Here is a 66,559-nt window from a genome sequence, read left to right on the forward strand (position 1 = left end):
CAACATAATATTACAAAATTTTATGCAATTATATAAATACAATAAGTTTTTTAGGTAGATTGACGAAATGACGTATGACCTAGCAATTTCGAGATTTCTGTCAGTTAAACTAAGAATTTGGACATTTAAATATAATAGATACATGAATATTGATAAAAGAAAAGAAAGATACATAGTATAATACGGGTTAAAATATACAATTATTTTGTATTTCAATCATATATAATATTCAATCTCACGCGATATGTATGATTCACAGAGTCATATTTATTATATAAAAAAAAGAGTCATATTTAATACGTAAAAAAAAGAGACATATCTTTACAAGATATATTGATGAGAATATAGTTGTTGTGCTATTTGTTATTGAAATGCATGACTATATATAGTCATATTTATCTAATGAGAATGAAAGAAAATCAATTAAGTATGTATTATCCAATATTTAAAATTTATTTTTATTTAAAATTAATAATATATTAATTTTGTCATATTTTCTTTAAAAATAAATTAAAAACAAATTTGGGGGCCAAGATCGCACAATTGTCAAACTTAAGAGGTTACACAATTGAAACTTGAGGGCCAAAATCGCACAATTGTAAAACTTAGGAACAAAACTGTAAGTAAGCCAATGAATATATAACAAAAGTTTGCTTGTTTTACAAAGGCAAAAGCATAATTAACCTTCATTCAGCAATTAAAAAATTGTTACATATATCACAAATGGTATTAAAAGATTAATGTACACAAACAAAAGAATGGACATCTTCATGTCACAAGAAAAAAAATAAAAATAGTCAAAATAAAAGAAAATAAAAATAAAAAACAACATTAGATTTTTGTGCAAGACATTTTGTTACAACAATGCCAAAAATATTTGATTCCAAGTATCAGGAACACCAGGCAAACACCAATGTATACAATCTGCATTTTGTGGATTAGTTCTTTCTTCTTCACTTAATAATTTTCCTCCATTTTCAGTATACACTGAAGAATGACCATCAATTCTATATTCTGATATTTGTGTTATGTTGATAAATGTAACTGGAACTTTCATTTTCTTCACAACTTTTGCTACCACACTCATTATTCGTTTATCAGAACCTGTTCCCCAATGCTTCTTTTTTCTTACTGGTTTTGTCTCATTGAAGCATTTTTCATCTTTCATGTTCCCCCAATCTTGACTCCTATAAATAAGATATTTTAGTTGTTAACAAATCTCTAGGGACTAAATAGTTATTTAAGCTAAAATAAGGGTAAAGGTTTAAATATGATTTTAGTCCCTGCAATTATAGTTATTTAATTGTTTTTTGGTTTTAGTCTCCGTAAGTTTTTTGTTTGGATTCAATCCTTGTAAATTCAAAAACTGTTGTTTTTAGTCCTTAATGTTAGATTATTAGGCCACACGGCGTGATTATATTAGGCCACATACAGTGAAGCACGGAGACTTCTCGAATTAGGTGTGTCCTAGTGTCGGACATACATTGGTGTTCGACACCGACACATATGATTCCATTGAATTGGATCATTTTCTCAAATTATTATCTGTATCGACGTGTCAATGTTTGTGTCGTGTCTGATGTCCGTGCTTCATAGGCCACATATGACTTTAGAGACTAAAATCAACTGTTTGTTTAATTTGCAGGAATTAAATCCAAACAAAAGAACTTACAGGGACCGAAACAAAACAAAAAAAAAAAAAAAACAGTATAATTGCAGGTACTAAAATCATACTTAAACCAAGTGTATATTATAGGGACTGAAATGTTATTTAAGCCAGAAAAATACTTAGCTTAGCTGATAGATTAAGTTTCTATAGAAAATTGAACTTGAAAGTTTTGAGAAGAGAGAGACCTTGTATGTGTAGGTGACATTGTTGTGAAGAAGACTCTAGTTTTGTTTGGATTGATAGTTGAGTCAACCCAATTAGCCCAAGTCTTCAAAGCTAACTTGTAAGCAACTGGTGTGTCAAATTCTTCATACCCTTCTTGTCCATTAGCAAATGAACCCCATCTAAAGTTTATAAACAAGATGTTAGAAACCATTTTCATCCCTTTGGTTAAAGAGTGAAACATCAATAGTGTAAGTGATTATTGAATGTTGATCATGGTATTAAATTGCGGCGCTCGACCTCAAATGCAGCCACTATATAACATTTTCAGATGTTTCCACAATCGCATCACAACCATAATTAGAGCTGCAATATAACGGTTTTAGAGGTGTCTGCAACGACATCACAATCATAAGTGTGGCCACATCAACTAGTTTTTTCCTTCATTTTAGGTTCGCAGTAAAACTACAACCGCAATTTAAAACCATGATCGTGCACAACAAACATAGGTACTAAAGAAAGCTTACAATGATTTAATCCTAGCACCACTCATCCACCAAACATAGGTATTGAAAACAAGGATATCTACTCCTGTCCAATTTGTTGCTCTCTCTTTAATAGCATCAACTTTAATTATCCTTTTCTTTGTATCTCCAATGATTTTTATGTCAGTGTTGGATTCTACCAAATATGGGGCCCAATAGAATTCTATAGTAGCATTGTATTCCTGTCACAACTCATTCAAGTATTAGCAGGAATGTTTTAAAAACCGGACAAAAATCAAACAGCTGAGACGTTCATATCATGGTTCAATTGGTTCAGTCGATTTAACCATGATTGAACCGAATGATGAATAAATAAATCATTTTTTTTTATGACTAAAAATCATTAGAATTTATTGAAAAAGTAAAATAAAAATATAAAAATGAAAAAACGGATTAAACCAACTACGGTCCAATCGCAGTTCAACCAGTTTAATCCGATTCAATCAGACTACAATACAATCGGAATCAAGTGGAAAATAGCCTCTGATAATATCGTATTAATAGATTATTGAGTATGAGTATGCATCAATACCTTAGCTTTGAAGACTGAATGAACAAGTCCTCTATGCATAGATTTCTTCTTTTCAGGTATAATCCATTCTACCAAACAGATAAAAGATTCCCATTGATTTCTTTGCAGTGAATCCCCTACAAATAGTAACCTTTTCCCTTGAAGCTTTTTAAGTGCCAACATAGGATTAAAACTACAAAAAAAAAAAAATTAAAAATTTCAATACACTTGCATCATCCAAACAAACACATCTATAAAACAAGTTTTGAAAATCACAATTAAAACTTGTTTGGATTGTGGAACTTACCTTGGCAAGGTACAATCTTCTGGCTGCCATTCCCAATGTTGGTAATCAGAATCATTTCTACCATTTTTTATACAAGAAAATTGTCTATCTATATATGGACAAGTTATGTCAGTGTAGATAGGTTTTATTGATTGGTTAAAAACCCATTTTCCATTGGCAATGTTGCATTCTTCTGAGTCAAATTCAAATCTGTCATCAATCCATGTTGTATTTACAATCTCCTCATCAACTTTTTTATCACCTGCTAGGATAATCAGAATATGATACACATCATTGCATTATAAATTTAAGGCTCCATTTGTTATCGATCTGGTTCTAAATATAAGAAACAAATTATTTTTTAGGTTCATTGAACAACTAATAATGTATCTAGTCTATATTATAATGTATCTATCAGAAATGATTTTGAAGAGAAGCTTTTCATTTAAAGTAATTTTCGATTTTTCTTTTCCTTCAGATTCTCATTTTGTCTAAAACCGTAACAAACAGATGAAAACATTCAAACGTGACTACTATTTAAAAAGTATTGGAACAAACAACTATGAAAAGACTGGGTCTAACATGTCAGTTCAAATGGGAATCAAACTAATCGGTTCCCATTTGAACCGTTACACCCAATATTTAATTGATTAGTAGTATTAAGCAAAGAGATGAGTATATAGTTGTGGCATTTTTGAAGCCAACTTACTTGATTTTGGTTTATTTGGTTTAGTGTTCTTTCTTGGACAAGGTTTAAACTTGAAAATGGAGTTGGAAGAAATAAAACTGAGTCTCTCAGCATACAAAACAACTATGAAAACAAGAACACAAATTGTGATGATAATGATGGAGAAAGGCATTTTTCCTCTATGAACCTTCATTATTCCAGAAGGGATCATGAAGAAAGGAGTGAAAAAATAATCTTAAAAGTAAGAAAAAAAAAAGGGAATGAATTAGTGCATAATGCAACAGAATGATGAGGACATTGTAGAAAAAATTTAGAGAGGTAAGGTTTTATGCATTTTTGAGTAGGAGTGAAGTTAAAGCATAGTATGTTTTGGTCATGACTAAAAAAATGTTAAAATAGATACTAGAGGTTATAGAATGAGTTGAAAAGGTTACATCATGCTTTCTATATTTATCATGTGGGAAATATATATACTTTTGGAAGACTTTTTAGGTTCTGAATTGTCTATCTCTTCTTTGACATGTTGAATATTACATACATTTTAGGTTCTGAATTTCATGTTATCTAGTATATGTTTGTCAAAAATGATTTTTTATATAGATTTGTGTCTTATAGTTACATCACTATATATTTTCCAATTGCCACTACTTTCTTATATACTAGATCAAGTAGGTATGGCTCATAAACATCATAAATTTTAATGTTTATAAGTTGAATGATACCTTTTGTAGTATTTGTAGTGGATATATATAATGATTTATATAAGTGACAAAATTTTAGTTAGACTTTAAAATAATTGGTTTTGAAATTTTCAATTTGCTTAAGAATTAAGAATGTAATCTTTTAAAGTGTAACTATAAGGATTTTTTTTTTTAAAAGTTGGTCTAGAAATTTATATACTATTGGTGACATTATATCAATGATCATTAAGGTCCTTGTGTAAATTATACTCTTGATTTTGAATTTTCTATTGTTTTTTATTTTTAATTAAAATATGGAATCATGTACATAATTGAATGTGTTCTACACAAACATCTACCAAACAATAATGTAAGGATCACTAATCAATAATCATGTTTGATCAAGGTTAAACCTATTTAATAAACATTGGACCAAAATGCCCTTCTCATTGACAAAAAATGAAAACCAACAATTTTGTTCTCCCTCTTTACACAATTTATTATCTAGTGTAATTTGTGCAAGTTGTTCCAATATTGAGTAGGACATGGTAACTTCCTACATGTTGTTTTTTCAATTTTCAACTTCTCCTTTCCTTTTTGATAGTAACTCTTAGTTGCATGGACAACTTTCTTTCTTTCTTCTTTCTTCCTCTTGAATTTTTCCTCTATGCCCATTTGTCTTTTTGTATTTTTTTGAGGAATCTCTAAAAATTTACTTTCTCATTTTTTGTCATTCAATTTCTTCTAAGTGTAAGCTAAGTAGATTTAGATGTTAATAGAAATTAGAAAATTTCTAACTCTTGTCACTTTTCTTTTTGGTAGTGTTTTTTTATATATAAGAAGGAAATTTTGGTAAAAATTGCTATTTATAGTGTTATATGATTTCATAATTTTTTTTTCCTTCAGATTTTCACCACCAAGTATCCGGCCCACTGGACCGCTTAATCTGGTTTAGGCGTCAATTTTGACATCAAGTGATTTCAGCTCTCTCTTGATCGCAATTACGGTGATCGAACCGTGATCTTTCCTATTAAATTCAGCGCTAATCACTATTGAACCAACTAACGATTGGAGGATAAAAATATTATCTTTATACAAACAAGGAAGAGGTTGTTTAAAAGGTTTCTTAAATAGAAATATATGGTTAAGGTTGAATTAAGTGAAGTTTCTTTAAATAGTAATATACGGTTAAGATTGAATTTCCTATGAGAGTGAAAGTAGGTGAGTGAGATACACGGTTTTATTGTACTTGAAACTTAACATGAGACGGAAACTTAGCTGAATTTATTTGTACTATTGGAATAGGATTTTGTTTCTATACATTATTTTGGTGATTTGTCAAATAATAACTCCTTTTAGATAACTTTTTTCACTTTTGTGGAATTAGTGATGATTATTTGGCATATTCAAAACATTTCTAAAAATAATAAAGATGACATAATATAATGTACTTATTTCTTTTTTTTTCTTTTGTTAGTATAAAATTTTCACCACCATTTTGCGGTGATAAATATTTGTCGGAAAACTTGTATCCCTATTTACAGGCCCAAATTACTTGTTACTTGAATTAGTTCATTATAGATAATTATTTCTTGAAGATGCACAAAAAACAATGTATATTAACATTACATTGGTATGAATGAAACTTGATTCTACAAAGTCGGTTGATATTTAACATCAATAAAACTCCGTTTTCAACAGTTCATAAATATACTAAAAACTTTGTTTTTAACTATGTAAAATCCAATTATTCATTTTTTTTTTCTTAGAAAAAAAAATGAAGATAATTTTTCAACAAGAGGGGTGTGAAAGGTTAGCTGTTTTAGTGGGAAAGATATGAAGTGCATGACATGATATTATAATATCTTTAAAAGAAGTATTAATGCAGCAATGAACCAACCTTATGTACCTATTTAGCCACCTAAGATATGGGTTTGTAAATTTTTTCAATTTGGATATAGACACTACAACTTAATAATACACAGTGGTTGCATTAACCAAATGGCCCTAATCAAACCGTACAACTAAAAATTGACCATAGCTACAAATCCTTAAATTAACAACCGAAGTGCTAAATCCTAATTATCATGATACAATTCCTAATCAACCCAACAAAATTGTATTGGGTGAGCCAATAGCATGGATGTTAAAGACACAAAAAAATCACCAATTAATAATTAAGGAATAGAAACCACCATGTAATCAATCATGCACCAACATCAAACTCATTGCTAAAATTGAGTATAATGAATGAATGATAAGCTTACCACTTGCATTTTGAGGAGATTTTTAGTTAGCTGTTGCTTGAAAATCAGATTTGACCTAATGCCACAACATCAATTTTCCAATTTTATGTAACACAATTTTCCCTCTAACTTTAGATGCCCATATTATGAATTGTGAATATTATATTCATTCTTTTTGGTACATAAATATTGTGAATATTATATTCGTTCAGCAAATATAATTGTAAAAACTAAAATATATAGGGTTTAGGAAAATTCTAGTTACAACGAAGAAGTGTCACGCGAATTCCATCGCGAAGTGCATTCTGTCCAGCCACTTTTATTGATTTTTCCATCTCTTTTGTAAATTTCCATGAATTCTGCATTGTGCTTATTTTTCATTGGTCAATTTTTTTCGTGATGCATTCGTGATACATCCCTTCGCTATATATAGCAATGCCGGTTTAGGAAAATTCTAGTTACAACGAAGGAGTGTCACGCGAATTCCATCGCGAAGTGCATTATGTCCAGCCACTTTTATTGATTTTTCCATCTCTTTTGTAAATTTCTATGAATTCTGTATTGTGCTTGGTCAATTTTTTTCGTGATGCATTCGTGATACATCCCTTCGCTATATATAGCAATGCCGGTTAATATCTAATTCTTGTGTATGAGAAAATTTAATCCAGAGGGAATAACTCATCATCTTATATATTCAATATTTCATCCGTCTCAATTTGATTGATACAGTTGACTCTTATGCACTATTCACACATGTTGTTTTGACCTTATTTTTCTACTAATAAACAAAAATAAATATTAGCGTATAAGATGTTGTTTGATTCGTCTCGATGAGTATTTTCAAAATATCAAATTTTTATAATTTTTACTATTATACAATTAAAAATATTAATCGTCAAAGTTATACATAGACATGCATGGAATAGTCAATTGTATCAATCAAATTGGGACGGAGGTAATATTAGTCATTGATAAATAGAAGAGAAAAGATGTTGCAATATAATGATGTAATAATAACACATGGCCTGGTTGGAGATGTTTTAACTATTGTAGTTGTGATTGTGATAAAGACATCTCATTATGAGTAGTTGTTTTTTCACTCTAATAAAAAAGATACTGTAGTTCATAACCATCAAAATAAGTCGTCACTCAAAATAAAATCATGAAAATCAGGCTTGAAATTTCAAACGTATAGCCATATATATAGTTTTATGGATTTAGCTAACTAATCATGTTCCACATTTTTTATCGACCAAATGTTACTGCAATTCAAAAATAAATGAGATTTCATTAATTAATTAGATAAATGAGACATACAAGTGATAAGAATCATAAGATTAGATAATTAAGGACGTTAGCTTTTTCTTTTTCTTTTTTGACAAAAGGACGTTAGCTTTTACGTACGTAGTAATAGTATTTACAAACTTTTCTTAACTTAATAACCACCTACTTGAAAGAAAGAAAGAAAAACACTTTATAACCACCTTATATATGGATCCTCATCCATTATTATTAGTAGTAAGCAAAAGCTTTCAATTTCAATAAAAACTACTCTCTCCATTCTAAGTGTCTTTTGACGTCGAATTTAACGTTTCTATTTAACAGTTTTTCTAGTATTTTAAAGGTATGATTTGTCAATTATACTCATTGTCAATTATTCTTATTAATATTTTTTTTCAATAAAACTAATTATTTTAAGGGTGTGATCCATATTTTATATTATGTAAAATTATGTAAAAAAAAAAAATACATGTCTTATGTTACGGAGAGTTTGTTAATAAAAGATTTTTGCCGCTCAATAAAAAATGTCAAGGGTATTATTGGTATTATGAAAAGTGCACACCAAAATTTTTTGTATCCTCTTTATATAGATGTATAGATATATTTGAAATACTAAAGTTTTCTTTTATTTTTTTGTTACATAACATATTAAATTTTTGTTTTTTTTTGTACATAATATAAATTGATTGGAAAGAGAAAGTGTGTGAAAAAAAAAGGAATATTAAAATAAGAGTATAATAGGAAAATAAGTGCAAAAATACATTTTGTTAATTTGCTGTTACTATTCTAAAAATATACTTAAAAAGAAACAGAGGGAGTAGTTTAAAGACATGTGCGAACGGGTCAATTGATTTTTATTTGTTATTTAAGTTTGATATTAAAAAATTTGTTATAATTGAGTAGAAAAAAGTAGAGTATAATTGAGTGAAACAAAATAGTTGGTTGTTGCTAAAAATGATGAAAATTCAAATAATATAAGATTTTGCACGTTTGTTTGGACCATTAAATTAGAAATTTTATTAGCAATTTTATGGTAATTTAGTAAATTCGATAGTAATTAACTTTATTATATTGTTTTATAATAAAAAAAGCTTTAGTCTTCAAAAAAAAAAAAAGCTTTATTATATTTTTTTATAAGAAAGTTAATTTTATTATATTATTGGATAGTAACTAACTTTATTATATTATTAGTACTAATATTTTTTATGTTTCTATATGTTCCTATTTTTATGCATATTTATTTCATTCTTTCTATATTCTATAATCGTTTTATTGGTTTTGTTTTGTTCATATTTTTAAGTATCAATTCATATATAATCATTTCATTGTTTCTGTTTTTTCTATAATTTTTTTCCCTAAAATTTTTATAATTTTTTTATTGTTTCTATTTTTATGCATAGATTTTTATATTTTTATTTTGTTCCTATTTTTATGCATATTAATAAAGTAAAAGTACAAAAAAGGATAAAAAATTTAAAATATTATTAAAGCTGATAAGGATAAATTAATAAACTTGATAATAATCAATTTTATTACTATTAGATTAGATTAGATAAAAAAAAAAACTAATGACCTTATGAATTACTTGTAAGACAAAAACAAAACAAACTACACCTTCTCAATTACGTATATCCCCCATATATCTCGTATATCTATTCTAACAAATTGCCACCTCTTATCTCTATAATTTGGATTAGTATGATTAGTATCCGATTACAACATCAAATAAAAGAGTATTTTCCAAGTTATAATTCCAACTCCAAGGTTTATATATAGCCACCACATCACATGCATGGATCATCAATCATCAATGAAAGCTATTTTCCAACTTTCTATAGCGTTATTAAATGAGAAACCATCTTGCTCTTGTAGGGGGATACTCATGATAATCAATAAGCTAGAGACGAGATGGTTTTTCCATTTAATATTGCTATAGTAAAGTTTAAGATAATACTATAATTTCTTCAAGAAGCCCTTAATATGGACCATTTAAAGGACCATGGATGAACCTCAATAAGTTACATGAAATTGCTAGTCATCATTATAAGGTGTGAGATTAGTTTTTCAAGAGACATGTTGGACATGTAATCAACTAACTAATTTATGGTTTTCTTGTTTCGCATTGTTACCAATGTTGTTGATTTTTTCAAGAAAGATTTGTTTATAGTTTTAAAATTGTTTAGATTCTCTGTGACTTGAAAATAGTCATTCATGTAGTTAGAAAACTTATATGTAGTGGCTTAAGATTCATAAGAATGAGTTTGAAGGGAATAAATTATGGGAGAGTTTGATGACAAGAGAGATTAGAAAAATTCTATATAATTTTCAAATATAAATAAAATTTCTACAAGTCCTACAAGGTTGATACCCCCTTATAATAGTGACATGTTATTGCAAGTAATTTATTCACTGGTGGAAAAAACACTTCTTAGGTCGGTTAGAATCGACTTCTTAAGACGGTTCCGAGTCTGACCTAACAATTCCAGTCATAAGAAGTTTTGAATTCTTAAGTCGGTTTTGAACCGACTTAAGAAACACTTTTTAAGTCGGTTAGAAATGACATTTTAAGTCGGTCCCGTAACTGACTTAAGAAAAGGCGACATAAGAAGTTTGAAGTTCTTAAGTCAGATTTTGACCCGACTTAAAAAACTGACTTCTTAAGTCAGTTAAAGTTTTAACCGACCTAAAAAGTATTACTGTAATTTAAAAAAAAAATAGCCACAATTAAATCGTGGCAAACAACATTTTCTTTACTAAAAAATTTAGTAGCTCTGCATTTGCCAACCAAATATCCAAATGAGATTAATTTTGCCCAATTTTAATTACATAAGAACAAATTTACAAACTAATTTAAGGGGTAATATCACTCATGAAGAAATAAGTAACTAACTACAAACTAATTACAATTCTAACACACACAGAACTCGCACAATAATGAATTATTCTAAGTCTTAAAAAACAATTACTGTGGGAATGAGTATTGGGCCTTACTCATCCTTACAAAACCGGCTTGTAAGGTGAGGATTGCCTCTAGTATATAAACACTTAGTCAGGCCATATCTCAACCGATGTGGGACTCTTAACACACCCCCTCACGCCCAGCACTATTGGGCTTGGTGCGTGGATATAAACGGTAGGTGGCCCGATAGCGGAAACCTGATAACAGGTGGCCCAACGGATCGGGGAGAGGCTCTGATACAGCCTATCCTAGATCCATTTGTTGTTTGTTGTGGAGACCTCCCATATTTGGGTCACCCGTTGTTGTTGATCTCACGTTCCAGCTTGTTCAGTTCTGGACGTGAGGGGGTGTGTTAGAAGTCCCACATTGGCTAGAGATATGGCAAAGATAGCCTTTATAAATGTAGTGCAAACCTCAACTCTAAAGCTAGCTTTTGTGGTTGAGTATAGGCCTCTAAATTTCTAAGATGGTATCAGAGCCTCTCCCCGATCCGTTGGGCCACCTGTTATCAGGTTTCCGCTATCGGGCCACCTACCGTTTATATCCACGCACCAAGCCCAATAGTGCTGGGCGTGAGGGGGTGTGTTAAGAGTCCCACATCGGTTGAGATATGGCCTGACTAAGTGTTTATATACTAGAGGCAATCCTCACCTTACAAGCCGGTTTTGTAAGGTGAGGATTGCCTCTAGTATATAAACACTTAGTCAGGCCATATCTCAACCGATGTGGGACTCTTAACAATTACAATTACTAAATCTTGAACAAAATTTTAAAAAATAAAATAAAATTCATATCCCTTCTTAATGTGTTGGGGCAACTGCATATCATTAAAATTGTAATGGTACCTAGACAAAAAGAATAAAAAACTTAAGCTTAGATCTGTGTCCAAATTTCGTCATGAACTATAGCTTGTTTTCTCTTGCACCAATTAGATAAACAATAGTATTAATCAATTGATACAGCTTGATACAAAAATTATCTTACTTACTTGGGTCCATGATCAACATGTGTATGATGATATAATAGCCGCATTCATAACTACTTGTTGCTTTTGGCTCTAAAATTGAATCTGATCAAATGTGAACGTCTAGTCAGTAAATACTTTTGTCAATGTGAAACTTCAGTTCCAACAAAGTATATTGATGCAAGTTCCAACAAAGTATATTGATGCAGACTCTTCCAATTCTATATAAATCAGTTCTATAGACATGTGAAGTTCACTCTTCCAACACTGTTAAGAAAAAGTTCATTAAAAGTGAACTAATTTAAATATAATAGTTATAAAGGTTTACATAGAGACAACAATACTTAGGAGCGGGGGGAAAATTACCTCATGAACAACTTCCATAGATTGTGACATATTGCACACTATATAGACAACATACCAATCAGCTTTATAAGCAACATTTTGTACATCCTAAAATCATGAGATTTTAGTTAGAATACATTTTAATTCCTTTCATAGATTCAGAGCAACATAATACAATAAAACCGCATCCTCACCATAACAGTTTAGAAGCTAACAAGTTTATTAGCATACCCCAAGCTTCGTTCAGATTTGGCAAATTTTGGGAGCACATCACCTTGACCTCTTGCAAAACCAAACTGATTTGAGCACAGACCTTCACACCCTCATGTAGCAAAAGTGCAACATTGGTAACAACCTCAACAAATGCAGTTCTGTTCGGTCACAACAACATCAAAAGAGAACGAGTTAGACAAATCAAACATATTAATCAACTTACTAAGGGTCTATTATATATGTAGCATTGAGAGATATAATTCAAATGCAAAATAACATGACACTAAGAGGATTATAGATTAGTAAACAACTGAACAATAAGTTAAACACAAAGTAAACCACTCCATATCTAGTCCCCTTCTAGCTATGTCAGTACAATGAAGAATATTACAATCCCCATACTTGAACTTATATACTTTGGCTGTCAGAAGAAACATATTATAATATAAATATAAATGAGAGATATCATGGTGGCATTGGCAGACCTACAAACGCAAATAATGGGGGGAAGCTGCTAAAGAATCACACCATCTAACACAGCATGCCCTCCAATAATAACAAGGGGAAAAACAAAGGAAATTTTAGAACAAATTACAATTATAATGCAAGATGTCTAGTAAAATTACCTGACTCATATGACCATTAATTGGGATGGCTTTCAAACCGAGATACCTAAGAATAAAAGCAAGAAGCTGAGTTGCATCACATGTCTGAGTGAACACAATTTCAGTCATCTGATGTACTTCCAGCCATTTCAGTAAGAATGTACACAAGGTAGCAATCATAGAAAAGAAGCAAGCAGTTGATGAACATAACCATCAAAGGCATAAAATTAAAAGATAATAGTTGTGATTGATAAAATCCAAAATGATTGAAATCTTGTTAGTTTCACTCCAAATAGGCGACTTGTAAAACATGTGTAATACAAACATTTTTGAGTGCTCGCTCCTCCACATCTACCACCATAACTCATAATCTTATTTGGTGTTAAAATAAATAAAATACTTCTACTTTGTTAATTCTATTGTATTTGTTCTATGTAACCATGATTCTATTTGGCGCACAGAGAAAAGGAAGCTAGAATTAGATAACCAAAGGGTAAAATTTTAAGTCCTGTTCTGACCTACTTTTAATATGTATTGTACATTATACGCCAAAAATCAAACAAATTCGTTTACTATTCCCCCGTTTGAACCAAGACATGACATTTCAAAATTTTCCCTTAACATGAGTAGTATGAAACCTTTAAACAACCTAATAGTAAGAAATTCAATGAAAAATTGATGGCCCGAATAATTGAAATCCAACATTTTTGGACAAGAGAGAACATACCTTATGTTTTAATGGCAAGAAGCTATATTGAATATAAAATTGTGAAAATCTGTGTATATACAGGTAAACACGGCTCCTTCACAAGAAAGATTCATAAACTTCACTGTCAGATAGAACAAATTACTACAACAAGAATAAAAACAAAAACAAATGTCATCTCAGTAAGAGTTAATACTCATATGAAAGATGAACTATAACAATATAGAAAGATAAATAATAATAATAATAATAATAATAATAATAATAATAATAATAATAACAACAATAATAATAATAATACAGTAATAAACAAAAAGAGAAATTGATGGAAACAAAAATTGAAATCGAAAGAAATCAAAACATAAATTGAAATTCAAAAGTCAGGGTTTGGAGATTACTAGCAAACAGTTTGCAGTGAAGAGAGTTTGAGCGAAAATTCCTGGGTTTCTGAATTTGACCGGTGAAGGCAACGAGAATCATGTTTCAATTTGACGAGAATAGGGTTTTGAATTTGCAGTGAAGGGTTTCGATTTTTAGGCAGTGAAGAGTTTGATTTATGGGTTTGCAGTAAAGGGCTTCGAGTTTGAACGTTGAAGGTGAAGGATTCGAGTTTGAAGATGATGAAGGATTTGTGTTTTACAAAGGGTTTCCAGTGAAGGGGTAAGTTTGGTAAATGATGATGAAGAATGAAGTGAGTCTTTTGTTTGATGGGTATATTTGTTTTTGACAATGTTAGTTTTTTTTTTTTTTTTTTAATTGTAAAACAAAAGGTATATATTTGTTAATTTTTAAAAGATTAAGATTTTTCTTTAAAAAAAAAATTAGAATTTTTTTTATGCTAAGGGGATGAGTTCGATTCTCATATGCCACACATTATATTATAATTCAATTTATTATTAAAAATAAAGATACTTCTTAGGTCAGGTGAATGAAGTTTGACTTAATAAAATGCGTTCTTAAGTCAGTTAAGCGCCACCTGACTTAACAAAAGATGTTTCTTAAGTCAGTTGACCGACTCTTGACTTAACAAGAAGGTTTTATAAATTAATGAATTTTATTTGAATTTAATATTATTTTTTTAATCTCTATTACGTCCGTTGACGGCGGAACCGACCTAACAAAGTTTAACTTATTTACGGAGTTGCCACCGCGCATGTTCTTAAGTCAGGTGGCAACAATAACCGACCTAAGAAGTTTTCTATAAAGTGTTTTTTCCACTAGTGATTGTGGTCAACCGATGGTCCTTTAAATTGAGGTCTATATTAGGGGTTTCTATTTATTCGACCTCTTTATGAATTGTGTACCGGTTAGTATATATTTGTTTATGATTTATGAATGAAATAATTGGATGAATAGTAACCTTAACTAAATTTGAATCAATGTTACTATTTTTGTTTTATTTGATCAATTTTTGATAGTGTTAGCATTGTAGCTTTTTTTTGTGTTAACCCTCTAGTTTTCAGGAGAAGAGATTTCGATAATTCAAAATTTAATTGCGAGATAAATAAAATATGGCCACTTATTGTTTACATCCGAAATCGAACTCAGATTCTCTCAAACATTCGTCATAAAGGGAGCTCATTAGCATTGTAGCTAACATACAAAGTGAGCGCAAACAATCAAGCTTTATTGCAAAGGTTGAGTAACAATTGTCATCAAACTTCCAAGATTCTCAGTTTGGATTTCCTGCAGTTGAAAATACTACGGTAAAGGTGCAGTAATACATTTTGTGAGAGAGGGGATTTTTTTTATAGGAGAGATAAGATATAATTTTAACAAAAAAATAAAAGGGGTAGTTTTATGTGTAAACTTTGGGAACCGCAGGAAATTTGGACTGCAGTGAATCTCAATCCCAAGATTCTAACCAACACAACTCTTTGATACCATGTTAACATGACTACATATTTTCATTTAAATTTTAAGCCAACACAACTCTAATTAATATCCCTTCTATTAACTAAATTTGGGATGTCACATTTTAGGATTCAAACTTCAATCTCTACCTATATAATGCGATATCAACTGAGCTATACTTACATGTCATGTCCATAATTTAAACACATGCAAGCATAATAAAAGATACTATTTTCATAATAATAATATGATAAGCCAGGTACATAATATTTTGTTGATAAAAATCTACTGTGTTTAATATTCAACATCATAAACCACATCCTTTTTATTCATTCACATGGTAGGAAAAAACATAAAATTTTGACCTCAAATTAGAGGGTTACTTGGCATTATAGCAAGTATATCTCTAATTCTCTAAAGGCAATGGTGTATCATTCTCAATTTCCATGGTAATCTTTAGATCCATAGTCTTATTTTTCAGAAAATTTGAGTACCATTTAGCAGAGAGCTTAGGTTGTCTCTGCAAGTTTGGATCATTCAAATCTATGTAGTATAGCCCAAAACTTCCTTCATATCCACTCAATATTTCAAACACATCCAACAAGGACCATACAAAATAACCTTTTATATTTGATCCACTCCTTAATGTGTCAAAAATAAAGAAAATTAAATAATTAGCATTCATGAAAAAGTTTAAAACTAATTAAAATAAAGTGGAAGTGTAATGTTAATGCATACTATCATAGACATATTTGAAAATAAAAAAAGTACCTTATTGCATTAGCTATGGTCCCAATGTATTTATGCAAGTACTTCACCCTAGGCCAATCATTCAATGATGAATTACGAAGTGTTTTGTAGCCTGCAAAACTCAAAAATTTATATCATACAAATTAAATTAAAAAAAAAATGTTAACTGATGTCAAAGTATAGTCAACTCCTTAAAAGTAAAATATGGTTTTTCAATACAAATTTTTGTTTTTTTGTTTTCTTAGATGAATAATGGTAGGGACACACACATTTCAACACACCTTTTTCTATTGGTTGAAATTCATATGGGTCCGTGAAATAATGTGGATCCCATATAGTTTTTATGGAACCCATCTGAATTTTAATCAATAAAAAAGAGTGTGTTGAGATGTGTGTATTTGCTAGCGCTCATAGTGTCCAAGGTAAACAAATAGGATTAAATGCACATTTAGTTCTCTTTATCTTAATAAAAATGAACTTTTTTTCTTCTAAGTTTTGCTCCCCATCTAATTTTTGGGTCATTTTTTATGACGCGATCTATTTATTTATGAGGCGGCATTGCTTATTAGGCCACACTGTTTAACATCAGCAAAAAGTATGTCTAATAAGCGTTGCCACGTAATAAATGAATAGAACACATTATCAGAAAAATAACTCAAAAATGAGACGAGGACCAAAATTCAGAGAATAAAAGTAAAAGAAATATTGAAAGGATGGAAAATTGTATATAATTTTTAAAACAGGGAACAATAATATATTTAAGCCAAATAAATATTGTACAAAGATTTTGAAAGGATGGAAAATTGACATACCATTTTCATGTATGTAAATTGGAAAATTTCCATAACCATTCTTCAAAGAATCTAGCACCTGTTGAAAATTGAAGGTTACATATAATTGGAAACTAAACCAACTATAGCTGGTCAATTGGTTATAAAATTGCACAAATAAATTACAATAGGAAGGAACAATTCCTTGTTACTGCATTATTATGTTACCTCATCTATAGATGTATCATTTTCAATGAGTCCTACAACAAGAAAGAACATTAATTATGAGACATTTGTGTATAAGTAACTTGGTAAATTAGCACCATGTAGAATTGATTATGCAAATAGAAAATGTCAGAAAAACAGCTTAGAACATACTTGTAATTAGTTCAACTGCCATATCTTGCATGTAATCTCTATCCTCCATGTTTTTGCTTTCAGGAGGATAGTTCTTAACATATAATGAGTTGTAAAAGTTTATTCCTAAGAAGTCAATTGAGCTCTTCATCAGATTTGATTCTTTTTCGGTGAAAGAAGGAAGCCTTGATCCAACATTCCTTTTCATTGTATCAGGATAATCACCAAATGTTAATGGATTTAGAATCCTGCAATAACAAAGTAAGTATACTTACAAAAGTTAATGTAATTGTGATTTGTGACAATAACTTTCTTAGAAATGGGTGTTGGGCCTGAATCAGGCTAATAATTGTCTCTTATTTATAAACCCTTGTCTAGGCCAACTCACATCTGATATGAGATTTCTTAACACACCCCCTCACGATAGGGGGTGACCCAACGAATTTTGGAGAGGCTCTGATACCATCAGAGAAATGGGCGTTGGGCCTAACTCAACCTTACAAAACCGACTTGTTAGGTGAGGATTGCATCTTACATATAAACCCATGTCCAGACCAACTCACATCTGATGTGGGACTTCTTAACAAATTTTATCGTGAAAAACACCGAAGATCAAGAAATATATCATGATCAAATGATTACTTACCACCCCATTATGAAGTCTTGTGCCCTTCGAGTCGCAATTATATCGTCAGTAGTATTTGTCAGTGGAACAAAACCAATAGTAAGAAGATTAAACCCAATAAAACCATGTTGCAAACCCTGCACTTACTAAAGATGGTTAAGGCCATTTCAAAATAACATGATCAATGATGATTATTTAAGTTATACATCCTTCTTGATTAACTTTACCTTATATTTCTTATTATACAATCTTGCAGCTGAAGCATGTGCTAACAACATATGATGAACCGCCAAATATGGCTCAGTTGAGGAATTTCCCTTTGAGCAGTTAGCTACAAAAGAAGGATCTAGAGATAAAGTAGAAGTAGAAGTAGAAGTAGAACACCTCTGTGGTGGTATTATTCCCAAAGCATAGCCAAACATTGCTTGCATATTCGCCTCATTCAGGGTCGTCCAATACTTAACTCTATCACCAAATTCTCTGAAACATACATCAGCATATGCTGTGAAATCTTTCCTGCAAAGCATACATATATAGATTCTGTTAACCACAATATAGAGACTTGAAGTAGGAGAAACTAAGTTTTGGAACCATACACAATTTTTTTACTAATCCATCCTTCGTATTCGTCCTCAAGTGCTTGTGGTAGATCCCAATGGTGCAATGTAATATGTGGTTGGATTCCTACAAGATGAAGAATTAAACATTAATAACAATCAAATTTTTCAGCATATAAGTTGGAAGAACATCTTGTAGTTGTTAACCAAACTCTGCAAGAAAAATGCAGTCTTCGCATACCGTGGCTTATCAGTTCATTTATAAGATTGTTGTAATATTGAAGTCCTTTAGGATTTATTGGTCCTTTCCCATCTGGTAAGATTATCAGAAAAATAATCACATATTAACAGTTTAATCTAGGAAAATATTTTCAAATGATGTCAAACATTCACGGGCCTAAACGAAGTCAAGTACAAATAGTTTGTTTGTCCATAAGGTATCAGGTCGGTGGTAAGAGGTTGACTTTTTAAGTTGTAACTTCAAATGCCCGAGTTCAAATTCCCTCGAAGATAGTTATTACCTGGAATAAGTCTTGACCATGATATTGAAAATCGATAGGCATCTAAACTGATATTGGCCATGAGTTGCACATCTTCCTGCAGGAAATCAAGTTCATGTAATTTCTTAATCCAGTATATATACTCCCTCTGTGACACTTTATATGCAAAATTGCATTTTTTTAGATTCATTGTATATTTAATGTATCTGATTCTGGTCAATATATAAGATGAATATTGTGTATGCTCTACAGTCACTAACCTTATATTTGTGATATTCATCACATGCAACATCTCCATCACCCTTGTACATATTAGCTGAAAATATATTTTTTTTTTTAACTAATCAACTTTTGGTTCAGCAAAATAATAGATAAATTAAACCTGATGTAACCAAAAAAAAAAGATAAATTAAACCTGATTAAGAAATTAAGTACTATATGCTAGTGAGGACAATACCATTTCCTCCATGGGCAAAGGTATCCCATATGCTTGGTTTCCTGCCATCTTCATTTGCTGCACCTTCAACCTTTCCCCAATACCAATATATTCATAAGTTTTGAGAAAAGTTAATATTTACACAGACATTCAAAATTTGTTCTACTGAAATCCTAATTTCAACTATTATGATTGTATGATGAAGATTAAGTGTATGACTAAGATTGTTTACAATAATAATTATTTATTAAACATTTTTTTAATAGAATATTAATAAACACTCTTTTTCATTGACCAAAGTTATTATAATCATATTATTTCTCAGAAGAAGCTAAAGTAGCTTTTTATTATAATGAGAATCTACATGTGTCTTATTTTTTTTCAAAGCCAAAGTAAACAGATAAAAAATCCTACAACTAATTTTTGTTAAATAATATGAAATAAACATGGTCTAACTTTTTTCAATAGAAAAAGTGTCACAAAAGAATGCTCTAACATGTCATACTTCTAAACAAGAAGGGTTTGTCGGGGAGAAAGTAGCAGAGGAGGTGAAGGTGTTATCATGGAGAATTTTGAAAAACCGATCTAAAGGATCCAATTTTCCCCTTGTTCAGTGGATTAGCTAGGAAGCACATAGGGTGAGGAATTGGCTGGTGGTGATAGCCATAGCAGAGGTGATCTTGCAGCTGCAGCTGGTCTGGACTCTGGAGTGTTGATAACAGAGTCAGTGTGTCTCAGTTAAGAGTTAAGGATATTGCATATCAGTTTAGTCTCATTTTGGTGAACTCGGCGGCACTGTATTTAGATATAGCAGAAGGTTTCAGGTCTGCTGCGCTGTGCTTAGTTGCTGGATCGGTGTGCACTTTACTTTGGTTTGCGGCAGAATTTTTGTATAATTAGTTTTGGATCCTGTATATTGTTTATGCTGTTTTGTGTCTTTTATCTGTGCAGGATTCTATCGGCTAGGTGTTGGTGTTGCATTTGAATTATTGAGCCTATATTGCAGGATAAATTCGACAGAAGAGGAGCTGTTTGTGAGCAAACGTCCTGTCTTAATTTTCCGTCTTGGTTGCATCTCATAAGGTCATTGCCCGGTTGTCTTGGGTCGGAAGTGATTCTGCTCCTGAAGTCCAAGCGTTATTAAGTGGCATGACGCGAGATCCCAAGACGTGATATTGTATAGAATAATCATACACACATGAACAGAAAGAAAATGTAAGAACAGAATATTTTAGGAATTGAAAAAGACAGAAAGAAGAACAAACTTGGTAAGCTGAGGTTGATGCACCAAACACAAAGTCAGAAGGGAATTCATCTCTGCTTAAACTATAAGCAGTACCAGGAAGGAGGAGGATGATTACTACTAACACTGTTGCAATAGTTAATAACTCTGTCAAAGCAAAAATCTTCAAGATCAAAGCCATGTTGTTTTTGCTTCTGCTTTCAGCTGTGTTTTTCTGACAATTAATCAAGCTTATATGCATTACATTTCATTGTAGTTAAGGTATATGCTTTTTGTTTTTGTCTGTGTATCATATAGTAATCATCTGGTTCTCAGAAGAAGGGACCTCGGTAATCCAGAGTTCGGCTGCGAAGTAAGTAAAGTCTGGCAAAAAATTGTTCCATCAGGAATCAAACTCAGGTTCTCCCAACCAATTTGTCTAAAGATGAGCTTATTAATCATTTGAGTCCAATGTCTCGGTTAAGAGCATTCTTTTAAGTTTTAATCCTTTGGAAGAAGGGGGGCCTCAAGTCTGGACAAAAATTGTTACATCAGGAATCAAACTCAGGTTCTCCCGAACGATTCAAGAGCATATACCAGGGCCTCCCGGATGAGCTCATTAACCAGTAATGTCTTGGTTAAGAGCATATTTACTTTATTCAAGAGCTTAATTACTTTACGTGTAAGGTATAGTTGATGGTATGTGTTGGTTTATGACCCAATCATTATCAAAAGACAAAACATTCTCAATAGATTCATAATCTTAAAGTAGATTTAAAGTAGATTGTGACAAGGTTTAAGTTAATTTCCACACATAAAGAAGAGTTTTGAAGCATCATTAAATTTAATCAAGTATTCCTTTAGAAAGCAAAAGTTTAAGCATAAAGTAATCAAAGGAAAATTTATTTAGCATTTGTGTGTTTTCAATCCCTTTTTATGACCAAAATTGAACCATGATAAACATATACGGTGGTTCGTTGAGGCGGTTCTAGTGGAAATGAAGGGCCGGATCAAGGATCAAACGGCGCAAATCAGGGACAAAATGACCATAGACGTTTGGCCAGCTCATTTGGTTTGAACCTTGTGCTCAACAAAATTTGATTTATTTTTACAAGCATTAATGTGTTAATTTTTTACATCCTGGAATTTTCAACAGGTACTAGATTCCTTGCATGATGACTATAAAATTTTCCAATTCATATACATGAAAATGGTAAGACAATTTTCCATCTTTTCAAAATGATCTTCACAATATTTATCTATTTGTATGAGTATGAAAGTAAGTCTTTGAGTTTTGTAGGCCACAAAACACTTAGTAATTCTATCATTGAAAGATTGGTCTAGAGTGAGAAGTACTTGCAAAAATACATTGGGACCATATATAGATAATGCACTAAGTTAACTGTATTAAGTGTTATATGTGTTGTGGTTGATTGTCGACATCGTTGAGTTTTTAAAATAAAGGAGACTAACAAATTAGTTATTAGAAAAGTCTCACATCGTTTAGAGTGATGAAGTAAGGAGGAAACCAAAACTATATACTGGACCTAAATTCTTTGTTTTTAGATGCATCAGTCAATAATATTTTAAGCTTATATCTGATTTTTTGTTTTTCTCTTGTACTCTTTTATTAAAGTGTTGTACTCTTTTATTAAAGTGTTGTGAGATGAGGTTAAATATTTGCTTTGGAGAGTGTGGGTGTACTCTTTTATTAATTTTGGTAAGTAATTATTGCCATAAAATCCAAATCGGTTAGTACTCAACCCATGTTCTCTGTCCTTCAACCTATATGGGGAAGGATTTTTCTTTTTTTTTTTTGCTTCTTTCTCGCAAGGAATTGGAAATTGTAATATCCATAGAATATGATGGTGATCAAATAGAAAGCAAAACAATGTTATTCCATGATCGAATAGAAAGACATTCTTCTCATTTTGTTTGTCACGTAAAGCAAACTGAAGCTTACAATATTAAAAAATAGAGAAAAAAAACATATAATTGTCAAATAGAAACACATATAATTGTCAAGTCACAATAATTGATATATAAACTGAAGCTTTTATTGTTAAAAAAAAAAAATACTGAAGCTTACAATGTCGAGAAAGCAAGAGAGAGAGAGAGTGTTTCGAAAAATATCAAAATGAACAAAAAGGAAATAAATCATATGTATTAAATCGCAAAAATTAATAGATGAATGAATAAATATAAGCCTTTGGATTAAAACAAATGAAGGGACAAGATTTGGTGTTAAAGTTTGTTTTGACACTCAGTGTCAAGTGATCCTATCTCATCTTAAAGAGCTATTAGAGACATTTATTAAATAGACTCCTTAAAATAAAGTAGGCTTAATTGCATATTTGGTCTCTTATCTTTATTTTAGGTTTTAAGTTGGTCCCTTATCTTTTAAAAGTTTCAAATTGATTCCTTATCTTTTCTTCCGTTTACTAAGTTAGTCCCTTTCGTCAATTTTTTGACCAATGTCGTTAGATTTCGACACATGGCAAACGGAAAACACACGTGGACAACCACATCGGATGACTTACCTAATCATGTGCCACATCAATTTCTTTTAATTTCACATCCAAAATTTCATCATTTTCATCAAAAATTCACAAACCTTCATAAAGCTTCAATTCCTTTCATCCAAAAGCTTCAAAAATTCATAAAACTCCAAAAGCTTCAGTAGCTGAAATCCATTGAAAAAAGCAAGGAAATCCATCAAGAAACACCTAGTTCGAAGTTCATAGTGCTTAAGAAAATGCTTGAATCGGTTAGAACGTTTCATAGCTCAAATCAGGTAGGTTTCACTTGATTCATGATCTAAATGATGTTTTAAAGTTTTTCCACTGATTAATTTTGCTTGGTTATGGTTGAATCGTGTTTTGCGATTTTTTATGTTCTTGAAACTTTTTCTTCGAAATTTAAAATCTAAGCTTCCACTAAGAAATCTAAGTTCGGATTCATAATCAGTGCGAAATTTCAAGTGAAATGACATATTCATTTGTCAATTTTAAGGTCCGAAAGTGACTCCGGTGGTGTCGCCACTGCGCCGGAATCACCTCCGGCCAAACCAGTTTTTTTCCGACAGCAGGAGGAGAAAGAAGAGCTGAGGTGGTCTGCTCAGCGCACCGCGCACCCCAGGCCTTCTCCACACGCCGCCCTCTTTATTTTAATTTTAAAATTAAAAGAAATTGATGTGACACATGACTAGATAAGTCGTCCTATGTGGCTGTCCACGTGTGTTTTCCGTTTGTCATGTGTCGAAATCTAACAGTGTTAGTCAAAAAATTGATGAATGGGATTAACTTAGTAAACGGAAGAAAATATAAGGGACCAATTTAAAACTTTAAAAAAAATAAGAGACTAACTTAAAACCTAAAATAAAGATAAATGACCAAATATACAATTAAAGTCAATAAAATACTATCAATATTTCATAATGTTCTCATCTGGACTAAAGTTCATATCATCACTCGAGGGATCAATATACATTGAGGTCCAATGTGACTTATTCCGTAACAACTCCAATTAAGATTAGCATCATTCAAGCAGGAATAATAAATGGGAATAAGAGCAAGATGGGTCTTAGCCATGGCGCAACAAAGAACAACACAAAGACGAATATACAAAGCCAAGTCATCAATCTCATTACATAATGAAGAATATTAAGGACTATGATCTGGTAGACAAGGCAATTGAAGCTATTAATACATCTCAAAAAAACGTGATTTTATTGTGATGCCTCCCATGGCTGGTTGGGTGAAACTAAATTCATATGGTTCTTGTTAATGTTTGGGAGGATTTACAAAGCACATTGGGTATGGCACAATTTATTTAGTCCTGGAGTTTTGGAAGACCTTAGACAGGCTAGAAGGTTGAATTTTAACAAGGTAGAATTGTGTGTTCATTCTATCGTTGTTGTAAAGCATATCACCTCTAAAGAGAAGAGTAGTCATGCCGGAAGATCTCTTGTTGAGCATATTAGAACTTAGAAGGCTTATGAATCTAGAGTGGGAAGTTGTGGTTCGTCACTCTTATCATGAACCTAACTATTGTGCAGATGTATTGGCAAATCATGGGTGTTTAATGGAGTATCAGCATGGGATGATTTTTTTGAATCATGCCCAATGAATTTTAGTCTTTTTTATTTTGTTTATAACCCTCTGGTTCCTAGGAAAAATAGTCCTAATAGTCCAGAGTTCGGTCGCAAAGTAAGTAAAGTCTGGCCAAGAAATTGTTCCTCCCGGATTCTCCCAAAATCCATGCTTTTTTGATGTAATGAGAATTTTCACCCCTCATTCTCTTTGTAGTTTGTCTTTTCCCTTGGGTTTAGGCCCCTATGTTATCAAAAAAAAAACCTAGTGTTAACAAGTGTATATCAATTAGAAAATGACCTGAAAGATACGTTTATAATAAGTTAATAGAATAAAAGTCAAATGTAGTGAACATTGAACACTTTTGGTTAATCAACACGTAGTAATACACGTTACATGTTTATTTAGTAGTGTTTGTAGTGGAATCATGACATGTATATACCCCCAAAGCAGATCTGAAGAAAATAAATTAATTAAGTAGTAGTTCATCTCATATTAAAATTAGATTCACACACAAAACAAAATCGTAGACGTTAACTACAAAGAAATGCAATAAATATAAGTTTGATTAATTAATATTCTGAAAAAATCAGCAGAGACAATATGGTTTTGATCCAATTATTAGCTGCTACATTAGTGTTATTAATCATCCTTCTTCATTTTGGTAATGCTTATAGTTTGAGCAGAGATGAATTCCCTTCTGACTTTGTGTTTGGTGCATCAACCTCTGCTTACCAAGTTTGTTCTTCTCTCTGTCTTTTTCAATTCCTAATGTTCTGTGCTACTCTTTTGATTATGTTTCTGTGTTAGAGATAATTTAGATATTAATTAGAATTAGTTTAATATTGTCAAACTAGTTATAAGTTAGTTGTGATTAGATGTTAGTTGATTATATTAGTTACCTTCATTAGGATAAGTAGCAAACCCACTTGTTCGTCCAATGGTGTTGGCTCGGACCTTGGAGTGTCCTCCTCTCAAGGTCTCTGGTTCGATTCTTTCTGGTGCTAATTTCAGTAAAAAAAAAAAAGGCCAAAATTGTTAATTATAAGTAGCTCAACTGGTAAAATAATGCCGAATTTGTTACGCCAGACGTCATGGTCGTGGTTCTAACCCCGGCTCTCTCACTTGCATGTGTGAGTTTATAAAAATGCCGGAATTGTTGGACCGGACGTCATGATCGGGCTCCCTCACTTGTGTATGTGAGTTTATAAAATTGTTAGGTCGGACGTCAAGATCAGGGTTCGAACCCCGATTCCCTCACTTGTGCATGTGAGTAGCTCAACTGGTAAAATAATGCCGAAATTGTTAGGTCAGATGTCATGATCGCGGTTCGAACCCCGACCAACTTCCTCACTTGTGTGTGTGAGTTTATAAAAATGCCGAAATTGTTGGACCGCACATCATGATCGGGGTTCGAACCCCGGTTCCCTCACTTGTGCATGTGAGTTTATAATGACTTTCTCATTTCGTATATGACCAAAAAGAAAGATTTAAGTAGAACACTATTGATATGTTAGTTTGGGTGTTGTGAAAGGTTGAAGGTGCGGCTAATAAAGATGGCAGGAAGCCAAGTATTTGGGATACCTTCTCCCATTCTGGAAATGGTATTGTACTCTATTCACATATATACTTCATTTTTCGATACATATTTGTTTTATATACTTTTGTTTCATTGAAATAAAAATTGAATTGGTAAAATATTATTTCAGGGCATATGTACAAAGGTAATGGAGATATTGCATGTGACCAATATCACAAATATAAGGTATGTGAGCGCATAACAACCAAATCTGATTCCACTAAGTAGGGTAGGCTTAGGCTACATGGATCAAACGACACCTTAGTCAATTTTTATCATATATGGAAAATGTTATGTAAACATATTTATTTGACAAAAATACAACAAATATACTTTTTTGATTTTTTTAATATTTTTTGCATACCTCGTTTTGCGTGCTTGTGAGTGGAAAGAGAGTTGTGTTTCAAAATTTGTGTTTGAATAACACACCTCATACTAGACCTTGATTTTTTGTAGGAAGATGTGCAACTCATGGCCAACATGGGATTAGATGCCTATAGATTTTCGATATCATGGTCAAGACTTATTCCAGGTAAGATCAACAAAATGTTTTTTGAGAGATTGTATGATCAATAGCTAACTGTTGGGTCTGGTATGGCTTAAAGTTTACTGATAAAGGGGCAGGCCGCTCGAACGGGACTAGTGTAGCCACTCTGCTGCCGGAGATGAGTCGTAGACACAAGGACGGCCCAACATAGTTAGAGGCCTAAAGCAATTTCTATTGGGAGGCCTTATAAAACAAACAAAAAATATTACATATGACTTTATGAAAAATAAATAAAAAAATCTAAATATTACTAAGATCAAGGGTTGAACTTATATGTAAAGAGAATTTGAGGCCTTTAACGTTACCAATTCAACTAAAGAAATACTTGAAATTTAATTGTCGTAGTATATATTTATAACCAAATGAAATTTTTTTGAGACATTTTTCCAAAATTTTGGGGCCTAAAGTCCTTGCTTGGGTTGCTTGACCCTTCGGCCAGCTTAGCGTAGACACAATAGCCGAACAATGTGATAAAATCCCACGTGTTCTTTATTTGCGTTTTTCGTATATGTTTTTTATGAACCAGGGTTGCTGTTCGAACACTAACATAATGGCAAAAGTTATTTGTACTTGACACAATTGATTTGGTTTAACTTAAAAATCTCTAACTCAATTTGAATATAGTTGTCTAACATTATTAAACTATTATGTCCACTATTGTTCTAACCATCTTCTTCTCATGTATTTCCAGATGGAAAAGGACCGATCAATCCCAAAGGATTAGAGTATTACAACAACCTTATAAATGAATTGATAAGCCATGGTTCTTGTGAAGACTACATTTCCATTTTGGAGTTTGATTAACACCTAAGAGAGATTCATTCAATGCTTATGTATATTAATTTTTGTTAATGTTTCTACATCATGTAGGAATCCAACCACATGTTACATTACACCATTGGGATCTACCACAAAAACTTGAGGATGAATACGGAGGATGGGTTAATCGAAGCATTGTGTATGCTTCCCATACTTCAAGTCTCTATTTGTGTTATCGTCTTCTCTTAGATTGTGTATACTTTTTTCCTTATATTTAAATCGAGAGTACTAGTTTTTATTGTGCTTAACATGTATATCTATGTATGATATATGCTTGTAGGAAAGATTTCACCGCATATGCTGAAGTGTGCTTCAGAGAATTTGGTGATAGAGTTAAGTATTGGACGACGGTGAATGAAGGCAATGTGTATGCATCGTTTGGTTATGATCTTGGAATGTTACCACCGCAGAGGTGTTCTCCTTCTTTTCAAGCTAACTGCTCAAGGGGAAATTCGTCGACTGAGCCATATTTGGTAGCTCATCATATGTTATTAGCACATGCTTCAGCTGCAAGATTGTATAGGAAAAAATATAAGGTAAAATTCACTCGAGTTGTTATTCATTTGACCTTATGTTTTCATTTTAAATCATAATCAAGAAGCCACCCCGTCGTGCCCAGCGCTATTAGGCTTGGGGCGCGGATATAAATAATGGATGGCTCGATCAGAAACCTGATAGCAGGCACCCCTACAAATCTGGCTTGTAAGGTTAAGATTGCCTCTACTTTATAAACACATATCCAGGTCATCTCACAACTGATGTGAGACTTCTTAACAATAACATATAAGATGATCGTGATGATGTTATTTTGAAATGGTCTTAATCATCATTTAATATGTTTTTCAAAACAATCTTTACTAAGTGCAGGGTACGCAACATGGTTTTATTGGGTTTAATCTTCTTACTTTTGGTTTTGTGCCACTGACAAATACTAGTGAAGATATAATTGCCACTCAACGGGTCCAAGATTTCATGATTGGGTGGTAAGTTAGTAACAATTTGATCATGATATGTCTCTCTCTTGATTGCTTTACAATGTTACTGTAATTATAGTAGCAATCCAACATTTTTTTGTGTCGCATCTTTCAATTATACATTAATTCTTACAAGTAGGCCTTTTTTAAGGCAAAATTGACAGTGCAAAGACATCGTTATGAACAAGTAGGCTTTGTTCATTTGTTATTGCAGGTTCCTAAACCCATTTACATTTGGTGACTACCCTGATATAATGAAAAAGAATGCTGGTTCGAGAATTCCTTCCTTCACCAAAAAAGAATCAAACCTTGTCAAAGGCTCAATTGACTTCTTAGGAATAAACTTTTACTTCTCATTTTATGTTAAGAACAGCCCTGCCATCCAACAAATCAAGGATAGAGATTACATGGAAGATATAGAAGTGGAAACTATACGTATGACTTAAGCTGTTTCCTCGACATTTTCTAATTGTTTAACCAATTTTGTAGAAATTTTTTTAGTTGAATTAAGATCGCACAGTCCATATTTCAAACTTAGTATTTTAGAATTAAAAAAAATCAAAATCAAACTGCCTGATCTTGATACAACGATAATCGCTGTTGATGATTGTGTGGCTGCATGAGATTGTGATTGCACACAACTCAAATTTTGAGGAATGGAAATAACTAATTAATGTTTTTTCTTGTTATAGAACTTACAACAAATGATACATCTCCATTTGAGGTAACATCAACTTGTTCCTCTATTCATTTATTTTAAGGAAGAAGCTACCATATTTTCCACTACCCTAATAGTTGGTTTTAGGTTCCGATTACACCATGGATGTTGCAAGGTGTGCTAGACTCGGTGAAGAAAGATTATGGAAATTTTCCAATTTACATACAAGAAAATGGTAACAATTTTCAAATTTATGACATGATTGTTTTATATTTTTATTTAATAAATAAATGAAATTATTATTCTATTCATCATTAATTTCAAAATCTTCACATTATGTATTTTATCAACAAATTAAACCTTCCTATTATTCATTTGTATGGTAAGTCTTTGAGTTTTGCAGGTCAACAAACATTGAGTAATTCATCATTGGATGATTGGTCTAGGGTGAAGTATTTGCATGAATACATTGGGGCCATGGCTAATGCACTAAGGTACTTCAAATTTAAAGTGTTATATTCATGATTTTAAATTGCGGTTACACAACAAACTATTATATTGTGGAAAGTGCGGTCAAAATTGCAATTGTAAATGGCAATGTAGTTGCAGAGATCTCAAAATCAATTATATTGTGGCCGCAATTTAAAACCATAGTAATATATCTACTTTATTTTAAATAGTTAACAATTCTTTTTTCTTGACACATTGAAAGGAGTGGATCAAATGTGAAAGGCTATTTTGTTTGGTGCTTCTTGGATGGGTTTGAATTATTGGGTGGATATGAAATGAGTTATGGCTTATATTACATTAATGTGAAAGATCCAAGTTTGAAGAGACAACCTAAACTCTCTGCTAAATGGTACACAAATTTTCTTAAGAGGAAACCTATGGATCCAAAGGTTACAATTGAAATTGGTAAGAATCAACTTTTTCCTTCACATGCATCCTTGCTGGATAATGCCAAGTAATCTCTAGTTTGGGTTCAGATTTTGCTACTTTGTGCTACCACGTGAATGAATAAAATTAGGAAAGAAACATAGTTGATTTTTATAACAATGTGACATTATGTATCTGTACTATTATATGATGAAGATAGTAGATTAGATTTTATTTTTTTTCTGATAAAAATTTAAAATGTGAGGATGATGTCTCAGTTTAAGGTAGGAAAGATCTTAGAACGCATACATTTATAAAAGTATTTATATTTTCCTTCTTTCAGAAATACTAACGGAGACTCAAACCCAAGATCTCTCATTTTACCATTAGATAAATAGTATAGTAAATTTATTCTTGCATGTGTTGAAATTCCTATATATACTAATAATGTGTGACAAAATGATTTTTTTTGTCACATTCTAACTGTGCATATATAATATAACCATAAGTTCATAAGAATTTGATTCTTAATGCTTTCACCTTGATGTGGTCATTCAAGTTGTTGACTTGAATCCCTCAACAATATGAAATCAAGATATGACATGCTACTTAATCTTTGTTGCCAATTTAACATTTGAAGAATATTCATTCCCCTGACCGATTATCCCAAAAACTTAAGTTGTTCGGATAGGGACACATCAATGATTTTATATTATTTCTAACACCAAATACTACCCACATGGCATGCTATTGATCAATCCATAAGATCAATAATACATTACCGTAATCATGAATAGTTCACAACAAAGAATATCAAGGCATAAGTTTGATGCAGACATTAAAGTTGTAAATTCAAGCTATAATCCAACAGATCATCACAACAAACAATCTTTTAAGTGCAAGTCAAAAAAAAAAAAAAAAATCTTTTAAGTGCCAGCTTGGCCTCCAACATTATATCACCAAAACAAATCCTTTTTTTTATTCATTAATTAGATATTAGGGTGTTATGATATTAATTCTATCTAGGGTCGTCCCAAACAGTTTAAAGACCTATTCAAATATAAAAAATGAACCTTAATATATAAATAATAGTAAAAAAAAAAACTCGAGAGTTATCTTTTATTTAAATTGTAAATAACAATACTAACTTGTAAATAATATCAATAGAATAAAAGAGTCGTATATTCCAATATAAGAAATGTTTTTTTTTTTTAAGCAAAAAATGTTAAGTATAAATTAATTTGCAAATTTGACGCAAGGATTAAAATGGCTTAATGGTGGGTGTGTAAATGGTTCTACGTTTTTTACAGCATCAACGTTTCTACTTGTAATGGGATTCCTATATTTTTCGGAAAAAAATTATTGGTATTAATTTAATTTAATGACTAAAATTAAAATTATCTGAAAAATGAGAATGTTGGGAATGGAAACAAGCACATTGTGCACAAACATCATATTCAACCACATGGTCGTTGATAAAAATTTGATATTTAAGTGCTTAGAGAAGAAAAGTTATGAAAAACTACTAACCAAGTAAAAGGATAAATAAACGATTGGATTCAAGTGCTTACATATATGAGTTGAAAAGAAAGTAGCAAATAAAAGGGGAAAGGCATATATGAAAAGGTGGTGTAGTAGAAAACGCCACATTCCACAAGGAAATGGTAAGATCAAATGTAGAATCACCATAAGAGTAAGAGCCTCTTGAGAATATTCAAGTTTGGTTCGAAGTTAGGTTTCTAACCATCATGTAGGATTGGTCCTCATCAATGGCCATTCACATTAGGTCTATCAAATTTTTCGGTTGATTTTACTATAGACTTTTAATCAAAGAGCTTCAATATCGCGCATCTGTCGCATCTGTCTCTCTAAGACAGCAATGGTCTTTAAGAACATTATCTCGTACTCTTTGAGGGCTATTAACTCCTCCCTCTCCAAAATTATCTTCTCATTAGTCGCTAGATGAATATATAGTTTTAACTGCAGTTTCACTTGCTTTAGGTGTTGTAACCGCCGTTCCAGGTCAGCCATGACATGCTGGAAGATGCAACAAACTTTTGTTCATAACTAATAATAACTATTAAGCCATAAAGGTTGAACAGAATATAATCATATCTAGCACATGCAATGATAAGAAATTTATCAATGTGAGAATACCTCATTAGAAGAAGGCTGAAGGAATTCAGGAAAAAGGGAAGATGAGAACGGAGCTAGATGGTCGAAGGAGTCGTCAATCCTAAATGCACAGAACATAAATACTAATCAGTATAAAGTATCACAATTGACAACCAAGCCATTGTTGGTTCACAAATAATGTTCTTGAATACATCAAACATCAATAACAAAAGTCGTTTTATACTACTAGATTTGTCAAGTTAGTTTATGAAAAAATAACTTGTTAATATACAATTTTAGTTAGTGAGAACTTATGAATTAACATAAAAACATATTTATTTGCATAACTATTTTTCATTCGCTAAAAAATAAGCCACTCCAAATGGTCCCATGATTGATTGGTTATCTAAATACAAGGATAGATTCATATCAAACTCCCAACCAATGGAAATGCAATTTTGGGTCCCTTAATTCATCAGAAACAAAATCATATGTGAAACAAAGCCACTTAAATGTTACTTTTATTTTAGTTTCTTTGAAGATTTCCAGTTGATTTTACTTCTGACTTTTAATCAACAGTTCTGCTCTTCCAGTAGTAGGTAAGCAAATCACATAATCAACTATAAATAGTACTATATATATGTTAGTATGAAACTTCGGAAAACAAACTCAATATAAGAACTCACAGAGAGAATTTTGACAAGGACTAGAATTTTTTCAAATAACTTCCAGCATAAGTTGAAATAACCTCACAGGAATATATTGAAATAAATTTTTAAATGATTTATAAAGACTTTTTGTATGTAAAGTAGAAATTAATTGTAACTATCTCAGTTGCCAAGCTCCTATGGACTAGATGCTAATTCAAACTGGTGCTATGTGTGATTCGAATTAAGTGCTTAGACACGTACTCCCTCCTGTCAAATTAAGTGAACTTTTGCTTATAATTATGGCCAGAGAAAGTATTGTGAAAGTTAGGAGCTAATACGTATTACAAACGTACACTATTCACAAAGATTCTAGCTTCAATTTCATTCATCAACCTTGATTGACCTTAAAATAAAGTTTTATTTCAAACCAACATTAAATTTCGTTAGTTAGTACAAGCAATCCTATAATTGCCTTAAAAAAACAACTTATTTTGATGTTGCATATAATAACGTTATTGTGCATGTTCAATTTGATTCTCTGCCCAATTGACCAGTATTTTACCCACTGATTATGAGTTATAACCACAGAGACCTAGGGAAATAGAAACAGAAAAAGAAGCAAAAGATGAGTGGACATTTCACCTCGAGCATTCTAGGATGTCAACATCTGCCGATGGCGAGTTCTTGAGCAAAAGGTCCAGTATTCCATCAGGTATGAGTGAAGATGGTTTGAATCCTGTTTTTAATTCTTTATCAAAGTTGGTAATTTTCGATGCCATGGATAATCCACATGAAAGTGGCTTCAGCTTTACTTTCAGTGACTTCAAGCTACGCATTAGGGATGCTGATAATAGCTTATCCTTCAAAATATCAGGAACAAAGGAGAGAACCTATGCAATAAGAGATGACAGTGAATTAGAATCAGTTTAATGCAATTTTAAAATTCAGTTGATTTTTTACATAAGTTAGAAACATAAAAGTATTTTGAAAATAAAATAAAAATTAAGCCTCAATGTTTACTACTTGTGCAGTGACTTCAAAGCAAGGTCAAGTTAAGCTACCTGCAGCGTACTTGCAGAGACCGTCAATGATTTTATATTAGGAAGATCAGACAGCCAACTGAGTAGAACCAAAGGAGGCTCCAAGTAATATGCCAACATGTCCGCATCAATGTTTACTTGTTCAACAGAAGAAAGACTATTTCCACGGAACTTCTGATAAGGAGTACCCATAAAAGAAAATGTACAAAGACTTGGAGCAGATAGCTCGATTTGGTAAACATCAAAAGAATGATTACGCATAGTTAAACTAACTAGCTTCTCACTTGATATGCACAGGATCTGTGCATCCTTCACCGTGCAATTATCAATGATCAAACTATTCAAGCTGTTAAAGGCTGAAAAGGGCTCAACTAGGCCATCGTCACCAGCACAAAAGGCAAAATTTCCTAGATGCAAGAAGGCCAACGCTGTTAAATTCAGTGATTTAGGAAACAATGTTCTCCCGTAATTATAACGACCTTTAGGTGAAACTGATAGCTTAAGTGACGTTAAAGTCTGACATGAAGAAATGCAAGGCAGAATGTCACAAATATCACCTTTGACATCAATTCTTAATCGAAGGAGCTTGACATTGTGGGATAAAACATAATGTGCAACCTTTTTAAGTAAGCCGGACTTAATGCCACCACTACGATCAAAATCAATTGTGTGCGGCAAAACTGAGTCATCACGAAGAGACAAAACCCTATACATGAATTTGTCAAAACTCTTCAAAGTAGAAAAATCTGAGTAATGCAATATAAGGGTGGGAATATATTTCCAAATATGCTCCCATCTTTTGGACAAAATGCAAGTTCGAACAGCGTCTTTAGTATTCAAAAATGACAAAATGTGAATGAGAATGCAATTAGGCAAATCACTCAATTTTGCTTCACTCATTTCAATAACTCTTCTCTTCCTTGCCTTGTGTTGAATCAGAAGTTATTCAGACAAAAACCTAAGGAAGAAAAAAGGAAAACAAAATGGAACACCAAGGGTAAGTATTGGACATAACAGTAAAGAACATCACAAGACAAACGTTGTACAAGAGTTGTACTATGATTTAGTGAGGACAAGAGTTTCAATTTTTGTCTAATCCCTTAATCCCCAATTTGTCCAGTCTCAGGAAGAAAAAAAATTAAAAAATCAAACACATTTATGACTAAGTTGGCTTGTCCGGTCTCTAATTTTTTAGCAGATCAAATGCACCGAAGGTAAGTGAGAAATTGTACAGCTAGCAAAGTTGTTTTGAATTTGAACATGAAAAACAATTGCGAAAAGAAAACCTAGAAAAAACCAATAAAAGGAAATGAATTTGAGGAATGAGAAATGCCAACGTAACTGAGTTGTGAGTTGTGATGATGGTGGAATGGAACGCTCGTTATCGATCGGAGTGAAGAAAATAAATCTCAATTCTTGTTTTGAAGGAAACCAGACGACGGAGTCAGAGAGGCAAGCAGCGACATTGGGTTAGCTTCTTCATTTTATGATTATATATATATTTTGAAAAGTTATTGACTCTATTGAAGTGTAAAATTGTTAGAGGATATTCTCTTATTCACTCTAGGCTACGGTGTCCATCATGGACAAATGATCTATTGAATACAAATTTTATAAAATTTATTATTAGATTGAAAGTTTATATCATATAGATTATCCATGAAATAATTTAGAAAAATTGAAAATCATTTGATATGTTATTGAGACCCATAAGATTTACGGTATTTAATAAACTATTATTCTTGATGGGTCTCAATGGCGTATCAAATGATTTTCAATTTTTCTAAATTTTTCTATGGACGATCTATATGATATAAACTTTCGATCCAACGATGGATTTTGTAAAATTTGTATTCGTTATAATGTTATTCATGATCGGTCCATCATGGACAACTTGATGAAGTGGTCCATATTAAAATTTACCTTCTTATTTTGGCTTTTACGACTTTGTTCTAGAAATATGATGAGGTGTTAAGTTGTTAGAATGAATGATTTGCAGTAACCAACTTGCACACGATAGTTAGTTCTGATTGGCGCTGAACTTGGTAGGGAAGACCACGATTCGATCCCCACAACTACGATCAGGAGGGAGTTTGAACCATTTGATGTTAGAACTGACGCTGAACCAGATTAAAACGAGGGTGAAAGAAAAATAAACACTTGCATATATATATTGTATTCATCAGACGAAATTTGATCAAATTATTCTCTTCTACAAACTCTCTCTCTCTCTACCTTTCGATTCCTTATGAACGAGTGGTATTCTAAACCTTGTTACTCCTGATATTAAATTAGGATATTACCGAATCTTAATCCTTGATATCCAAAAGATTGGTATCGATTGGTATCAGAGCCCTCTTGGCAACAAGATCCTCATTTCAAAACCATTATTCAGGATTTACAGCACAACAGACAATCTCACCCAAAGTTCTCTTGGATTCGAGAGGAATTGAGACCAGAGGGAAAATTAGCATGGATTTACAGCATGGATTTTGTTGAGGGGAAATAGGTTATATTTGTGGTGATTGATAGATTCAGCAAATATGCTAATTTCATGGCTTTAGCTCATCTTTACACTGCAGTGGATGTAGCTCAAGTTTTTTTAGACAACGTCTTTAAGCTCCATGGATTACCAGAGTCCATTACAAGTGATAGAGACCCAATTTTTCTTATTTCCTTTTGGAATGAATTTTTCAAACTACAAGGTGTAGCTTTAAATAAATCATATGCTTACCATCCTCAATCCGATGGCCATATTGAGGTGGTCAACAAATGCTTGGAGGCTTATTTGCACTGCACGTGTTCAGACAAACCTACTCAATGGTATAAGTGGTTGTGCTTAGTTGAATGGTAGTACAGTATTAATTATCACTCTTCCATTCATACTACTCTATTTGAGATTGTTTATGGGCAACCCCTCCCATTCATTTACCATATTTGCCAGGTTCAACTAGTACTATCACTGTGGACAGATCTCTCATGGCTAGAGATGAAACCATTAAGCTTCTTAAGTTTCATTTGTTGTGTGCCCAGAATTGAATGTTTGGCCACATTTTAACCGTGCCTATATGGACATGGATCCTCTCCCGTAATTTTTTTTACAGGATGAGGTGAAGTGTCCATCTATACTATTCATTTATTTTATAAGTTTGAAGCTACAATGATTAAACACATAGGAAGGGCCTGAATTTCACTCCACAATAATGTTACACGCGAGGATGTCAACCGGTTCATATATAACTCATAAGGTCATAATAATTTGATTCTTTAGAGCTTTCACCTTGATGTGGACATTCAAGTTGTTGACGATCCTCAATCCTTTTAAACAATCTAAAGGCATAAGTTTGATGCAGAAAAGAATATATAATGATTTCGATTGATATACCCCTATGAATTTGAATGAATGATTATTATTGTTAATTTTGTAATAAATAAAAAAGTTGAACACGACTTGTAGTAAATACTTCCAATCAACAGAATAACTAAAGTTGTATAACAAGTTGTTATATGACTAATCATTTAAGTAGTGCCATCATTGTAAGCCCTCTAATTAATTACATTTTCTAGGGTTCAACATTAACACCCCTCCTAATGCAGACGAACCTTACGTGAATGCTAGAAAGCTAAAGGAACGATTGGATTTAAGTGCATTCATATGCGTTGAAAAGAAAGTAGCAAATAAAAGGGGAAAGACAGATAAGAAAAGGTGGTGGAGTTGAAAACGCCACACTCCACAAGGGAATGGTAAGATCAAATGTAGAATCAACCATAAGAGTAAGAGCCTCTTGAGAATATTCAAGTTTGGTCATTCATATTAGGTCTATCAAAATATTAAGTTCCAGTAACTTGGTAGCTTTAGATGAAAATACAATTTTGGGCTCCTTAGATCATAAGAAACAAAATCATATGAAATTTCCAGAAAAGAAACATGTAGAACCCAACAACCAATATGTGAAAAAAAGCCACTTAAATCTTTAGTTTCTTTCAAGATTTTCAGTTGATTTTACTTCGGAGTTTAATCAAAGAGCTTCAAGTTCACGCACCAGTCGCTCTATGACATCACTGATCTTTAAGAACATTATCTGATACTCTTTGAGGGTTATTAAATCCTCCCTCTCCCAAATTATCACCTCATTAGTCACTAGATCAGTATATTTTTGTATCTGCAGATTCACTCCCTTAAGGTGTTGTATCTGCCGTTCCAGGAAATCCTCAACACGCTGGAAGATGCAACAAACTTTTGTTCATAACTAATAATAACTATTAAGCCATAAAGGATGAACAGAATATACTCATATCTAGCACATGCAATAATAAGAAATTTAGCAATGTGAGAATACCTCATTAGAAGAAGGCTGAAGGAATTGAAAAAAAAGCGAAGATGAGAACGGAGCTAGATGGTCGAAGGAGTCGTCAATCCTAGATGCACAGAACATAAATACTAATCAGTATAAAGTATCACAAATATTTTTCTTGACAACATCAAACATCAATAACAAAAGTCGTTTTAAACTAATAGATTTGTCAAGGTAGTTTAGGAAAAAATAACTTAATAAGATACAATTTTAGTTAGTGAGAACTTATGAATTAACATAAAAACTTATTTGTTTGCATAACTATTTTTCATTCGCTAAAAAATAAGCTGATGAAGCTCTAGATCTCAAATAATGAAAATAAGATTGAAATGGAGAAATATGTAATTGTATTGATTGAAAACATATGAACAATTACACAGTTTATGAAAATGGAGAATGAAAATAACAAAGGTAACAAACTAGTAGAGAGAGTCTACTAGCCCCAAAGCACTAAAGTGCCCCAAATCACTAAAAGTGATCCCATTAATTCTATCTGAAATTCTAGCTAGGTTATTCCTTGTGCATAACAGTCCTTATATAGTGGAGTAAGTCCTCATGCACTCATGCCACCTCATCACACCTTAGTCTTGGGCCAAAGTCAAGGCTCACTTCACATTCAAGTCTCTATCATAAGCCACTCCAAACGGTCCCTTGATTGATTGGTTATCTAAATACAAGGATATATTCATATCAACCTTACAACCAATGGAAATGCAGTTTTGGGTCCCTTAATTCATCAGAAACAAAACCATATGTGAATTTTCCAGGAAAAAAAACAGGTAGAACCCAATTACCAATAAGTGAACCAAAGCCACTTAAATGTTACTTTTATTTTAGTCTCTTTGAAGAGTTCCAGTTGATTTTACTTCTGACTTTTAATCAACAGTTCGGCTCTTCAAGTAATAGTTATTGACAAAGCAAATCACATAATCAACTATAAGTAATACTATATATATATATATATATATATATATATATATATATATATATATATATATATATATATATATATATATAGGGGCTGCTAATTTAGACCCAATTGGGTCTAAATTAGCAAAGTGCACCTTTTCAGTTGGACCAAAATACCCATTCTTTTTAATTAATTAACCAAATTACCATCAATGGACGCGGATCCAGTGTCGCGCGCGTACCGCAGGACCATGGTTACAGGCCGTTGATTTCCATCAGACAGCCAAGATCTGATCTCATCAAGACTGTCTGATCAATCAGACAGCCCAGATCATCCGAATCCATCAGATTCCAGCGCGTGCACCACACTGGATTACACCCTGGAGAGAGAAGAATCTACTTTTTAAAAGCAGGACACGTGTCGCTGTCTGATTGGCTGGGCGAGATTTTTTTCCATTTAATACTTTGAACTCAATTATTTCGTTGTAAATTAATTTTTTATTTTTTTTTATACCAAAATTCATAATTTTTTTTTCTCTACAAATAGAGACTTGGTTCGTTTGATTTGGACACAGAAAAAAAAACTCAATTTTTCACTACCTTAATCTCATTTTTTGTCTACTAAATATGTTACTTGTGTGTTGTAATTTAACACGCACCACTCAACCAACTCACTGAAACCATTATACCAGGAAAAACTAATGTTTGCTTCTGAAACCATTTTACTGGTAGAATGGTTGCACATAGTTGTATTCTGAAACCATTTTACTGGTAGAATGGTTTCAATGAGTAATTTATTAATTGTGTTTGCTTCTGAAACCATTTATCTGGTACAATGGTTTCAGAGAGTTGTAATCTGAAACCATTTTGCTGGTAGAATGGTTTCAGTAAGTTGATTATTAGTTATTTGCTTCTGAAACCATTTAGCTTGTAGAATGGTTGCACATAGTTGTATTCTGAAACCATTTTACTGGTAGAATGGTTTCAGTGAGTAATTTATTAATTGTGTTTGCTTCTGAAACCATTTATCTGGTACAATGGTTTCAGAGAGTTGTAATCTGAAACCATTTTGCTGGTAGAATGGTTTCAGTAAGTTGATTATTAGTTATTTGCTTCTGAAACCATTTAGCTTGTAGAATGGTTTCAGAGATTTGTACTCTGAAACCATTTTCCTGGTAGAATGGTTTCAGTGAGTTGATGTAAGGTAGTGAAAAATGAGATTAAGGTAGTGAAAAATTGGGTTTTTTTTTTTCTGTGTCCAAATCAAACGAACCAAGTCTCTATTTGTAGAGAAAAAAAATTATGAATTTTGGTATAAAAAATAAAAAATAAAAAATTAATTTACGACGAAATAATCGAGTTTAAAGTATTAAATGGAAAAAAATTAACGCATCCAATAATAGCGTGACACATGGCCTGCCTTTTCAAAAAGTTTTCTCTCTCCGCGTCATCCTTCCACCCACGCGCGCCTGTCGGCGCGTGTGATGCACGCGCGCGGATTTTGTGCAATCACACGCTGCCACGTGTCCTGGGGGGTGGGAAAAGAAGTTGGGGGCGCGTGTATTGTTGGGTAAATTACAGAAATGCCCCTGTTGCTCTATTCTTTCAAAAATTAAAAAAATGGATATTTTTGTCCAACTGAAAAGGTGCACCTTGCTAACTTAGACCCAACTGGGTCTAAGTTAACAGCCCCCTATATATATATATATATATATATATATATATATATATATATATATATATATATATATATATATGAGTCATGATCCGTTGACACCAACTAGTTTGACACCAAATGTTACACCTCTCAATAACGTTTTAACCGATATAAATTTTATAAAATCCACCGTTGGATTGAAAGTTTACATCATATAGATCATTTGTGTAAAATTTCAAATAAATCCAAAATCATTTGATATGTTATTGAGATACATCAAAATTAACGGTTTTTGTATTTTTTTAAATGCCGTTAATCTTTATGTGTCTCAATAGCATATCAAATGATTTTGGATTTGTCTGAAATTTTACACAAATGATCTATATGATGTAAACTTTCAATCCAACGGTGGATTTTATAAAATTTATATCGGTTAAAACGTTATTGAGAGGTGTAACATTTGGTGTCAAACTAGTTGGTGTCAACGGATCCTGACTCTATATATATATATATATATATATGTGTGTGTGTGTGTTAGTTTGAAACTTCCAAAAACGCATTTCATATAAACATTGTTAATTTGTTCATTTTTTTCTTTATCATATTTTGATATATGAAGTATAATGTTGAAACTTGAAGTAGTTATTTTTTACTCTCATTTTAGCTATTTCTTCATCATTTTTGTTACTTAAGTACTATTATTTTTGTGTGTTTAATCTAGAAGTGGTTTATTTGTTGAGATGATCTTTTATTTAATTTTTTTATTAGGTTAGAATGTGGTTTTTTAATAGGAGTAGTTTTTAGTTTTACATGCTATATATGATTTGCGGAGATTCATGGAAAAAGAAAATTGGACAGCAACGGCAGTTTGTGCATTCAATGTGGGACAACTTGTGCATAAGAACAATTGGCATGCGATTAAGGCTGATCCGCGCTTTGCTCCATGGCTCGTTAATTTCATTGCAGATGACCGTAGGAATCGGGCCAAGGCTGATGAAGACATGATGTTTGCAAAGCTTCCAAATGGACGTATGGAGCTTCAACAAACGGGACTAAATCGGGAAGGGTTGTCTGGGGTGAATCAGCCGAAGAACATTTGGCAACAGATTAAGGTCGATTGTGGTTCAACTCTTAGTCGAAGGAGTGAAGATGGCATTAAGAATAAGATCAAGGCTGATCTAGAATTTTTTTGGGGTGAACATTTCTGCAAATGACTGTAGGGGGTAAGGTCAATGATGAAACAGAAAAAATTGAAAATTGGAAAACAAATGAGGCTTTTGCATTGTTCTTGGGGGTCATTAAATATGGGAAGAACAATTGGGATGCCATTAAGGCTGATTCGCGCTTTGGTCCGTTGCTTGTTAAACGTGATGCATATTCTTGTAGTCTTTAAGTATATGCATTTCTTTAGATGTTGTTTTTCTGTTCCTCTCACAAAAAGGTAGTTATTTATATTTTTTAATTAAAAAAAGAAAAAGAAAAATGTTTTTAAATAAAAATAACTTCCCCCCATGTATCTAGCACGGTAAAAATTGTGTATATGAAACTGTACATAAGCTTGGTTCTTTAGATAATTGGAGAAGGATATTGTTGCCAGAGATATAGGCGTGTTAGAACCAGTGCGTGTGCAAGAGGGGATGGGGTGAAACTAGTAGTGCCAGTGCAAGAGGCAAGAAGAAGGGGAAGGGGTGCAGTAAATAGTTCGGTTTTAGTTTGACATCCAAAGTTTTATGATGTAAATAATGATAACTAGTTTGTATGTTTTTTTATAAACTATAACTGGACAATTAAAATTAGCCATGTGGCAGGCCTTTATCCCGACTATGACGTATGATCCTAAATGGAAGCTTGGTAGATTTTGTTTTGGTTAGTTAAACACAGAGTGAAGGACTATGCGACCATTTACACACGAAATGACAAAGTTTCTAAAAAAATTGTCATTATAACAACATCCACTCATAAGTAGCGGAAGGGTAAAATAGGAAAGGCGTAGGGGCACTAGAAATACATAGGGTGACAAAATTAAATCTCTTGTCAAATTAATGCGATAAATCAAAATTTAAATGTCAATTGAACGAAGTGTCAATATTTCAATGTCCAACAATATTCTGATTAGTAAGTAAAAAAAAAAAAAACAATATTTTGATTAGTGTGAAAAAAAAATATTGTTTTTATTTTGACTACAAAAAATAAACAATATTTTTATTAGTATTGCTTTAAATAAATAGAGAAAGTACAAAATAAATACTCACAATTTTGAGTAAAATAATAAAATAAAATGTAGGCGTGTCCAATCATTGGTTCTTTTTAAAATTAGTCGCTCAAATATACAAAAGCACTACTTAATTTTTATTTTTTGTATTTATGAATTTGGTAAAAATATATTGTTTGTTATTTAGAGGTTTAATTTGATTCTTATAAAAATTAATTTATTTGATCAAAAATTATTTAGAAGATCAATACAACATATATTTTCTTTTTTCTTTATTAGAAGTAAAAGTTAGATGCCAATGAAGATGGACTCGTGTTTAAATATCTCTTTTCTTTTTCTTTGTTTATGTATTTATGTAGACAAAGTAGTAAATATACCGCTAAAACTAACTAACGTATTTTGAATTCAAACAATCAAATGAAGCCCTTGGCATAGCAATGTATGTTGGTATTGTTGTTTAAGCTAAAACTTATGCACGATGTGTGAACCTCTCTTCTTTTTTGTCGAGTAGTCTAGTGGATAGAATTTTATCCCTTTAAAATGAATTATAAGTGATGAAACCGAAGTTCGAACTCCAATCTCTAAATACTGATGTTTCGACTAATTGAGTTGCTCAGGGACAATATTTGAATCTCTAAAGGAAAACGGATCGTCTCAAACTTTAGAAGAAAATGCAATTTTGGGCTCCTTAAATCATCAGAAACAAAATCATATGAAATTTCCAGAAAAGAAACATGTAGAACCCAACAACCAATATGTGAACAAAAGCCACTTAAATCTTTAGTTTCTTTGAAGATTTCCAGTTGAATTTACTTCGGACTTTTAATCAAAGAGGTTCAATTTCGCGCATCTGTCGCTCTATGACATCAATGGTCTTTAAGAACATCATCTCATGATCTTTGAGGGCTAGTACCTCCTCCCACTTCCAAATTATCTTCTCCTTAATCGCTAGATCAATATATTTGTTTATCTGCAGTTTCGCTTGCTTTAGGTGTTGTATCCGCCGTTGCAGGTCATGCACAACATGCTGGAAGATGCAACAAACTTTTGTTCATAACTAATAGTAACTATGAAAGCCATAAATGGTTAGACAGAATATACCCATATCTACCACATGCAATAATAAGAAATTTAGCAATGTGAGAATACCTCATCAGAAGACTGCTGAAGGAATTCAGGAAAAAGCAAAGATGAGAACGGAGCTAGATGGTCGAAGGAGCCGTCAATCCTAGATGAACAGAACATAAATACATATTCTTAATCAGTATAAAGTATCACAGTTGACAACCAAGCCATTCCGCCAAGCCATTGTTGTTTCACAGAAGTCTTTTTATTTTATTTTTTACGGTAACAGAAGTCGTTTTATGAATTAAGTATTAACATAACTTATTTATTTGCAGAAGTTATTTTCATAAGCTAAAAACTAAACCAATCAAAACGAACCCTTGATTTATTGGTTATCTAAATACTAGGATATGTTCATATCAACCTCACAAGTTCACAACCAATGGAACATTAATACTGATCAATAATGAGGGGAATGGGCATTCATCTTGGGTCCAATAACTTGGTAGCTTTAGATGAAGATGCAATTTTGGGATCCTTAATTCATCAGAAACATAATCATATGTGAATTTTCCAGAAAGAAAAAAAAAAGGTAGAACCCAACTACCAATATGTGAACCAAAGCCACTTAAAATTTACTTTTATTTTAGTTTCTTTGAAGATTTCCAGTTGAATTTACTTCTGACTTTTAACCAGCAGTTCTGCTCTTCAAGTAGTAGTTATTGACAAAGCAAATCACATAATCAACTATAAATAGTACTATATATGTGTTAGTTTGAAACTTCGGAAAACAAACTTAATAAGAACTCACAGAGAGAATTTTGACAAGGACTACAATTTTTTCAAATAACTTCCAGCAAAAGATGAAATAATCTTACAGGAACGGAAATAATTTTTTAAATAATTTATCAAGACTTTTTGTTTCGCGCAGTAATGTGTCGCTTTTATTTTTTCTGTTGTGCTGTGTTGCTGTTCTTCATTTTCCTTTGCTGTTTGGTTGCTGCTCAGATTCGGTCTTCTTTGTTAACAGGAAGGGTGCCTGCTTTTCTTTAACATGTTCTGCTACTTTTTGTGTTTTTTGCTGCTGTGTGCCTATGGGGTGGGTGTTGTGAGCCTCGTGTAGTGTAGTCACTTGGCTTTTATTTTTATGTTTCCTCTGCCCTGTAACCTCTTGTATCTTTTGGCCCTCCTTTTTGGTATGCGTTATACTAAAGGGATTGGTTTTTTAATAAAATTTTGCTGCTTAAAAAAAAAAAGTACAAGCAATCCTATCATTGCCCCAAAACATCAACTTAATTTGATGTTGCCTATAATTTATCCACTGGACCGCTAACTTAATTTGTTTCTCTTTCCAATGGACTAGTAATTTATCCACTGATTATGAGTTATAGCAAGAGAGACCTAGGGAAATGGAAACAGAAAAGGAAGCAAAAATCAATCTAATTTTAAGAATCTCTCTTTAAAAAGATGAGTGCACATTTTACCTCGAGCATTCTACGATGTCAACATCTGCCGACGGCGAGTTCCTGAGCAAAAGGTCCAATATTCCATCAGGTATTAGTGAAGATGGTTCGAATCTTGCTTTTAATTCTTTTTCTAAGTTAACAATTTTCAATGCCAAGGATAATCCATATGAAAGTGGTTTCAGCTTTACTTTCAGTGACTTCAAGCTACGCATAAGGGATGCTGATAATAGCTTATCCTTCAAAATATCAGGAACAAAGGAGAGAACCTGCAATAAGAGATGACAGTGAATTAGAATTAGTTTAATGCATTTTAAAAATTCAATTGATTTTTTAGATAAGTCAGAAACATAAAAAGTATTTTGAAAATAAAATAAAAATTAAGCCTCAATGTTTACTTGGACTGTGACTTCAAAGCAAGGCCAAGTTAAGGTACCTGAAGAGTACTTGCAGAGACCGTCAATGATTTTATATTAGGAAGATCAGACAGCCAGCTGAGTAGAACCAAAGGAGGCTCCGAGTAATTTGCCAACATTTCCGCATCAATGTTTACTTGTTCAACAGAAGAAAGACTACTTCCATGGAACTTCTGATAAGGAATACCCATAAAAGAAAATGCACAAAGACTTGGAGCAGATAGCTCGATTTGGTAAACGTCGAAAGAATGATTACGCATAGTTAAACTAACTAGCTTCTCACTTGATATGCACAGGATCTGTGCATCCTTCACCGTGCAATTATCAATGATCAAACTATTCAACCTGTTAAAGGCTGAAAAGGGCTCAATTCGACCATCGTCACCAGCACAAAATGCAAAATTTCCTAGATGCAAGCAGGTCAATGCTGTTAAATTCAGTGATTTAGGAAACAACGTTCTCCCGTAATTATAACGACCTTTAGGTGAAACTGATAGCTTAAGTGACGTTAAAGTCTGACATGAAGAAATGCAAGGCAGAATGTCACGAATATCACCTTTGACATCAATTCCTAATTGAAGGAGCTTGGCATTGTGGGATAAAACATAATTTGCAACCTTTTTAAGTAAGCTGGAATTAATACTACCATTACGATCAAAACCAAATGTGTGTGGTAAAATTGAATTATCACGAAGAGACAAAACCCTAGACACGAATTGGTCAAAACTCTTCAAAGTAGAAAACTTTGAGTAATGCAATGTAAGGGTGGGAATATATTTCCAAATACACTTCCATCTTTTGGACAAAATGCAAGTTTGAACGGCGTCTTTAGTGTTCAAAAATGACAAAATGTGAATGAGAATGCAATTAGGCAAATCACTCAATTTGTCTTCACTCATTTCAATGCCTCTTCTCTTCCTTGTCTTCTGTTGAATCATTTTCTTATCAACTGAATCAGAATTTATTCAGACGAAAACCTAAGGGAAAAAAAAAGAAAAAAATGGAATTAAAATAAATTCTGCATTAAGATAGAGGAACACGAAGGGTCCGTTTGATTTACAAAAGTTAAGTACCGAACAGAACAGTGCGGAACATAGGTGCAGAAGTCATGTGATTTAGTGAAGATAAGAATTTCAATTTTTGTCTAATCCCTTACCCCCAATTTGTCAAGTCTCAAGGAACAAATTTACAATCAAACACATTACAAATAAATTATCTTGTTCGGGCCCCTTATTTTTTAGCAGATCAAATGCAGCGTAAGTAAGTGAGAAATTGTACGCTAGCAATGTTGTTTTGAATTTGAACAAGAAAAACAAATGCAAAAAGAAAACCTAGAAAGTATTCTTGAAATCTCATTCATGCATGATAATGATATAGAAAAAGAAAAAAAAACGCATAAAAGAAAATGAATTTGGGGAATGAGAAATACCAACGTAACTGAGTTGTGAGTATGGTGGAATGGAACGCTCGCTAGGGTAAGGAGTGAAGAAGATGAATCTCAACGGTTTTATTGATTCTTGTTTTGAAGGACTGAAAATATTGAGAGGGAAACCAGACGAGGGAGCTAGAGAGTAAGAGAGGCACGCGGCCACATTGGCTTTGCTTCTTGATTTTATGAATTTTTTTTTTTAAGACTAATTTATGAATATTTTTTTGTTAAAGGATTCTGTTTGAAAAGTTAATGACTCTATTGAAGAGTAAAATTGATCAATTTTTTTTTGGGTGAATAAATTGATCAATATATAACATTTGGCCTTGTTTTTTTAAGTGTAAAAGCTCTTTTAATCATAAAGCTATAAATAATATTTTAAAAATAATACTTTAAAACTAAAATTAAAGTTGTTTGGTAATTTCTTTTTTTTATAAAAAAAGTTAAACTTTGTTTTTTATTTTATTTTAATAAAATTAAAAGATATGTTGTATAGTATATTATAATTTTTCTTAAAATATAAAAGCTATTTTTTTTCTTTTTTTTTGAAGAAACCAAAATGAGATATATTAACATAAACAGTCTCCCCAGCACAAGACGTACCGAGGAAGACTATACCAGTTTACAAAAAGTCAATAAGATACAATTATAATCAAATCATACAAGGCCCAAACACAACAATGGATTAGACCACCAGCTATGGTAGTTTGAAGTTAACGTGATACTCGTCGTCTTCAACCACCGAAATGGGAAAAGCTTGATCTTATCCAACAAAAGATGAGGTGTGCCTGTTGAGCCTTTGAACAAACGATGATTTCTCTCTGTCCATATCACCCAAACACAAGTAAGCCAAATAAGCTGCAAAAAAGACCGACGCGCTCGAGATCCACCTGCTGAGGCTGTAAACTGGACAAAATGATCACGCAAAGTAGTGAAATCCACCAAAGAAATGTCAATCCACACGCGAACTAAGTCCCAAAGAGATCCAGCAATACTACATGAGAGAAATAAATGATGGGCCAATTCGGTCGCTCCACATCCAAAAACACACGTGCCAGCTGTAGAAGATAAAACTCCCCGAGTGACCAGGTTTACTCTCGTAGGCAACCTGTCACGCAATAAACGCCACGCAAAGATGGAAACCTTCAAAGGAACCTGAGGATGCCATATAAGGTTTTCCGCATCATCCAGAGTAACAGAAACATGAGAAGTCAAAAGCTGATAAGCTCCCCCAACAGTGTAGCCTATATCAGGGTCTGGGCGCCACTACCACCTATCAATGGTCTGATCCTGCAAAAAAATGTCAAGAAGTAAAGACTGACACTCCCCCAACATCTCCTCCTCCCACGCCCTCAACCGCCTCCGCCACTCCCACGCCTCCCCATTTACCCCCAACCTAGACAACACATCTCTGCCACTGTACGCGATTTGGTCTCCACCAACTCAAACAGGCTATTTTTGTAGAGCTTTTAAAAATTGTTGTTTGACCTAACTTTTTACTTCTAAAGAAAAAGAAGAGCAAAAAAAGATAGGTCAAACGATTTCAAAACAAAAATCCCTTTTTCTTGTCTCAATATATGGTAAAAAAAAAGAGTGACTTTTATTATTTTTAAGAATTATTTTTACTTATTCTTATGAAATTAAATGTAAATTGTATTTAATTTATTCTTTTTTTTTCATAATCAATAACCAATAAAAAATTCTTTATACATCTTTCCATAAAACTTACTATTTAAAAAAAAACACAAAAGTCATATTTCAAATTATTATATTTTACTTTTCTAAATAAATGAGCTCCCCCTATGACGATTTGGTCGGGTGAGCCCGAGTTCAATTTCTGATATGAACAATTCTTGATTTAATTTTACTTATTTTGCGGTCGAACTCTTAATTACCAGTTCCTTTCCCTTATGAACTGGAGGATTAAAACCAAAGAAAAGTTTGACAAAGAGTTTTTCAATTCTACAAGTCAATGATCCATTTTGTGGTTTACTTGTTTTCAATTCTTTGACTTTGTTTTTTTTCAAGATTTTGGGTTTATTTTTTGGTTCAAGAATGTTTTTTTTATTTATTTGGATCTATCTAACAAATGCCTTATGAGTATTGATTAAGGATTGCATACAAAAATAAAAAATGTTAATAAGCGATGGTGGAGTCTAGGGTGAGGGCTTAATTAAGTCCCTCACCGATGTACCACTTAAAAAATACCGTCAGATTTTATCAATGGTGTAGTTCTATTTTTAGAAAGACGAGAACATATGTACACTCTCACACACAATTTTGCCCCTAATTTCCACACCTGGGTGACTGTGGCTTCTCCGACTATGTACCAATCAACCAAGTGCCTTTCTTTTGGCTTCTCCGACTTTCGAGGATGATGGAAAACTGAGGCATAAAAGTTATTGAGGAACTCACGTTCACTGTGCTTTTATGCCTAAAGATGGAGAAGTTGACGCAAAGTGAAAGAGTGAATGGAAAGGGGAGAGAGAGAGATAAAATCCTGTGTTTTTTTTTTGATAATCAGATAAAATCCTGTGTGATTGTGACTAATGAGATCATGTAGAGTTCTTTGATCTAATGGTCGAATTAAGTGGTACACCGGTGAGAGACTTGATTGAGCCCTCACCTTAGAAGCCACCGTTTTTGAAGCACTGGTTAAAAAAATTAATATAGTCAAATTATTTTAGAATTTGTGTAGTCATGTTATTAAGAATAGTAAAAAAAAATGTTATTTATAATTTAGATGGGAACAACTTTTAATAAGATTTTAATCTTACGGTTTAACTTTAGATTACTTGAGCTTCCTTTTCTCAGGAACCACAAAATTAATACTAAAAAAAAATAAAACATTTACTTTTTATTTTCTTTAACTACTGTCCAATTAATCCAAAAAAAAATAGAAAATATAAATTGTTACTTTTGTTAATGCAACTAGTAAAAACTTCACACTAGTCTTTTGATTCATAAAATTTATGAGTATTTTTAAAATATTAACATTAATGTAATTTCTGTCAAAATAAAAACACTAGTGCAATACTTATAAAATATTTGGTTATTTTATACGTAAAGCCTCACAATTTTGCTTAAAAATAAAATAAAATATAAGTCTGTTCAAATGACTCGCCATTGGTTCTTTTTAAAATTAGTCGCTCAAATATACAAAAGCACTACTTAATTTTTACTTTTTGTTTTTATGAATTTGGTTTAAAATATATTGTGTATTATTTAAGGTTTTAATTTGATTCTTATAAAAATTAATTAATTTGATCAAAAAATATTTAGAAGATCAATACAACATATTTTCTTTTTTCTATATTAAAAGTGGGGTTAAATATGTTTTTAATCCCTATAAATATCTCAAATTTCATTTTTAGTTATAAAAAATTTCAGTAATTTTTTGTCCTTGATGACAGCCAATTATATGACATTTTTTATAGTAGATTAGTATAGTTTTTATAGTAAATAAAGACCAAAAACAAGGAAATACCAGGAAAGTGAAGACACAAGGACCGGAAGCAAGAAAAGTGAAAAAAGCAGCAAAAAAGGGCAAAAATGGAATAAAGAAAGCGCACCATCGTACACACGATGAACCTGGGCGTGGCGCGATGAGAAGAAGGATAAAATTAAAGAAAATCAGCTGAAAATCTTTACCATCGTGGCATGATGGCTTGTCACCGTGGCACGATGATGACTTGAAAAATAAGCCGAAAATCTCTAGAAAATCTTTCATCGTACCACGATAGGATCCATTGAGGTCACGATGACGCAAAAATACACGCCATCGTAGCCACGATGGGTGCGATGGAGCGCAGAAAAAAGCACAAATCCAGCTGTAAAACTATAAACAAAGCCTTCCTCCTTCACTATTATTCATTCCACTACATTCCACTGCATTCAAAGTAGTCCAACATATTCAAGAGTTAGAAGAACTCTAAGAAGGAGGCAAGGAGGCCAAGGAACTCCAAGGCCGTTAAGGTTCTTTTCCTTTCTGTTTTTGTAATTTATTTTTCCTGGATTAGGTGGAGTCGAGAAACTCCCTTACAAATGTTTGGTTGTAATATTTATATTAGTTATATATATAAATTCAGTTATTTTTACTTTTTTAAATTTTTTTGATTGTCTGGTTTTAGTTATTTTAATATTGATTAAATTAGAATAAAATCTAAGGACCTAGTAATATCGCATAGGAAACGAAGCTAGTAATCTCGACCAAAGGACAGCTTGCTAAGACCTCATGAGAGAATTAAATTCTGTATGTGCGGTCTTCGGCGGTCTTGGTGGATATCGGTATTATTGATTAAAGCATGATCTGGAATTTTTTTTCTTTCAATTATTATTCTGAGGGTGTTAAGGTAATTGACAACAATTGTTACAAATGGTGTTTTGGTCGTTGAAGAGAAGGAACAGGTTACATATGACTACGACTTTCTCATAAATGCAAACAAAAATCTGTGTTTTAATGTTATCTTGTTAAGGGTTGTCTTGTTTTTCTTCAATCATTTGGTAATGGACACTGAATCCCCTTCAGATTCTTCTGAAAGATTCAAGCTTTATGATGAGCTTGAATTGCAGGAATTTCAGGACAAATTTGTGATCAAATCCCATCAATCTCCCAATGAAGGATTTTGGATTAGCCGTGTTGATGGAAACATCAATTTACTTGATGGTAATCTTCTTTTTCATTTGTTTATTGTTGAATTTCATTTTCTTCATTTTTTGATTGGTTGGAAATGGAAATGGAAAGATGTTTTGTTGAAGTTTGTAGCTTTGTTATTGTTACTATTAGGAGAAGATTAATTTGTTAATTTAGAAGTTGATTTGTTTTTCTGTTTTTCTAGTGGTAATATTTTTTGTGGGGTCTTGGTGACTGTTGGTTTTGGTTAGTTATTAATACTGTTTTGGGAAAGAAAAGAGGATCACATCTGGTAAGTACAACTCAGATGGCAAAAAACTTCAAAGACATTTGATATGCTAGGGTACGAGTTCAAACTCGCAATCCTCTGCATCGCCACATTTTAGTGTGTGCTGAATTTAGCCACTAGACTATTTTTTGGTGTAAACCAGGTATCCTCTATGCGCAAATGCATAGACTAATCCTTCGAGTCTTGTGGGACTCAAATGGGCAGGAAACTCTCCCTAAGAGTTTTGATCCTGCTGCTAGGCTCTGTTACCAAAGGAAAAGAGGATATTGTAATAATTTAGTAACATATTTTTTTTGACAATATTTAGTAGCATATTTTAAATGACCATTTTATTGTGATAATTTCCTTTTTATGAACATTTTTTTTGTTGGTATTAATCTTTTGCAGGTGATACAGTAGCAGAAAGTCCAACAAAGACATCTACAATATATGGTGTGGTGGGAACAATAAGATTGGTTATAGGTATATGCTTATAATCTTTTCTTGAGTTACTTTTGTATGTACTTGGATATGCTTATAATTTAGTAACATCTTTTTGCTTTTAATTAGAGTCTAATCTCGTTCCGGTCCTTCTAGAGGATCTTTGTTGGTCATAAACAAAGAATTTAGTTGTTATGCATTGTCGGCGTAAAAAGTTTGTAGACATGCATCCAATCATATCTTAACATTACACCATTTTGTTAGATGATTTCCTAAAATATATCTTGAACAACTTTAGTCTTGTTTCTACATCATTTTTTTCTTGGTGTTAACCCTTTGGTTCCTAGGGGAAGGGGGCCCTAGTAATTTGGAGTTCGGCTGTGAAGTAAGTAAAGTCTGGCCAAGAAATTGTTCCACCCAGGAATCGAACTCGGGTTCTCCCGAACGATCCGTCCCTTGGTGAAGCTCATTAACCACTTGAGTTAAATGACTTGGTTTGTTTCTGAATCAATATTTGTTCATACTACATAGTTGTGTATTTGTTTGGTAATTAATGGCATTAATCAATCCTGCAATTGTTCTTTTTTCATTTTCATGTTAACGAAAGCCTTCTTCTTAAGTATTTTATGTTGAATGCATTTGGTTTAGCAGAAAAAAAAACTTTTGTTTAGGAACCACCAAGTCCAACAACATAACTTCCTTTATACTCATTAAGATTTAATGATGTTATCTTCATACAGGAACTTATGCCATTGTAATAACTTCTCGGAAGGAAGTTGGAAGTTTCCTTGGTTTTCCGGTATATCGCTTGACGTCTATGAGAGTACTTGCGTGTAATGAGGCTCTAAGGTTTTCAACTTCTCAAGAAGTAAGAGGTTATGTTATTATAAGTTATTGAGGGATCAATCAACTGTTATACATGTGATTCATACTCAATACCTTGTTTATGTTCTATCTTTTTGTAGAAAAGGGATGAAGCGTACTTCTTGACATTATTGAAAGTAGTGGAGTCAATGCCAGGATTATACTATTCTTATGAAGCAGATATTTCATTAAAGTGAGTGTCATTGTCACAGTCCTTAAATTGCTCGATTATTATATTATTAGGTGCTTAATATTCATATCATTCCATGATTGATGTTCATAAGATGTGATTCGTTTTGTCGTCCAGCTTGCAGAGAAGAAGCAAATTAGTAGAAGGGTGGACGAGTAAGCCACTATGGAAGCAGGTTAGTTGATATAATGCTAGATCTTCTTGGAATAATTGTTTGTTTAAAATCTAATCAAAAGATTAAGTTTTATATTGAAATTTACTTCTTAATATCCTTATTGAGTGAAAATTTTGGCATTTTTCTCATTTATATTTCAGGCTGACCCACGATATGTCTGGAACAAACATCTTACGGAGGAGCTTATTGAGTTGAAGGTCAGATAATTTTGCAAAGAAGTCTTCTCAACATTTTAATGAACTTCATCTTGTCTTTCATCGTATTTGATAAAATTTGTCCTCTTAACACCGATTTTTTCTATGGCAGCTTGACAGATTCATCATTCCACTAGTACAAGGGAATATCCTGAAATTTAAACTACCTTTTCCTTTTTGTGTGTGTGCGTATATGCTCTCTGCGTAATATTAGTAAAGAAAATGATGAAAATGAGGTCTGCTGCTGCATTCACTTAAATAAGCCTGATATGTATTACCTTAATCGAGACTTAAGCTTCCAAACAGCTGAGCTGAAGCTAAAAGACTCGTGTGCTACACTGACATTAATTTCAAGGAGATGTACACGGCGTCTAGGTACAATGTCCAAAGATGCTTCATTCTTGTAATAGTAGTTCAATATATTTGTAATAGCTCGTTATAATATGACAAAATGGTGACACAGGAACACGAATGTGGAGAAGAGGAGCTAACTTTGAAGGTGACACTGCCAATTTCATTGAAACTGAACAGTTGCTTGAACTTGAAGAATTCAAGTTCTCATTTTTGCAGGTACTATTTTACATTAATGAGTATCTAATTCCAGTATTTCCGTTTGATAGTTTCTCCTTACAACGAATATTTTATAATTTATCTTACAATATCGATTTTTGAGCTCCATGTTGGTGATTTGTACTCTACTTAATCGTTTTGCAGGTTCGAGGTTCAATTCCTATTTTGTGGGAGCAGATTGTTGATCTAAGCTATAAACCACACCTTAGGGTTATTAGTCATGAACAAACAGTACAGTTCTATTTCTCAATTCTTCTGGTTCTTAAATGATTTAGACATAGTTTGTATTCATACACGTTTCTTATTGTTTTTCTCTTTCCACTCCTGCTTCAGCCAAACATTGTGGAGCATCATTTCCATGATCTCTCACAAAGATACGGAGAGGTATTAGCAGTTGATCTAACTGACAAAGTAAGACTTCTACTATATACTCTCTTTCAATGCCAATCTGAATCATTCCCTTCCAAATTTATTTTTCAGATTATAGTGAGTCCAAAGATATGTAGCATCTTCAAATAATATAGGGACTTTTTGCATGATATCATATTCTAATATTTTTCTTTTTGCATGTCACCCTTAGCCAATCTTTGCAGCTAATTTTCCCTTCAAAGTTCCAACGTTGTTACTCCGTGCCTACTATTTTTATCAATTCCATGCTAATTTTACTTTTGTTGCAGCATGGCGAAGAAGGTCAATTAAGTGCAGCATATGCTGCTGAAATGCAAAATCAGCAAAATGTGAGGTGATAATTTAGACTTCTTTTTCCTCGTACTCTTTTATTACAAAACCTTGTGTTTCGAAGTGTAGTTTGGTTATGGTATATCTTAAACTATAATAGTGTTTGTTATGAGTAATTTGTTTCTTTCTTTTTTCTTTTATACCTTTCTTGTTTTATGACTTGGGGTCACGGATTATGGCAGATATGTGCCTTTTGATTTCCATTACCACTGCGGGAGCTCAAATTTTGATGATTTGAAAATCCTTTATGATCAAATTTCAGAAGATTTTGAAAAACAAAGGTAATGAAAAATAAAGTCAAGTATTTATTTACAAATAGGCTAAATTGCACTTTTGACCCCCTAACTTTCACTAACTTGCGATTTTGGCCCCCTAACTTTCATAATAGCACTTTTGGCCCCCTAACTTTAGCCCCTTTTGCAAAAGGTTGGCCCCCCACTGATTTTGACCTAGTCAACCCACGTGACATGTGACTCACATGCCACATAAGAATATGTTGCAAGACATGCTGACGTGGCATGTGAGTAACTGTCTATGTGTGCAAGATAGGCTGACGTGGCGTGTAATTCACTATCCACATGTGCGTTGACTTAGTCAAAATCAGTGGGGGGCTAGCCTTTTGCAAAATGGGCTACAATTAGGGGGCCAAAAATGAAAGTTAGGCGGCCAAAATCGCAAGGTTGTGAAAGTTAGGGGCCAAAAGTGCAATTTAGCCCTGCAAATATAATAGTTAGTTGCCACAATCAAGATATGCTATTGCTGGCAATCTATGATTCAGATTTTTAATCATTGCTGTTTCAGCTGAGCAGATACTTCATGATAGATAGAAAAGGCGATATACTAGAGGAGCAGAAAGGAATTATGAGATCAAACTGCATCGATTCCCTGGATCGAACAAATGTTACTCAGGTTCGCCGGCGAAAGATAGTTGGATTTATATTTTCTTAATCCTTGTATTGTCCTTCTCTGTCGAAGTTACGCAGCTACTTATTTTAATTGTGTTGCTCTTGTTTGCAGTGTTATATGGCTCAAAAGGCATTAAATCTTCAATTGCAGAGGATTGGTGTGCTTACTAGCTCCGAGTGCATTTCAATGTTTGACGAGCAATATGGAAAATTTAGAATATGTATGAAATTTCTTGTTAATTTCTATTATTTTTCTTTATGAATTATAACCATGCTTCTTTGGACTCAATAATTTTATTTAGTGTGGGCAGAGCAAGGTGATGAGATAAGCCTCGAGTATGCCGGGACTAATGCCCTCAAAGGGGACTTAGTTAGGTATGAAATTGTTCGGTAATGACTAATGAATCATGTGTTTCTATGCTTCCTTCTATGATACTGATAAATTTTGGATTTGCGATGAAGATATGGAAAGAAAACACTGACTGGAATAATTAAAGATGGGATGAGTGCACTTTCGCGCTATTACTTGAATAACTTCCATGATGGGATTCGGCAGGCAAGTTCGTTCATGTTGATTATTCTTTGATCTGTGTTATTTAACTTATTTTGATCCACAAATTTGACATAAAAAATTCACAGCAATTTAGATGCTTAACACAGTTCAAATATGTGGTTACTAAATATAACAGGATGTTGCAACTCATTAATCATCCGATGAATGGATAAATGGCAGTTAATCAAAAAGTTGTTAATAAGTTTCATGTCTTCTGCAGGATGCCCTGGATCTGATAAGCGGTCACTATACCGTCAGCAGAAACATTCCTTCTCCCTTCCAGCGAAATGGGTTCGAACCTTTATCCGTAAGTAACATAAGATCCTAATATCTCTATTTTCTATCGTTTGAATCCTGGAAACAACTAATGGTTGAAAAAGTAAATGAGCTCATCTTGTCTTGGTTGAGATATAAAATTGAGTGTGTTTGGTTTTACAATAGCGAAAATTGATTTCTAATATTGGTTAAAAATGAGTTTAAGGTAAAATGGTTTATGTTAGGATACGTTCACGAAAGTGAGTTGAACAATAAATTTGATTGTGTGGCAAAATCTACTAATCTCAGCTTCAAGTTCGAATCAATTCTAGAGGCAAAATTCAAATCATGAACCTCAAACATACCAAAATCAGTTTCAAGTCTTCATAATCACTTTTGGCCTCCTAAAAGTGAATCCAAACTTGCACAAATGTGATTTCTTGTTTAACCAGGTCTGAAACCGTGTTTAATTTTTTTCCCAAAACAAGATTTTGCAACAATCAAAACTTGACTTCAACAACCATTCAAGAACAGTTGGTTTTTGGAGCTTGTGATTGCGATAAATTGGATGACCGTCTTCCTAGGAGCCTGTTGTAACTTCATACCATAGCAAAATTTGTTACATTATGGATTCTGATATAGTGATATGTAATTAACTTCAGCATACATATATTTAATGGTGTTTGTGGATTTAGATAACTACATTACATTCGATCTTTTAAAATGACATATGAAACCATTTTAATGTGCCATTGACATTTTTATAGAAAACTAATGACATTTATCTTTTAAATTAGCTTATGAAACCAATTTTAATGCCACATTGACATGTTTTATAGAAAACTAATTACATTTATCTTTTAAAATGGCTTATGAAACCATTTTAATGTGCTATTAACATTTTTTATAGAAAAATGTAACTGTGCAGTACCTTCCTGTGGCATCTGCTTTGATAATTGGTGGTTTAACAGCAACTACCTTCACTCTTCAACAAGGTATACAATTATGTGTTTCTTCCATCTGAATTAAGGGACTTTGCTTTTTATTTTATTTTTTAAATTTTGTTGTTTTTTATAGTAGGCCGAAATGCGCATCAGTATGTGTCTTCTGTACTGTGTGCTGGAATAACTGCTGGAGTCATGGCCATTGTCAAAGCTAAAGGAAGGCAGTTCTGTTCAAGACCTCGTTTGTGTGGTCTCTTGTAATACAAGTAACCATGATTTTTCACTACCCTTTTGAACAAAACTTAAAAGAAAAAAAAAACTTGTGTGGTCTCATTCTAGAGATTGTAAATATGATTAAATTTGATGTTTATGCCGATAAATATTGTTTTGGGATAGGCAACTGTTCATATCATTGGTGCTTGTGGATCCGGATTCTGTGCAGTTATGGATTCCTAGCTGTCTGATCTTGATTTGACGGTCCATAATAAAGAAATATTCTGATTTTATAAAATGTGAAGTTTCAGTCATAAAATTGTAGACTGTCTGAGCGAGATTGGACAAGAAGTCATGACTGCAAAACTGCATATAGTTAGGGACTGCATAGAATCCAAATCCGGTGCTTGCACACCGCCACTCGGTTGTTATTTGAATGGTGCAACTCAAGATTAAAATCAACTGATAAACATTTGGAGAAGTACTATATCATTTGTGAAAATTTTGTTTTCAAGTATGTTTGGATAAACCATTTAATTACGCATTTATCATATAAGTTCTTATTTTTTTTTTTTGACTAAATAAAAGATATTCATTCATTCAAATTGATAAGAGTACATCGATGCAATACAAATCAAAATCGCTAAAAACAAAAAGGATGAATCTGCGAACAAACTCACAGCATCCGTGTTAATAGCATCAAACGGCATATTGCAAAAGCCTACATATTTGACTATATTGAAGTTTCCGGAACATTCATGTCGCCGGATCTGTAGCGTTGATGGTACAAAAGTCATTGATTGGATCTGCACTGGATCAACCTTAATCTTCAAACCTAAAACAAATGAACACCGCACAAAGACGGGACAACAATACTCCGCACTAAGACGGGACAACAATACTCCGCACTAAGACGGGACAACAATACTGAAAATCAAAACAAAGGATAAAATCGCAAAGATGAAAACAAAACTATAAGACTTAAACTATGTGAAAATCACTTATTTGTATTAAAAAGCAAGAAGAAAAAAATGTAAAGGGGTGATTTTAGGCCAAAAATTGACCTAAAACCACCCCTCTATGGGTGATTTAATTACGCATTTATCATATAAGTTCTTATTGATAAGCTATATTTATAAAATTATGGGCTCGTTTGGATTAACTTATTTTTGAGCTTATGCAATATAAATTAGGTTTTATGCTATTTTATAAGTTCACACTAGTAAAAATTTATTTTTATAAGCTATTTTAATATCTGATCTCCGTGTCTATGCAAAAATATTTGTAATACCACTAAATTTCGTACTTGGTAGATATCTAACAAATCCTTAGTTGATATCTATGCTACAAAACCAACCATATTACGTTATTATGATCAAGAAATATGATATCTATGCTACAAAACTATGCATGAAAGCGAAATGAACCTATGAAAAGCATAAAAAAAAAATGTCATCAAATACCAAACAAGATTCTCTCCAACACTCTACCACAAACAGACAACCCCTCAAAAGCGTTATTTTAATGTTGATAACACATTTATGTAAAAAAAAAAATCAAAAATAGATCTTGTAGTTGCATTCTGTATATCACACGCATTGACACCAGACACAACACCGACACATATCAGAGATAAAGATAACACTGTCATATTGAATGTAACAACATAAGTTGCTAATATGTCAAATGTGAGATACAAATGCATCTTCAATCTGAAGTGTCGGTGCTGCATATATATGTTGCATTCCTTTATATTTATACATATATAAATGAGTTAAATATGTTTTTAGTCCCTATATTTTGGAAGACTTCTAAAAATAGTCTCTACATTTTTTATTATATTTTAGTCCCCGCGTTTTTGCCGTTTTCAACATTGGTCCATATTGTGAAATTTTTGTTGACCGGATAGACGGAAAGTGCCACATAAATGTCACACAGACTCTTTTAATGACGTGGACGCGCAAAGAGTAAGCATTAAATGAGTCTGTGTGTCATTTTTCGTCTGTCCAGTCAACCAAAATTTCACAGTAGGAACCAGTGTTGAAAACAGCAAAAAACACGGGGAATAAAAATATATAAAAATATGTAGGGACTTTTTTAAAAATCCTCCAAAATGTAGGGACTAAAAACATATTTAATCCTATATAAATTGACCTATATATATATATATATACATAATTGCTTGCCTCCTCCTCAGATTACAAGTGAGATGGAATTATTGTTGAGAGTGGCTTTACTACTTTTCTTGTTTGAGCTCATAGCAACAATTGATACTCACTTTGGACCAAGCTCCATCAACATTCAAGTGCTCCCTAATGTCAAATTGATAACAACATCATGTTGTGATGATTGTTATTGCACAACAACAATCCCTCCTCTATGTCGTTGTGCAGATATTGTGAAAATTACATGCAATTCAGCTTGTAAATTGTGTGTTTGTAAAAGTACAATTCCACCACAGTGTCGTTGTATGGATCATACTAACTTCTGCTATGAACCATGTAATTGGAAAGGAACAAAAAAGGAAAAAAGATAATAAAGGTCCTGTGAGTTGAATCTTTCAAATTATTCTACTCTTTATAGGTCTCATCTATTCAATGTTTGGTTCAATTTCTTGAACTTGTGGTAGCATCTCTTTGATGTATTCTCCTTTTCCTGCCAATGTTATTAGCCTTTGGATTGGCTTCTCCAGCCTCCAAAGGTAAATTCAGTATAGCTTTCTGACCTCTCATTCTGAAAGCTGCACAATCATAAGCTTTAGAAGCATCAATCTCACTGTCAAATGTTCCCAACCAAACACTGCATCCTTTCCTTGAAGGGTCACAAATCTCTTAAGGAAATTTATCCCTTGGCCTTCTCCTCACTCCTCTGTAATGCTTTGCTCCATAACATATTTATTTGTTCCTTCTTCTCTAACACCATTGATTCTGCCATATTTGACTACTTCTCTATTTCAAAGGTACTTTCTTCATTCAAGTTTTGTACCTTATTATGAGAAGTAGAGTTAATAAATTTTGTATCAGCTTCAAATTTCATAGGATTGATAACTATTTTGTACCTGATAACTATTTTGTTCTGAAAAATATGAATCTTGATCAAACTCTGATGAAGTCATGAAGATGTATATTTAAATTTCATAGGATAGGACTGAGATTTGTGAAAAAAAGAGTCTGACATATCCTCTAAGAGATGCTGGCTCAATAATTTCAAACTTGAAGGTTCTTCTGATGTTGTCATGTTTATGAATTAATTTGGAAGTAATTGAATCAAAAGACTCAAATAAGAGACCAGATTACAATTAAAAGCAAAAAATTAACAAACATGAGGGGCATGATAACAGAAATTAAAACCTTTTCAATTTTCTCGGCCTCCTCGTGGGAATCAACCCTTTCATTTCTTTTTGAAATATGTTTCAATTACATTTCCATTTAGATCTGTTTATCTAATATACATCCATATTTTTCTTTTTGTTCTATACAATCTTAGCAAATTGGCATTCAAACAACTTTTTATTATAAGCTAAAAATATAGTAAAATTTAGCACAGTGGACACCAAATATTAAGCCAAAAACGGAACAAGTTGCACACAAGAGATATCTCAGAAAACAAATAATTGACTAAATAAAACAAGTTGCACATATAAATAGAGGGGTGCATAAAAAAGTCAACATACATATGCATCGAACCAGACAAGCAAGACTACTGAGCTGAACCAAACAAGATGTCGCGACAGCAACCTCTAGCAGCACCCATCTCCAACACCACAAACAACAACCAATAAAATATGCATAATAGGAGCTGTCAGACAATAATTTCATCCCACACATGCCTATGAATTTAGACAATAACTGAGTAACTTGTCAGATTAATAAACCATGATGAAACATGATACTTGAACCAGACATTCCTTGCACATAACCAACTCCAGACATTCAATCTAACTACCTCAAAAATAGTCGCAACTTGCAAAGAGATAGCTTTTGGATGCGAGATCACCCAATACTCGAGATAACAATAAACCATATAGATCGCCAAGCTTCCCGATGGATACCCTCATTTCAAAATACATCATATGCTGGTTTCATCGAATAGGCGCCTCCTAGATCAGCAAATCATTTCAATCTGTCAATAGCACCCTCAACCTCCAAAACTACATTAGCCAGCAACACATTCAATAAGTCATACGATAATACGCCTACTGAATTCCCTTAGCCACTTCCACACTAAAAGCCATTGCCCCCCCTTCCATTCACCCATATCAGCCACCGTTGCATTTGGATAAGCAGCAATCCCATATTGAACCTTTTGCAATAATTTTGTCATTTGTTGAAATACAGTTAAACAGAAAATAAATAAAAGCCACGAACAAATTTGGGGTGAATTTAGGCCTTTTCTTAAAATATCTGGCTAACATTAGGATAATAATAATGTTGATGTTTAGCTTTTATTACTATCTCAAGCCTCTCTCAATTTTGAGCCCATGTCTTCCAAACAAGCTCTTCACTCAATCAAATAAGAATTTTGTTCCTTTAACTATATTGTTAATCATACACTAAACTATTCTTCCGTAGGAGTTTACATCAGAAGAATTCACCTTTTACAATTTATATCCTTTTGCAAGCTAAGAGTCTTCTCTTGCTTAAATTCCATATCACCCACCCACTAGAACTTTCCCTTCTTCTCGAGTCTTTTTCTACTCTATACCTTCACACTTTAGGTCAACTTACCCAATGCAAACCAGTCTAAATATGGGATAGTTAAGTCATGTCTCAATCAAACAATTATGTTTACTACCTCGGAACCCACATAGGTTAGGCAAGCTATGAATAGAAAGATGTTATACACATTAAGAAAACAACTCAGCAACTATTAAAGTGAAAGAGCCATCTAATAGTTTCTGTGGACTAAATAGGAACACATGGGTATTGACGATGTATGAGCAATATTTCCTACTAAATTTTTTATGTTACGACCTCCGTCAAGCAAATAGCAACTGATTTCTACTACATTTTAACAACAAATAAGACTCAAATATTACGTAATATAAACAATACCATCTTTATCAAATTCTTTGAAGAGTTGGTACAATATCATTTATCACTTCATCAATGTAATATAAGATGTACCTTCTGCAGATAGGGCTTATGATATTATGTCTTTTGAACAAGAAAATTATGCCTTTTGAACAACATAATCCAGGTGCTTTCTTCTACAAATTAGGTTCTGCAGCAGGCCCAACCGCAATAGTATTCTGAAATGAACCAACCCGTATCAGACCTCAAGCAATTGCAGGTTCAGCCCGCATCATACCTGAAACAGAATGCGGTCTCTGAGCTAAATTCCAACCTTCAAGTAACTGACGAGCACATTTTTTCGGAAGTAAAGCTTGAGTCTAGCATTTTTTTTCATACGTTGTTCCCATAAACTCTATAATAGACAACTAAACAGAGCAGAATTATGAGCATCTAATAGTCCTAACAGTTCAAATTTATACTACCTTTGCAGTGGAAGCAGTGCATGCAGCTGCTGTAATTACATCAAAGCTCAGTCTATTCCAAAGTGTAGTACTACTTGAACAACAAAAGAATTCATATTGTAATCCACATTTTTGGTATAAAAATACATTAATAATGAAATTGCATTTAGGCCAACAATTTAGGGTCATCAAAAGACATATGTTCAATTTTCCCATCTAAGGCCACACAGGCACAAAACTATCATCCCAATTTACCAATATGAAAATGCAGGTATAGTCATCTCGCATCAAGGGTCACCGCCACTTACATTTCAACTTATTACTAAATATTCACACCAAATTGCATTCACTCAGACCATCAATTTAGGGCACAAGGACAAATATTCAAGTTAGGGATATCGAGGGGCATATATTCAATTTAGGGACATCGAGGAACAATATTCAATTTAGAGACATCGAGGGACATATATTCAATTTAGGGACATCGATGAACATATAAACTATTTCGCATCTACGGCGCAAATGTTCATCTCCACTTACATTCGAAGTTTATGAATAAGCATTCATTTTGAAATTCTATTCAGACCATCAATTTTGGGACATCAGGGGGGGGGGGCATATACTCAATTTAGGAAAATTCAGTATAGCTTTCTGAACCCTCATTCCGAAAGCAGCACAATCATAAGCTTTAGAAGCATCAATCTCACTGTGAAATGTTCCCAACCACGCACTACATCCTTTCCTTGAAGGGTCACCAATCTCTACAGTAAAATTTACCTCATGGCCTACTCCTCTCTCCTCTGTACTTATTTGATCCATAATATATTTATTTGTTCCTTCTTCCTTAACACCATTGATTCTGCCAAATTTAACTCCTCTGTTTCAAAGGTACTTTCTTCATTCAAGTATTGTACCAATAAATTTTGAATGTACCAAACAAAAAAAGTCAATAAATTTTGTATCAGCTTCAAAACCAAGGCTTTCAAGAAATATGAAAAATATGAATCCTGATCAATCTCTGATGAAGATGTATATTCAAATTTTATGGGACTGAGATTTCTGGAAAAAAGAGATGTTGGCTCAATAATTTCAAACTTGAAGGTTCTTCTGATGTTGTCATGTTTATGAATTATTATGGAAGTAATCAAATCAAAAGACTCAAATAAGAGATCAGTTTACAATTAAGAACAAAAAATTAACAAACATGAGGGGCACGGTAACATAATTGAATAACTTGATATTAAGATACAAAAGATAGATGAAACTAATCAAGAACACAGATGCATATAATTAGACTACAATTAGAAAAACATATTAAAAGAACAAAATTCTTAAACAATTGTATCCTTTCAAGAATTAACATTGCATGGTTCCTTCAAATGCACCTAATCAATTTCCTCAGCCTCCTCTTGACTTGGTGTTCAGTGATTTGTAGGAATCAACCCTTTCAGTTTCTTTTTGGAATATGTTCCAATGACATTTCCATTTTAGACCTGTTTATCATATATATGTTCCATATATATTTTTTTGTTCTAAACAATCTTAGCAAATTAGCATTCAAACAACTTTAGTCATTGTTTTTATTATAAGCTAAAAATATACTAAAATTTAGCACAATGGATGCCAAATATATTAGGCCAAAGACGGAACAAGCTGCACACAAGATATACCTCAGAGAGAAACATAATCCGCTAAATTAAACAAGTTGCACATATAAATTGAGGAGAGCAAAAAAAAGTCTACATACATATGCATCATTCCGGACCAGCAACCTACTGAGCTAAACCAACTCTAGAAGCACCCATCTCCAACCCCACAACAGCAACCAATAAAATCTGCATAGTTGGAGCTGTCGGACAATAATTTCATCCCACACATACAAGCCTATGAATTTAGATAATAACCAAATAACTTGTCAGATTAATAAACCATGATGAAACATGATAGTTGAACCAGGCATTCCTTGCACTTAACCAACTCCAGACTAACTACCTCAAAAATAGTCACAACTTGCAAAGAGACATCATTCGGATGCAAAATCACCCAATAGTCGAGATAACAACAAATCATTTAGATCACCAAGCATCCAAATGGATACCTTCATTTGAAATTACCTTATGCTGATTTCATTGAATAAGTGCCTCCCAGATCAGCCAACCATTTCAATCTGTCAATAGTACGCCCAACCTCCAAAATTACATTAGCCAGCAACATACCAAAAGCCATTGGCACTCTTTCCATTCACCCAAATCTTTCATATTGAACCTTTTGCAATAATTAGTCATTTGTTGAAAGGCAGTTAAACAAAAAATAATTAAAGCCTCAAACAAATTAGAGGTGAATTTAGGTCTTTT

The 66,559-nt window shown here is 32.7% G+C and overlaps 6 protein-coding genes and 1 long non-coding RNA gene across 17 annotated transcripts; 2 read left to right on the forward strand and 5 right to left on the reverse strand.

The window, feature by feature from the left end:
- Positions 1-654: 654 nt before the first annotated feature.
- LOC123893261 (protein trichome birefringence-like 3) lies at positions 655-4,222 on the reverse strand. Of its 2 annotated transcripts, none has more exons than XM_045943192.1 (6): positions 3,883-4,222; positions 3,195-3,435; positions 2,909-3,080; positions 2,359-2,558; positions 1,855-2,013; positions 655-1,187 (listed from the first exon to the last, which is right to left on the reverse strand). In XM_045943192.1, exons 1-6 carry the CDS (start codon positions 4,070-4,072, stop codon positions 857-859), a joined length of 1,293 nt encoding a protein of 430 aa, XP_045799148.1. In that variant the 5' UTR covers positions 4,073-4,222; the 3' UTR covers positions 655-856. The 2 variants fall into 2 exon arrangements, with proteins under 2 accessions (XP_045799148.1, XP_045799147.1); XM_045943191.1 differs by having other exon boundaries at positions 3,195-3,438; positions 3,883-4,164.
- A 7,541-nt stretch (positions 4,223-11,763) lies between these two features.
- On the reverse strand, positions 11,764-14,557 carry LOC123892979. 5 transcript variants are annotated; one of them, XR_006803320.1, is made up of 7 exons: positions 14,259-14,554; positions 13,882-14,004; positions 13,176-13,221; positions 12,531-12,707; positions 12,358-12,444; positions 12,016-12,258; positions 11,770-11,872 (listed from the first exon to the last, which is right to left on the reverse strand). It is a non-coding gene; the product is annotated as an uncharacterized LOC123892979 (long non-coding RNA). The 5 variants fall into 5 exon arrangements; XR_006803318.1 differs by having other exon boundaries at positions 13,176-13,984; positions 14,259-14,555; XR_006803322.1 differs by having other exon boundaries at positions 12,531-13,283; positions 14,259-14,555.
- Positions 14,558-15,927: 1,370 nt separating this feature from the next.
- LOC123889862 (beta-glucosidase 11-like) lies at positions 15,928-21,280 on the reverse strand. Its single transcript, XM_045939371.1, has 13 exons — positions 20,975-21,280; positions 19,731-19,800; positions 19,534-19,589; positions 19,295-19,370; positions 19,015-19,086; positions 18,813-18,900; positions 18,444-18,732; positions 18,238-18,353; positions 17,613-17,839; positions 17,463-17,494; positions 17,277-17,334; positions 16,486-16,576; positions 15,928-16,355 (listed from the first exon to the last, which is right to left on the reverse strand). Exons 1-13 carry the CDS (start codon positions 21,191-21,193, stop codon positions 16,121-16,123), a joined length of 1,629 nt encoding a protein of 542 aa, XP_045795327.1. The 5' UTR covers positions 21,194-21,280; the 3' UTR covers positions 15,928-16,120.
- A 4,348-nt stretch (positions 21,281-25,628) lies between these two features.
- LOC123889863 (beta-glucosidase 11-like) lies at positions 25,629-30,739 on the forward strand. The gene is made up of 13 exons (XM_045939372.1): positions 25,629-25,760; positions 26,557-26,626; positions 26,732-26,787; positions 27,058-27,133; positions 27,840-27,911; positions 28,019-28,106; positions 28,248-28,503; positions 28,835-28,950; positions 29,156-29,376; positions 29,634-29,665; positions 29,747-29,834; positions 30,003-30,093; positions 30,312-30,739. The coding sequence occupies exons 3-13, from the start codon at positions 26,737-26,739 to the stop codon at positions 30,565-30,567; spliced, it is 1,347 nt and encodes a 448-aa protein (XP_045795328.1). The 5' UTR covers positions 25,629-25,760; positions 26,557-26,626; positions 26,732-26,736; the 3' UTR covers positions 30,568-30,739.
- Positions 30,740-31,990: 1,251 nt separating this feature from the next.
- On the reverse strand, positions 31,991-35,773 carry LOC123893046 (F-box/LRR-repeat protein At4g14103-like). 2 transcript variants are annotated; one of them, XM_045942966.1, is made up of 5 exons: positions 35,623-35,773; positions 34,302-35,238; positions 33,883-34,130; positions 32,633-32,711; positions 31,991-32,512 (listed from the first exon to the last, which is right to left on the reverse strand). In XM_045942966.1, exons 2-5 carry the CDS (start codon positions 35,178-35,180, stop codon positions 32,303-32,305), a joined length of 1,416 nt encoding a protein of 471 aa, XP_045798922.1. In that variant the 5' UTR covers positions 35,181-35,238; positions 35,623-35,773; the 3' UTR covers positions 31,991-32,302. The 2 variants fall into 2 exon arrangements, with proteins under 2 accessions (XP_045798922.1, XP_045798923.1); XM_045942967.1 differs by having other exon boundaries at positions 35,614-35,764.
- Positions 35,774-38,065: 2,292 nt separating this feature from the next.
- Positions 38,066-47,260, reverse strand: LOC123890515 (F-box/LRR-repeat protein At4g14103-like). Of its 2 annotated transcripts, none has more exons than XM_045940139.1 (4): positions 46,378-47,260; positions 45,963-46,210; positions 38,621-38,699; positions 38,066-38,500 (listed from the first exon to the last, which is right to left on the reverse strand). In XM_045940139.1, exons 1-4 carry the CDS (start codon positions 47,254-47,256, stop codon positions 38,300-38,302), a joined length of 1,407 nt encoding a protein of 468 aa, XP_045796095.1. In that variant the 5' UTR covers positions 47,257-47,260; the 3' UTR covers positions 38,066-38,299. The 2 variants fall into 2 exon arrangements, with proteins under 2 accessions (XP_045796095.1, XP_045796096.1); XM_045940140.1 differs by lacking the exons at positions 38,066-38,500; positions 38,621-38,699 and adding exons at positions 44,180-44,440; positions 44,563-44,641.
- Positions 47,261-52,201: 4,941 nt separating this feature from the next.
- On the forward strand, positions 52,202-59,043 carry LOC123892641 (phosphoinositide phosphatase SAC8-like). Of its 4 annotated transcripts, none has more exons than XM_045942485.1 (20): positions 52,202-52,452; positions 53,096-53,170; positions 53,869-53,996; positions 54,094-54,185; positions 54,300-54,357; positions 54,498-54,554; positions 54,664-54,697; positions 54,846-54,926; positions 55,015-55,121; positions 55,266-55,352; positions 55,455-55,532; positions 55,799-55,863; positions 56,042-56,140; positions 56,669-56,768; positions 56,877-56,985; positions 57,067-57,139; positions 57,227-57,320; positions 57,538-57,624; positions 58,483-58,567; positions 58,650-59,043. In XM_045942485.1, exons 1-20 carry the CDS (start codon positions 52,293-52,295, stop codon positions 58,775-58,777), a joined length of 1,797 nt encoding a protein of 598 aa, XP_045798441.1. In that variant the 5' UTR covers positions 52,202-52,292; the 3' UTR covers positions 58,778-59,043. The 4 variants fall into 4 exon arrangements, with proteins under 4 accessions (XP_045798441.1, XP_045798442.1, XP_045798443.1 ...); XM_045942486.1 differs by having other exon boundaries at positions 58,653-59,043; XM_045942487.1 differs by having other exon boundaries at positions 58,501-58,567.
- The last annotated feature ends 7,516 nt before the right edge of the window (positions 59,044-66,559 follow it).

The sequence above is a fragment of the Trifolium pratense genome, linkage group LG6 (assembly GCF_020283565.1).
Source record: "Trifolium pratense cultivar HEN17-A07 linkage group LG6, ARS_RC_1.1, whole genome shotgun sequence".
Taxonomy (NCBI): Eukaryota; Viridiplantae; Streptophyta; class Magnoliopsida; order Fabales; family Fabaceae; genus Trifolium; species Trifolium pratense.

What these genes read in the sequence shown, in the direction of transcription:
- LOC123893261 (XM_045943191.1), bottom strand. Translation starts at nt 4,072, where the DNA reads ATGATCCCTTCTGGAATAATGAAGGTTCATAGAGGAAAAATGCCTTTC. An exon ending in ACCAAATAAACCAAAATCAA is followed by an intron (nt 3,439 to 3,882) that starts GTAAGTTGGCTT and finishes TGATTATCCTAG; the next exon opens with CAGGTGATAAAAAAGTTGAT. An exon ending in ATGTCACCTACACATACAAG is followed by an intron (nt 1,188 to 1,854) that starts GTCTCTCTCTTC and finishes TCTTATTTATAG; the next exon opens with GAGTCAAGATTGGGGGAACA.
- LOC123889862 (XM_045939371.1), bottom strand. Translation starts at nt 21,193, where the DNA reads ATGCATATAAGCTTGATTAATTGTCAGAAAAACACAGCTGAAAGCAGA. An exon ending in ATGGTCAAGACTTATTCCAG is followed by an intron (nt 19,087 to 19,294) that starts GTAATAACTATC and finishes TAATCTTACCAG; the next exon opens with ATGGGAAAGGACCAATAAAT. An exon ending in AATTTACATACATGAAAATG is followed by an intron (nt 16,577 to 17,276) that starts GTATGTCAATTT and finishes TGAGTTTTGCAG; the next exon opens with GCTACAAAACACTTCGTAAT.
- LOC123889863 (XM_045939372.1), top strand. Translation starts at nt 26,737, where the DNA reads ATGTACAAAGGTAATGGAGATATTGCATGTGACCAATATCACAAATAT. An exon ending in AAATGAATTGATAAGCCATG is followed by an intron (nt 27,912 to 28,018) that starts GTTCTTGTGAAG and finishes TACATCATGTAG; the next exon opens with GAATCCAACCACATGTTACA. An exon ending in TGGGTTAATCGAAGCATTGT is followed by an intron (nt 28,107 to 28,247) that starts GTATGCTTCCCA and finishes ATATGCTTGTAG; the next exon opens with GAAAGATTTCACCGCATATG.
- LOC123893046 (XM_045942966.1), bottom strand. Translation starts at nt 35,180, where the DNA reads ATGAGTGAAGCAAAATTGAGTGATTTGCCTAATTGCATTCTCATTCAC. An exon ending in GACATCCTAGAATGCTCGAG is followed by an intron (nt 32,712 to 33,882) that starts GTGAAATGTCCA and finishes CTGTGCATTTAG; the next exon opens with GATTGACGACTCCTTCGACC. An exon ending in TTCAGCCTTCTTCTAATGAG is followed by an intron (nt 32,513 to 32,632) that starts GTATTCTCACAT and finishes TGCATCTTCCAG; the next exon opens with CATGTCATGGCTGACCTGGA.
- LOC123890515 (XM_045940139.1), bottom strand. Translation starts at nt 47,256, where the DNA reads ATGAGTGAAGACAAATTGAGTGATTTGCCTAATTGCATTCTCATTCAC. An exon ending in TCTCTGCAAGTACTCTTCAG is followed by an intron (nt 46,211 to 46,377) that starts GTACCTTAACTT and finishes CTCTTATTGCAG; the next exon opens with GTTCTCTCCTTTGTTCCTGA. An exon ending in GACATCGTAGAATGCTCGAG is followed by an intron (nt 38,700 to 45,962) that starts GTAAAATGTGCA and finishes CTGTGCATCTAG; the next exon opens with GATTGACGACTCCTTCGACC.
- LOC123892641 (XM_045942485.1), top strand. Translation starts at nt 52,293, where the DNA reads ATGGACACTGAATCCCCTTCAGATTCTTCTGAAAGATTCAAGCTTTAT. An exon ending in TCCATGATGGGATTCGGCAG is followed by an intron (nt 57,321 to 57,537) that starts GCAAGTTCGTTC and finishes TGTCTTCTGCAG; the next exon opens with GATGCCCTGGATCTGATAAG. An exon ending in TACCTTCACTCTTCAACAAG is followed by an intron (nt 58,568 to 58,649) that starts GTATACAATTAT and finishes TGTTTTTTATAG; the next exon opens with TAGGCCGAAATGCGCATCAG.